The 72,089-nt window shown below is 37.6% G+C and overlaps 1 long non-coding RNA gene across 1 annotated transcript; it reads right to left on the reverse strand.

Moving 5' to 3' along the window:
• Positions 1 to 14,865: 14,865 nt before the first annotated feature.
• LOC101046435 (uncharacterized) lies at positions 14,866 to 47,452 on the reverse strand. The gene is made up of 3 exons (XR_166555.3): positions 47,389 to 47,452; positions 21,410 to 21,558; positions 14,866 to 15,797 (listed from the first exon to the last, which is right to left on the reverse strand). It is a non-coding gene; the product is annotated as an uncharacterized LOC101046435 (long non-coding RNA).
• Positions 47,453 to 72,089: the final 24,637 nt, after the last annotated feature.

Raw genomic sequence — 72,089 nt, forward strand, 5'->3', positions numbered from 1 at the left:
ATTACGGAGAAAAATCTTCCAGGATTATTTGATCCATGCCTGTAAACTTATAAAAGTATTGCTCTATCAACCAAAATTTGTATTGCTTTATGAATGAGTTATGTTTTACATTACGAATCGTGCGCCTGTACAACATTCAGTTCTAGAGAATCTGAAGGATGGTTGTTGCATGTCTTCCCAGATTTCACAACTCCTGTCCTAATCAGATAAGTCTTTCCAGCAATTTTAAAAATCTGTTCCCTTGTAGCAGGAGTTTCAGAAACTGTTCTATACTCCCAAGTCTGCCTTATATCTTGAGCAACACACAGCCCTCCTGGATCTTCTCACGTTGCTATAACCCCCTTTCATGTTTAGCCACACTTCCTCAGAACTTTACAATCATTTCATGCTGCATTTTTTGGTTCGTCCCCAGATAAAGGAGAGAAAAGAGCAGCCAGCTACACAGCGTGGCTTACTTGGAGGAATCTTGCAGGGGAATTTGCCTTTGACTCTGAAAAAGCAAAGGGCCTATATGAAAGTTGGTTACGTGACCTTCTATTTGGCTGTGCATTGAGATTCAAGCCATCGACTTGCCAATACGAAGTCGATTCATCAGGTTTAGACCTGAATGGACTCCACCATGTCTCACTTCTGTGATCTTAGCCAAGCTGTTCAATGTTTCTCACTCTCAGTGCCCTCATCTGGAAAATGGAGGTAAGAACAAATGCTGCACAGGCTTGCTAGTGCTTCCTCAACTAAATGGTGTATGTGGCCAAATGAAGGAGCTTCATAAATGTTTTTTGTTTTACTTTATTATTTTTAATACCATAAAACCTTAGCTCAAGGCTACTTTATGCCACATACGGTTTGCTCTGTAGATTATACTGCAGAATATCATAATCTTTTATACAACCATTATTGCAATGTCTGCATGACAGTGAGGGCCAACAACATAGTTACATAAACACTAATAAAAACAAACACTTACATAATAAACTCAACAGTACTTGCCAAGCCCCAGGAGATGTTCTTAGTGTTTCACATGTATGAACTCATTTAATGAACAAAGTAACCCTATGAAGTAGGAACTATATCATTTTCATTTTACAGATCAAAGGAACTGAGGCAAAGAGAGTTTAACTCACCCAGGGTCACCCAGCTATGAAGTGCAGAGCCAAGATTTAAACCCAGGGAGTTTATTCTTTGAAACACTAAACTATCTCATCCTTTACACTGAAGAAGGCATTTCTCTATGTATTGTCTCAGTGACTTCACGATAACCCGGAGAAATAAGCTGTTCTAGAAATTCTCTGGCATTCTTCCCTTGGTCTCCAGCCTGATTTGCTTTCTCTGAATCTTAGCCTCAGCTACGCCCATGGCCCACAGCATTCAATGTTGCTGCCTTGAAGCTGAAGACTGTATTTCCTGGCTGATTCACTCTCTAGAACTATGTAACTCATAGCCATTGCAGAGAAAATAGCCTCTGCTGGCCTCCATGTGGCTGACAGCCTGGGATTTTAATCAAGTCTTTTTTGGTTGCAAGTAAGAGGAAAAAAAAGGAAAAAAAACTACACAAATGAGTTTAAGGAGGAAGAGTTGGAAAGGTGGAGTTTATTTTAAAAAGACATGGAAATTCTCTGGAACTCAAAGAAAATCAGTCAGAAAAGGTTAAAACCTGGAAACAGAAACTCGTAGAAGAAAAAAATTGAGCCCCAAACTTTCTCAGTCCCTCTCTCTAGCATATCATGCTCCACTCCAAACTTTGTTTAAATGCCTCCTTTATTCTTTTCTTTCTACACATTTGTTTTCTCTCTTTCTCTGGGTACAAAAAATGGCCATCCTATCCTTTCAAAATTCACATGCCTCTCATTTGTAATCAGCAGAATCTAACATCTTTGAATTCCAATTGAAATCCTGAATTGGGAGAATATGGTTGACCCTTTTCGGGGGTCATGTGTTCATTCTTGTATCTATAAGCCATATGGAAGGACATTCTCAAGGGAACAGGGTCACATAGTGAAATTATGGTGGCCAAGGCCCACATCATAGGAAGATAGCAGCTATCCAATAAGAGGGCCTGGCTTATTGGATTGGCAGAAACCCCAAGAAAAATCTATTCTATGTAAGGTATCCTCTTGCAGTAAGAACTTTGCCATTCCTCAGCACCATCCTTCTCCTTGCCATTAAATTTCCAATTACTGTGTTATTTACCAGATTCCTGCAAATAGCTTTTTATCGTAGTAATGAAATATCTTCTCCAGCATAAAATTCTGTCAGAACATAGCTCCAAGTGATTACAGCTCAATGTGGGTGGTATAACCTGATGTACACTGTAATAGACGGAGAATGTTCTCAAAACTGTGAAATCTGTTTTTCAAGATGTCAAAATGAAGGAGTTTAAAATGCTCTCCTGTTTTAAAATGTAGGTTTTTTTTTTTTCAAGTGTACATTTACTTATCACATGGAATCTTTGTCACTCTGAAAAAAAACCTCTGAAAATTATACCTTTAAATCAGAACACTTATTGTTCAGCAAACATTCTCTGGTTATGGAAATACTGTTGAGAACAAGAGATGATTATTTTTCCTGCTCAAAACTGAAGACTCTTTACCAGGTATTTAAAAAATATATATATTAGCTATACTCAAAAACTGCATATTTAACACAGTATTTTTTCTTGAAACAACATCAAGATTATTTCATGAGCCCTGAAGAACAGTCTAAGGCCAAATAAATGTAAAACTTGAGCTTCTATTCTGCTCATCTCTCTGATGGCTTAACAAATCCAGGTACCAATAAGTCCAGCTCTTCTCTTCCTTACTGACACCAAAAGCAAGTGTTTTAATTTCTCTGAGCCTCACTTTCTCACTAGCTTATTTAAAATAAGAGTAACTCTCCCTACCTTTTAGGATTATTGTGTAAGGCTCTTAACAGAGTCCCTGTAGTAAAGCAGATGCTCAATAGATGTTTATCTGTTTCTCTATTTATCCAACCATTTCTCTTTCTGGCATAGAGCCCATTCTATTTTACACTGGTCCATCTCATGAAAGGAGTCAGTAACACCTCACTAACCTGGTATTTACATGACAATTTTACAAATTGGCTTTGTATCCAGATACCTGCCATGTGCCAGGTAACCTTGTAGAAAAGAAGGCACGATTAAATTATTCATATCTTTTCTGGCTTAAGAGTATTTCCAGTAGGAAACTGCTCCTATATATGTATATGACCAAACACAAGATAGCACATTACAGCAACAAAATGATTTTAGGTTATATGAGAAATCATGTGGTCAAACTGACCATGCCTCCCCACTCAGCCTCTACTCTACCCATCCAGAGGCCACTGAGTCACCATCTCATAAGCTACATCTATGTGGAAGCCAGAATAAAAATAATTGATTTTTTATGTTACTTTAAATTTCGTTGACTATTATTAAGTAGTCTCAATTTTTATAGGCTTATTTGCTCTTTCTATTTTATTTTTCTAACTACTATGTCGTGTCTTTTATAATATGTTTATTATACTATTGGTTGATTATTTTCCTTAGTTAATTAGTAAGAGATCATTATATATTTATAATATTAGTCATTGGTCTGCCAAATATGTTGCAAATAGCTTTCCCAGTTTATTGTTTTATTCCTTTATTTTTCCATTTTTAAACAAATAATAAAATTTTAGACATTTAAAGCTATCCATAGTTAACTTTATGTTTTTTTTTTAATTTTATATATGTGTGTGTGTATATATATATACATATATATATATATATATATATATATATATATATATATAATTGTGATACCTAACAACTATCCCAGATTTCTGTAGAGTCTGTAGAGTAACTTAAGACAGAAGAATTTATTGAATGAAATAGAAGTAAACAAATTTGGGTCAATAAGCAAGATTCAACCCAAATGAGGTCCAGAAGCAGAGAAACCATCCCAAACTGTAAGTTTGGATTTAATAATGAGCAGGAGGCTATTTAACACTCAGCTCTTTCCAATATGCTATCCATGGCCTTTCAAATGAACAGGACTCAGATGTGGAAAGGCAGGAACCCTTTACAAGGACTGGAACAAATTGTGAAGGCTTAATTGGAGCAGGACTATATGCCAGAAGAAATAGATTCATAGCCCTGAGCTGCCATCCAAGGACACTTTTAATATCCCTTGTCCAGAAAATGGACCAGCTTTGATTTCCTAATCCTTCTTGTGCCCATAGTAATATTGTACTAATGCAGCCAGTGAAAATCCATGTAGCCATTCCAGAATGCACCAACCATACAGAAGAAAGTACCTCACGTGTTTTGAAGACCTTTTACATGAGAGGTATCATACATGTTTTATCTTCAATTTTCATAGTAACACTTTGTGATGGGAATTATTATTCTTATTTCACAGATGAAGAAACTGAGGCTCAGAGAGATTAACTGTTTTACTCACTTTTAAGCAGCTAACAACTTATAGGGAGAGAATTGGAACCCAGGTCTCCATTGAATATAAGATTTTATTTATGGTAACATAGAACTTCTTGTGGCCAAGTTTCCATAAAAAGTTGAATCCTTTTTAGTCAAAACATACCTCCCTCTGTCTAGTGATGGGTTTTATCTCTTTACTGTAAAATTCATGGCTTTCTTTCACTTGAAAAATCTGAGCATATTTGCAGCCAAGACATCTATTTGTCAGATTGCTGTGGGAAGTCCCAGGGCTGGCTAAAATGGGCTACAGCCTTTTGAGCTGAGCTAAAAATAAGAGTCAAGCTCCTTGAGGGACCTGATCTCCCACTGTTATTTCATTAATGGAAAACACTGCATTGCCCTTTCCCTGACCTCTTTTGCAAAAGAAGAAAATACTTCTCTATACCAAGACTCCCAAGTGTAAAAGAGAACTAATGAAATCACATGGTCCAAACCCCTGCATGAAGGCAATATGGTGAGTCCTTTTCAGGAAAGATGATCCCATCATTTGCTACGGAATTCAATTCATTTTCAGACACTTGGACATAATCCAAGAGACAAGAAGGAAACAGCAAGAGGTCTTAAGCAGTAGATGGCATGGTTTTGTTTTAGATAAATTAATGTGAGATAATATAGATGATGAAATTGAGCATCCAAGTTTGCAAAAGTAAGGAGACATTTGTAGAAGCTCAAAAATTATAAGAATCTAAACTGGAGCCTCCCAGTCGTAGTAGAAATAAAGAACAAGGACAGACTCAGAGGATCACAAGTGATTGAATTTATAGGAATAAAGGTAAACAAGCCAATAGCATCATAACAAAAGCCAGCATTCATGTATGCCTACCATATTCCAGACAGTAACTCACTACTTTGTTAGCATGGTAATATTTTATGCTCTCAGTCAAACCCAGGTTGTATTATCTTGTTTATATTACATAATTAAAAAAAAAAAACACAAGTGTATAGGGGTTAATTTCATTTCCCAAGACAGCTAAGAAAACCCTAAGAAAAAACTAGGATTTGACCTCAGATTCATTTGGTTGGAGTGTAGGAAACTGGTCATGGATGAGGAGCATAACTGAGAACAGAAGAGAAAAAACTGGTTTTCAGGGAAAGTACTGAGTTCAGTTGACTAATTATGGGATTGTCAGAGGAGGTGTCATAAGGTATTCAGGGATGTCTGAGAAGAATCGGAAGGCAATAAAAATGGGGAAGCATGAGAGAGGATGATATGAATACATGAGAGATGCAGAGTGCGATGAGTAGAGGGTTGAAATGGAATCCTGGAGAAAAACTGGGTTCCAAGGGTGGAACATGGATACTCTTCTCTCTCTCTTTAAAAAGAGAGAGTGAAGAAACATTTAGAGCATAATAACAATAGCCAATATTTATTGAGCATATGCTAAGTATAAGTACTATTCTAAACACATTACTTGAGTAATATAATTTTCACAATTCAAGTGATAGGTGCTATCATCACCAACGTTTTCCAAAGGAGGGAATTAGAATATATAGTTGTTACATAACTTAGCCAAGGTCCCACAGTTAGGGAGTAAGAAGCCAGATTTGTACACACAAAACAGAACACGTCTTGTTTTTGTTTTTGTTTTTGTTTTTTTTTTTCTAAAAACTCGATAACTGAAGTATAACCTATATAGAAGAAGCTCACAAAGTGTAAATACACAGCACAAGAATTTTTCATAGAATGATGCGTTTATGTAACCATCACCAACTGGGTCAAGAAACAGAATGCCGGCAGCAGTCCTGAAGCTTCTTCCTCACCCACCCTGAATCGCTATTCCTTTCTCCTCTTCAAGTAGAACGGTGTTGTGACATCTAACTCCAGAGATTAGTTTTGACTATCTTTGAACTTTATATAAATTCAATTTTACAGTCTGTATCTTTTTTATCTAGCTTTATATCCCATGTTCTCTTCTACATTGTTGCTTCAGCTGTAATGCATACATTCCATTACTGCACAGCTCAATTTTGTGAACATACCAAAATGTATTCATCTACCCTACTAATGATAGACATTTGCATTTTTCCCATTTTTGATATAATGTAAATAGTTCAGCTATAAACATACTTGTATCTTTTGTTTCATTGGTGCACACATTTCTGTTGGGTGTATAACTAGGGGTAAAATGGCTAGATCATATGATAGGTTCAACTTTATCAGATAATGTTAAATAGGTTGTTTTAATCTCACAAAGTTACACATGTATACTTATAAATAATATATCTGATAAAGTGTTTATACCCATAATCTATAGAAACTCTCACAACTCAAAAATAAACAACGTAATTTTAAAACAGTAAAATAGGCAAATAGACATTTCACCAAAGATTATATACAAATGGAAAATAAGCACATGAAAAGATGTTAATGATCATTAGTCAACAGAAAATGAAAATCAAAACCGCAATAAAATAAACCTACAAATCCACTAGAATGGCCATAATCAAAAGGCTGACAATATAGTGTTAGCAAGAAAGTGGGGAAATAGAAGCCCTCACACATTATTGGTGGGAATGCAAAACGGTACAGTCTCTTTATAAGACAATTCAGCATCTTCTTAAAAAGCTAAATTTAAAATGTATTTAATTGTATACTTTAAAAGAGTGACATTATAAGAATCATAGCCCAATAATCTTATTTAAAAATTACCAGATAACCCAGAAATACTATTCATAGATAGTCACCCAATGGAAGTAAAAGCCTATGTCTTCTCAAAGACTTGTACACAAATGTTTATAGCAGCATTATCCATAATAGCCACAAACTAAAAACAATCCAAATGTCCATCAACTGATGACCAAATAAACAAAATGTGGCGTAACATACAATGAAAACTTACTCAGCAATAAAAACGAACCACTGATGTAACATGGATGCACCTCAAAAACACTATGCTAAGTAAAAGAAATCAGATATACAAAACTATATATGTATGATTCCAGTTATATGAAATGCCCATGAAAGACAAATCCATAAAGATGGAAAGTGGACAAGTATGTGGTTTAGGGTCTTATAGGGATTATCTCTAAGGTTCCAGGGAAATTTTTGGGTAATGGAATCATTCTAAAACCTGACGTGGTTGTGGCTGTATTATTCTATAGTTTTACAAGGTATAATTGAATTAGAAACTCACAATGGGTAAATTTTATTAGTTATGTTATGCCCAATAAAACAAAATAAAATACAAAGTTATCTTTTTTCACAAAGACATCGAGATCCTCAGATCCGATTGCTCCCCACAAACATGTCAAAAGGAGTGGTTATCCATCAGAATTTCTATGGTTTGCTAGCTCATTCTCTCAAACAGGATGTGAATACAGTAAAGTCATGAATTTCTCTTAACTATGTGTTTCATTTTAATGTCTTTTTATGCACGTGCATCCTCCTATAGTCTGTAAGTGCTTTGACAATAGTACAGGCATCCCAAGCAGCTAGCACAATGCCTGAAAGCATATACCTGCTCACTGAATGTTTATTGAAGAATGAGTGAACTTAATTAATAAATATATCAGTATATAAGAAAAGCAGAAATTGGGTATTAAATATTTGTATGACCAGTCATAAATTAATAACATGTTTTCATTAACTTTTATGATTTGATTTTAGAGCAGTTCCCTGAGGTATGAGACAAGATAGACAAATAGATAGATAGATGGATGGAGAGAGAAAGAGAGAGAGAGAGATAAATGATAGATAGTTGCGCTTTTTACAGGTCTAAGAAAAAAATTCACAAAGCTAGGCATAAAGCTCAGAACTGCAGCTCCTATTAAATGTTCTGCCATACTGGAGAAAATTAAATCATGTCATTCAGATGGAAAAGAAGTGCATTGCTTAAAAATGAATATATTTGGAGGAGCTTTGGACAACCATTAAGTACACTTGCTGGACATTTTGTCAATGCAGCGTACCAAATATCAGGCCTAATGTTGCTTCTTCAATCTGGTGGGAGAAACATGCCATTCCTCTTGCTGGTCTCTCATGTGTCTTATAAAAATTAAGATATTTAGTCTCTTCTGCCCTATACCTCCCACTGCACCATCCAATCCTATACTCAGGCACAACCACACATAAACCCACAAATTCACACATGCACGATCATGAATTCACATTTTTCACATATTTATACACACTTTTATGCTACCCACAATAACACACTCATCAACATTCATGTAAGTACAAGAACACTCATTGCACAACCCTAGGACATGTCATTCACAACACATGAAATACAAAGAGTGTCTTCTATGTCATTGCAGTACACAACCTGTACCATCTAACTTGGCAAGCTTGCTTACTCACCCACTCAGAAATTCACAAATCTAGGAGCCTTCTTTCTCTGTAAAGCTGCTTTTCCTCAAGTATAACAAAATGATTTTTTTTTTCAAAAAGAGTAAAGCGAGAGGAATTTTTAAGAAGTGTGATAGTGACCTGAACATGTGAAATTAGAAAGAGATAGCAACAAGATAAATTGCTCTAAGTATGGTCTTGCTGACTAAGACCATATTTAGATGGAGATAAATGGATACTGTCGGCCTCACCAGGCAAGCAGCAACTATGACTATTTTTTCCTCAGAAGATATAAAAATTAGGTGAAGACAAAGCTAAGAACATGGGTATGCAAATCAAAGCCAAAATTTCACAGTTTTCTGTTGTCCCTGACAATGCAAATATTTTTATTTTCATTTATGATTAAATATGAAAAGCTGTAGCAAACATTTCAAGTTATAGACTCTTTACATTAAAATTCATTGATAGGTCAAAAAGGTCATCAATCTTAACCTTGATCTGTAGTTTGACTTCTAAAAATAGTTCCTTTGCGGTAAAGTTAAGGATCCCAAAATCAGAATGCGGATTTAGTAGTCATGTGACGTTAGACAAGTTCCTTAATCTTTTTCACCTTAGTTTTTTAAATCTATACCTGAGAGTATACTATTATCTATTCATTATTTACAACTCAAGGAAATATATTACATATTACTTACAAATGCATCTACTGGTTGAGGATTATAGTAGTAATAATGAAGGTTATAATACAAAGTAAATGTTTAAATGTTAGTTCCAGCCTGGACAACACAGAGAGCCCCTGTCTCTCTACGTAAATAAATAAATAAATAAATAAACTTAAAAATAAAACTTGCCCGGATATGGTGGCACATCCCTGTAGTCCCAGTTAACTTGTGGGGCTGAGGTGGGAGGATTGCTTGAAGGTAGGTGTTGAGGCTGCAGTGAGCTGTGGTTTCTCCACTGCACTCCAGCCTGGGTGGCAGAGTGACATCTTGTCTACAAAAAATAAATAAATAAATGTTAGCACTCTACCTAGCCAGGCCGTATTTAGAGCATTACCAAATCTCATTTCACAAAGGGCCTCTGTACCTGTTACCCCATGTACACCTCATGGCTAGCCATAAACCTCATCATTGCATCAGGACTGTATTCCATGACACCAGTGTTCTATTGGCCACCCTGCTCCAAAATTTCTGCCTTCTGAATCATTCATGCAATTCCCATTCATGCAAAACCTCAACCTGAACATGATCCAACCTCTCACACAGAGATACAAACATTACAAGAGGGAACATTTATGAAACTTGTTTTACACTCCCTACCTAGTTTAAACATAGTTACTTTAAAAAATAATTTCAATTTTATCTCAGTAACTCTGTTAGTGATTTGCATAAGTGATTTCACGGCATATCCATCACAGCCCTGTGACACAGGTAGTGCTATCCCCATTTTACAGAAAATGGAATGGAGCCTGCGAGAGATTAACCTGCCCAAGTTTGAGCACCTGGTAAGGGCTAGCACTTGACTTTGAGTCACAAATGTTTTAAATCCCAAGCTTATACTCTTCTATGCAGTCTGCTGCTGACTGACAGGCGTCGAAAGGCAGCAATTGGCACTATACCTCCAAAATAGTTCATGAATTGATGAAAATGAACAAGTGAATAAGCGAAAGTGCATTTAACATCATCTTGGGAAGCAGATAATATTGTGGTGCTGTAAAGGTTTGCTAACCATACAGCACACAATTTTTAGGGGAGGTCAGAAGTTAAATAATTGGTTGCAACTTATTAATCTAAGAATGGTTCTGTTCAAGAGGCATATATGAAGGACTTACCATGTAGCAGATGCCACATAGGTAACAGGGCTATAATAAGGCCCTTGAATATCTCAACGTCTAGTTTTTCAAAGCATTTGTTTTAACTTTCATAGAGAAAAGTTTGCATAAGACCTATAAAGTAAAGGAAAAACCTGTTTCCCAAAAGAGGTATTACAGAATGATGCATAACGCAGAATTAGACAAAGTTCCATTCTGGAGCTATTTTTGCACATGTTCCTTTCATACAATCTTTTGGAGAGGGAAGGGGACCATTTTTCAAAGCTCACAAGGGCATCTGCAGGCCATGTTCATCAACATCCTTAGCTTCCACATGACTACCAAAAGGTAACTGATCAAAAGGCGATACCATGAAAGATTTTCTAGTTCCTAACTTCACAACTCCAAAACAGGACTGTTCATTTTTTGCAGTGATGTTATTACTTGCCACAGTTTCTAAAATGGACCTAAGATTCTCTTTCCTGCTACTAAACAAGGAGAGGAATAGTGTTCCAAAAATATGTCAACCAAGAACATCTTTCTGAGCTAAAGGTTTGAATTTGGAGGCACTATGAGGATTTGGGAGTAGGGAGGCTTTTGGGGTAAATTATATAGTTGGATGCCATTTGTAAAATGAACACACAGAATCAGAAAACCCAGAAGTGAAAGGATGTGTTGTGAGGATGTGTTTGTTTTGTTTTTGTTGTCAGAGGGCTTATAATAGAGAGTTAGAAGAGGTGAAGAGGAACGCTTTCCAATGATCCTCATTGCCATTTGCAATGAGAAACTGAGACCCAGGGGGTGATGAGATTTTCTCAGCCAGCATTAGAAATCCAAGACAAGAAGCCTGCTCTTCCATCTTCTGCTCCAGCAAGCTGTGTCCTCAACTCAGTGCTTTGGAAACTTGCTCCTCTCTCACACCATTCCTTAGACCATTCTTTCTCAATGCTTCTGTGGCTTTGGGATGTGTGTGGTGGGAAGAGGGTGAGGGGAAGGGCTCCTTGCTAAAGCTATGATAGTCATGGGAAAGTAAACAAAGTATAGTATTTTCCTTGATTCTGTTTGCTTGCCTGTAGATCTGGAATGCAATTCTTGTGGAAAAAAAAAAAACTATAAAATTCATGAAAATATAAATAAAAATGAGTCACTCACATTTCCACTATTCTGAAATATTGTTACCACTTTATTTCATTCCAGCCTTTCTATGCACCTTTTATATGGCTTATTCCATATTGAATACACAATTGTTTCTTGTGCCTCTTACTTAACATTGTCATAGACAATTCCCTTTATCACCAAAAATGTTTCTATGCATAAATTAAAGTGGTAACACAATATTTCATCACAAGTATGTATCACAATGTATTTTAAAACTCCAATAATGTTTAAGTGTTTTCTAATGACTAATTTGTGTAATAAAATGGCAATGAAAATCTTGATGCCTATGTTTCAGTCTGCATTCTTAAATGCCTCCTCGGGTTGATTACTGGAAGTGAGATTCTTGAGTCAAATAGTGGGTATGAACAGTCTTAAGGATCCTGGTAACTTTTTAGGGAGAGCTTGCAAATTTATAGTACTTTTAAAATTCTCTAGGAATAGGAATTCTAATTATGTTTCTCCATTCTCTTCCATCTTTTCCTAACCCCAACTTCCGCTCTCCAAGGGAATTTGATAGCCCGTATAAGCCAGCACGGCAATTGTGTAAAATAATAATTAACCACTTCACTTAAGTAAACATTCTCTTTTTTCCTGTCTATGCAAGGGGAAAGAGCAGTCCCATGCTCTAACTCTGAGCTGTACAGTGTAATAGCCACTAGCCATTCCAAAGTGAGATGTGCTGTAGGTATAAAAAACACACATCAATTGCATGTTCTCAGTTATTTACGAGATCTTAAACTCAAAACAATTGAACTCATGGACATAGAGAGTAGGCGGTTGCTTTCCAGAGGCTGAGAAGTGTTATGGGGAGACTGGAAGTGAGATGTGGAAGGTTAATGAGTTTTAAAAATTGAATGAATAAGACCTACTATTTGATAGCACAGTAGGGTGATATAGTCAATAATAGCTTAATTGTACATTTGATAAAGTAACTTAAATAGACTAATTGGGTTGTTTGTAACTCAAAGGATAAATGCTGGAGGGAATGGATACCCCATTCTTTATTATGTATTTAGTTCAAACTGCATGCCTGTAACAAAACATCTCATGTACCCCATAAATATATACATCCACTATGTACCCACAAAACTTAAAAATACATTTAAAAAAATTAAGTAAAATATATAGCAGAGTTTAAAGACTCGTTACCAAAAATGAGAATTAAAATATTTCACTAATATTTGTATATTGAGTCCATATTGAAATGATATTTTGAATATATTGAATTCAGTAAACTATATTAATTTTATCTGTTTTTTACTTTTTAAATGTGGTTTTTGGAAAATTCATATACATATATAAATATGGCTCTCATATAATTATTGGATAGGCCTGCTATAGGTAATCCTCATATTTTACCTATGGATGTATGTAGCTGATAATTAATTCTGTTTTCCCTTAATGGCTTGTATGAATTCAGGAAACTGGCAATATGGAGCTAGTGTTTCCTACTTTCTTTTATTGTCCTTGTAGAGTTAAATTTTGTCTCCGTGATCTTTCTTAGTTTCCTTCTGTCCCTCATGCCAGCTTATATCCTTTAAGCTAAACTGTTGCCATGAAAATTCACCCAGTAAGTCATTTTCCTTCCCTCCATTCTTTCAATCAATTAAAAAAAAACATTGATTGTTCACTTATAATACAATCACAGTGCTTTCTCAGCCTGGGAATACAAAAGTTACTAACACATAGTCCTTGCCACTGTGAAACAAATAATCTCATGAGGGAGATCCACCTCAGAATAATTAGGGAGTAGTGAAATCATTTCCCAAGTAGAGGCAGATTCAAAATGCTGTGGAAGGACAAGAGAAAGGAGAAGACAGCTCTCCCTAGGTGTTAGATAGGGGTGAGGGGAGGGACGAGGAGAGGTGTCACCCGGGTGACCTGGACTTTAAGTGAAATCTTAGAAGTTGGAGCTTGTCCAAGAAGAAAGAATGCCTTGAGATAACCAGCAGTGTGTGAAGGAGACCAGCTGAGAATCCACTGCTAAAGAATAATGAGGTTGAGGGCAAGGAGGGAGCTGTTGTTAACATTGAGATCACGTTACAGAATATGCCATGCTCTATTATTTGCTCTGTGTTACCTGAAGAGTATATGAGAAACTGTTTATTAAAGGATTCTCATATTCAGATATGAGGTTTAGAAAGATTCCTCTTGCAGCATGAACTAGAGGGTAGAAATGCAGGTCATGCAGAGAGAAGTTTAAGCAGGATATTAAGATTTTTGCCTGGAAGGTTTCAAAAATGCCTTATCGGCCTGGTACGGTGGTTCACGCCTGTAATCCCAGCACTTTGGGAGGGCGAGGCAGGTAGATCACGAGGTCAAGAGATCAAGACCATCCTGGCCAACATGGTGAAACCCTGCCTCTACTAAAAAATAATAATAATAATACAAAAATTAGCTGGGTGTGGTCGTGCACGCCTGTAGTCCTAGCTGCTTGGGAGGCTAAGGCAGGAAAATTGCTTGAACCAAGGAGACGGAGGTTGCAGTGAGCTGAGATCATGCCCGTGTACTCCAGCCTGGCGCCTGGTGGCAGAGCAAGACTCTGTCTCAAAAAAAAAAAAAGGCCTTACCATTCATGACTCAGTTCAAATATCACTTCCAGGAAACCTTGCCTGGTGAGTATTCTTAGAGTTGGTAATTTCTTCTTTGTTCTTAACCCATTTCTATTCTCTGTAACTGTTTTTAACAGGAAGCATCACACTGCAGACCTCTATGCACATTACCCATCAGTCTCTTGGTTCTTCAAGAAATTACCATCTGGAAGAATCCTTGCTTAATTGTGTCTTCTGAGAGGCCTTCTCTAACCACCCTTTCATTTTTTTAAGACTTTTTTTTGAACAGTTTTAGATTCATAGCAACATTGAGAGGAAGGGCCTGAGATACCCCATCTGCCCCTTATCTTTCCATTTTTATTCTTTACTATTATGAATTTGTGGTTTCCTCCAAAACACTTACCACAATTCATAATTTTACATTTTACATAATTTACATTTGTATGTTTACATTTGTATCGTCTGTTATCTCTACTATCCTGTAAGATTCTCAAAGGAGAAACATGCCTGTTACATTCATCAATAAACACACAATGTCAACACTTAATAGCCCTTCAATAAATAATGTGTCAAAGGAACAAATGAATGAGTACATGAGTGCTTAATAAATGTTTATTGACTGAACAGATTGGCTAATGGACAAATGAATGAATGATCTATTCCAACAAGTACATGCTGCTAGACTGCTACTGATATTTTATTCCACTTAGGGTCTGTCATATTGGTGCTCCAACAGCCAATACTAAAATCCATGCTAAGTAATAACTACAAGGTAGAAGTAATATAGTGGTAGTGTTGGCAGAAATCCCTAAGTGATTTATTCTTCCAGATATGTTAGAGAATGAAGTCACGGAACACTGAAGGTGATAAGTAAAGTCATTTCTCCAGGTTGTTCAGGATCCATGGGAGAAGATAAGCATGTACACAAGTGGCACTAAACGATGAGACAGTGAGGTAGCACAGGGTCACGGGGGACACTGTGGAGGGACTCCTAAACTCAGTGTCTGTGATCAGGGAAGACTGAATCCTGAGCAGAGTCTTAAGGGGTGAGTTATTCTGTCAGGTGACTGGTGGTAGTTGTATCAGGCAAGCAGAGGTAAAAGTACGGACACCTGGAGGAACAGAAAACCAGAACCAACAGCTTCATGGATGAATAGCCATACAAAAGGAAACTCCAGCCTCTTGGCTTTTTCGCCTTGTTTCTCCTTTCTTTAGTTTAAGAATACCTTCAAGCAAAAAGGTGAAAAACATAAGAAATACCACTTTCAAATGAAAGGGCTCCTCAGTTTCATGTTAAGTGAGTTTTAGACAATTCAAGAAAAGATTAGGCAAATGCCATGCTGGCCTCTCTCCCATGGCTGTATTCCACAGAATGAAAGCAAGCCCAGCATTCTGAGTAATTAGGTCAGCCTCACTCCCAGAGGATTAATTCAACTCCCAACAGATTATGGCAGCCACCTTTCATTTCCACAGACAAACTCCGTCAGCACAGTGATTTCAATTAGAGAATTGAAGCTCAATTGCCTTATCCTAGACACAAGGAGACACAGCAGACAGATAACAAGCTGGATTACACAAGCATTAATCTTATGGTCATGGCATCAGAAAGATTTTTAAATGCATTACCTCTCTCCCACAGGAATAACCGAGAAGATTTTTTTTTTCTCTCCTATTACAATAAGTCTAATCTCACAAGGTGATGGGTTGATACATAAATTGAGAGTGAAGTCAAGACCTACTCGCTTTCTGAGAGATCTTAAGTTCCTGGCTAGACTTTGGAGCTGTACCTGCTGAAGACCACACCTCCCAGTGCTGGTCCTCACCAAATTGTTAGATTTAAAAAAAAAAAATAATAATAACCCTCAGATAAATTGTCTGATGTCCATCTAGAAAACACCAACGAGACAGATAGGTTGACAACTTGGTTATATAGACAAGGTGGAGACAGCCTCATACTAACAAGTTAATAGCCCATGACCTTAATGAATGTAGTGAAAACAGGAATATTCAGAAGAGACTGTCTGCTTTCAGCCTAGGTGCTCCTGTGTCTCACCTTCTCACAGCCCTTTTCCTTCCTTGTCTCTGTTTAGTGGTGTGATTTACCTTTCCTATCATGTTGTGCTTGGGTTGAATGACCTGCATTATCTACCTTTCCATGATGCAGAAATGATGCAGAAATCCATAGGATCCTTCATCAAGCACATTCTTAAGACACCACAACCCAAATCCCAGGTACATGTTAGATCTCAATGTCTGCTTAGGCCTACAATACCACCATTCAAGTTTCAACCTCCTAGTTCCCAGGTGAAGAAGAAATAGGGAAAGATTGTCAAACACCATGGAAAAACTGAACATCCAGTGAATTTTTAAAAGCTGTAATTCCATCAAAGTGATATGGGAGTAGGGGCAGGGAAGTGCTGAGTAGAGACAGGTGGTGTCCCTAGCAAGGGTTTCACCCTCAGGCCTGTGCCAAAGAACGTAGCTGAGGACAGGCACTCCTGTTTTTATGCACAAATGTTACATGTTCCAAGAACACCCTGGCCCACCACACCCCCCATTCTGTGCCTATGAAAACCTCAAGACCCTAGAGGGCACAGACGCACAAGTGGCTGGATGTCGAGAGGATCACACCAGCAGGCAGGCTATTGACAGTGAAACAATGGAGAAGCCAAGGGAAATTTGGCCTAGTGTGGTCAGAGGAGAGCCCAGCCACGGAGTGGTCCGACTCGAGGAGAAGACCATCTTCCCACTGCATTCCCTTTTGGCTCCCCATCCATCTGCTGAGAGTTACTTCCACCACTCAATAAAACCTTGCACTCATTCTCCAAGCCCACATGTGATCTGATTTTTCTGGTACGCTAAGGCAAGAACTCCGGGCTACAGAAACCCCTCTGTTTTTACAACAAGGCAGAGGGTCTAATTGAGCTGATTAACACAAGCAGCCTATGGATGGCTAACCTGAAAGAGCAAACTGTAACACATGTCCACTGGAGCTCTGGGAGTTGTAAACACTCAACCCTAAATGGAGCCACGACCTGCCTGTCTGCATGCTCCCCTATGAGAAGGAGCAGTGGGGCACTGAAGAAGCAAACCACACCCCCATCACTCCCCTGCGAGGGAGATAAGGAAACTTTTCCCATTTCAAGAGGACTCAGACAACAGAATGAAAAGGTAATCTACAGAATAAGAAAAAACATTTGTATATCCTGTATCTGATAAGAAGTTATTATCTAGAATATATAAAGAACTTCTAAAACTCAACAACAAAAACAAATTCTTCAATTAAAAAATGAGCAAAGGATTTAAATGAATCTTTCTCCAAAGAAAATATATTAATAGTCAACAAGCACATGAAAAGATGTTCAGCATCACTAATTACTGGGAAAATGCAAATCAAAACAACAATTAGATACCATTTTACATGCATTAGAATGAATACCACTAAAAGAGAAAGAAAGGAAAGGAAGACAGACGGAAAAAGAATGAAGAAGGAGAAGAAGAAAGAAGGAGGAGGAGGAGAAGGAGGAGGAGGAAGAGGGGGAAGAGAAGGAAGAAGGGGAGAAGAAGAAGGAGGAGAAGGAGGGTGAGGAGAAAAATGTCAGCAAGAATGGAGAGAAATTGCAACCCTTGCATACTATTCGTGGAAATGCAAAATAGTGCAATCACTTCACTATGGAGAACAGTATGGAAGTTCCTCTAAATGTTGAAAAAAGAATTACCATAGAGTACAGCAATTCCACTTCTGTGTATAAACTCTAAATAATTGAAAGCAGGGTCTTAAAGAGATATTTACATACTTATGTTCACAGTGGCATTATTTAGAATATTCAAAAGGTGGAAGTGAATCAAGTGTTCATTAACCTGTGAATGAATAAACAAATGTGGTTATATACATACAATGGAATATTATTTAACCTTAAAAAAGGAAGGAAATTCTGACATATGTTACAATATTATACTAAGTAAAACAAACTAGCCACAAACATATATATATATATATGTGTGTGTGTGTGTGTGTGTGTGTGTGTGTGTGTGTGTGTGTGTATTATGATTTCACTTATTTGAGGTATCAAGAGTAGTTAAATTCACAGAGGTAGAAAGTAGAAAGGTGGTTGCCAGGGACAGGGACAGGAGGGAAGTTTTTGTATAATGGGTATAGAGTTTCAGTTTGCAAGAAGAAAAGGCTTTTGGAGATTAGCTGTACAGCAATGTGAATGCTTATCACTACTGAGATGTATCCTTAAAATGTGTTAACATGGAAAATTTTACATTATATATATTTTGTCATAAGTACTTTTTTAAAAGGTTTCAACCTATGTACTTTCAGTGGGGATCCTATCACCACTAAGTGGACAAAAATTTACCTTGAGGGAAAGAGGTAAAAAATAAAATGGTATCTTCTTTCATATGAAGCACGGATAAACATAAAGTTAGATAAATAACAAGTATATCTCCAGTGTTCAAATTCTGCAGGGGTGCAGTGATTATGAGGTAAAAGTGTCTAAAAAGGCTCTTTATGAGATCAATCATGAAAAGTTTCTGAGAACCCTTTCTTTAAATTATACCTGGGTTTTAGTTTTCAATTTCCAAACACCCACAAGAGATCTTTTCTGCCCATCTCAGACACAACTTGCCTTTGACCAAAGTCAGAATTCTCTTCTACCACCACCATTTATTGAATGCCAAGCCTGTTTAAAATTGCATGGCAGGGCCAGGAGCCATGACTCACACCTGTAATCCCAGCACTTTGGGAGGCTGAGGTGGATCATTTAAAGTCAGGAGTTCAAGACCAGTCTGGCCAACATGGTGAAACCCAGTCTCTACTAAAAATACAAAAATTAGCCGGGTGTGGTGGCACATGCCTATTGTCCCAGCTACTTGGGAGGCTGAGGCAGGAGAATTGCTTGAACCCGGGAGGCAGAGGCTGCAGTGAGTTGAGACCATGCCATTGCACTCCAGCCTGAATAACAGAGTGAGACTTCATCTCAAAAATATACATATTGCATGCCAAACACTGGATTGTGCTGTGGGAAAACAGACTTTAAATAACAAGAAAGTGGATGTATCAATTTCCTACTAAACCAAATCTTCAATGGTTCCCTAACACAATGTAAAATTATAAAACCCAACCCAAATTATGGCATGGTATGCAAGTCCATAAATCATTGCCTCTTGTCTAATTAAACTAACTTCACCTCAGTTAATCTTCCATCCACTCAGAAGCTTACTGGGAACTTTGCACCCCCTATTACCTGTGATTACAAATCCCTATCTTCCCATGTCTGATTCTTTAACAGGTGACTTCCACTGAATGCTCTTATAAGCCAACTCAATAATTCTACCTCTTCAGAAAAGCAAAGTTGTCATTCTTTCCTCTGTTATCCCAAGTCACTGTATAAATACATTCATTAGATGTGGTGCATATTTTTAAAATCACTCTGTTAATTATGTACTTTCCTTTGAAGATATTTCATTATCCTGTAACTTCCATTGTTCAGCATAATGTTTTTGAGATTCATCCATGTTTTCATGTATATTAATTGTTCATTATTTTTTATTTGTGAGTAATATCTCATACAATGAGATAACATACTTTGCTATAAATTTACCCACTTAAAAACATTTGGGTTGTTTCCAGTTTTTGGCTATTAGTAAGAAAGCTGTGCAAATCTTGTAATGAAAAAAAAATATGTGCTTTCCTGTCCTATAAATCCAGGATTCCTGTAGGGCATAGAATATGGGCCTATCACAACCATACCATATGACATACAGATTGCTAAATGGACAAATTAATATGAGTAAAATTAATCAAGTTGGGAGTTATTTTTTAATTAAGGGGATTTTGGAAGATTTTATGGAGGTGGTAGTACTTGGATTTGGGTGTAAAAATATCTCTACTTCCAAAATATCCTATTAAAATGATTTTAAAATACCTCCTGGGTTATCAAATACTTTAATACTTAGAGTGAGAATCAGAAATTACAGACATCTTCAGCAAAGCAGGGAAGAAAATCACCTCTTTTTTATACTCAGAAGCAACTGTCATTAATATTTTAGACATGTTTTCTTTCAGCCTTGTGCTAAGCATTTTTCTCTACATAATTGAGATAATATAATTTTATAACCTACCTTCCTCAATGTTACAAGTATTTTTATTATCATTGATAAACATTACAAATGTGATTGTTAATAATTACATTCTATTTCTTCACATGAGCATATGTAATAATTTACATATTCATTTTTATAGTACTGGATTTTTAGGTGGTTTCCAGTTTCTGCTCTCATAAATAATGCACATATTTGTTCATAAATATTTATTCCCGTTTGTAATTGTTTCCTTTGGATGCATTCCTAGAAATAGAAATAGTGGGTCAAATGGTATTAGAATGTGAAATCTTTTGAGAAATAATGTGCAAATACTTTACAGAAAGCTTGTAGCAGTTTATACTGTCACCAGCAATGTGAAAGTCTAGCTTTACCATATGATCCAGCAATCACATTCCTAGGGATTTACCCAACTGGTTCAAAAACGTATGTCCACAGAAAAACATACATGTAAATGATATGGCAGTCTTATTTATGATATCCAAAAGCTAAAAGCAGCAAAGAGGTCTTTCAATAGATGAATCGTTCAACAAACGGCATGAAGTATATTTATATAATGGAACATTATTCAAGAGTAAAAATAAATAAGCTATTTAACCACAAAAAATATGTGGACAAATCTTAAATACAAATTGCTAAGTTAAAAACAAAAGGCAATCTAAAACAGCCACATTCTACCTGATTCAATTATGTGGATTTCTGGAAAAGGTAAAACTATAGCAACAATAAAAAGGTCAATTTTTGCCAGAAGAGGCCTGAATAGGTAAAACATGGAGGATTTTGTAGGGTAGTAAAACTATTCTTTATGATACAGTAATGGTGGATATATGACACTTCGTATTTGGCAGAATCCATAGAACCTTACAGCATGAAGAGTATACCTTTATGTATGCAAATTTTAAAAATTATTTACAGGTTCAAGACACTGCAACAGAAGGCAGCTGTGAAAAAAGATTTTGTTTCATACATTACAAATGTAAGCATTTATCATTAAATTGGACAGGTATCATAGCTGCCCAATCAACAGTACTTACATTAACACAGTAAGTAAGAAAAAGGGAGCAGGCCAGGGTGGATTCTGGATTTCTGGCTTTATGTACATTTCAAATGTATGAAACAAATCAGTTTTAAGTCGTGAGTGGAGAAAAATGCTGACTGAAATAACTTTGAAAATAAGTAGATGCTGCAGAAAGGCAAAATAAATTGTACCTAAGTACCGTGCTCTAGCTGATAAAGTTGTTTCCTACAGGGATGCAGGTAAACAGTTCTGTTATTATGAAACATGTGCAGATGCTCCTAGACTTACAATGGGGTTGCTTCTGGATAAACCCAGTGTAAGCTGAAAGTACCATAAGTGGAAGATGCATTTAATATGCCTACTGCTAGCCCAGGAGAAGATCAGAATTCAAAATTTGAAGTATGGTTTCTACTGAATTCATATTGCTTTTTCACCATTATAAAGTTGAAAAATCATCAGCTGAACCACTGTAAGTCAGGGACTGTCTGTATACTGAAATTGAACAAGTAAATAGATCTCAAAGGTAAGAGTCAAGTTTCTTGCTGTTGGACCAGGATTCTACATATGAGCAAGGGGAGGAGGCTAAAATGAGCCACAATGATGACAAATAAAAAAGTTCTTAGGCCGGGCACGGTGGCTCAAGCATGTAATCCCAGCACTTTGGGAGGCCGAGGCGGGTGGATCACGAGTTCGAGAGATCGAGACCATCCTGGTCAACATGGTGAAACCCCGTCTCTACTAAAAATACAAAAAAACTAGCTGGGCGTGGTGGCGCGTGCCTGTAATCCCAGCTACTCAGGAGGCTGAGGCAGGAGAATTGCCTGAGCCCAGGAGGCGGAGGTTGCGGCGAGCCGAGATCGCGTCATTGCACTCCAGCCTGGGTAACAAGAGTGAAACTCCGTCTCAAAAAAAAAAAAAAAAAAAAAAAAAAAAAAAAAAAAAAAAGTTCTTAAAGATTGAAACATAAAAGAAAAAGAAGTTATAATGTTAAGATGATGTATATAGTTTAATACCATATTGATATATTTTAATACACAGAATATCAAATGCTGTTTATAAATACATGTATGTATAATAAATATTTTTAAAAACATGAAATAGAAGAACGTACAAGTGCATGGCTTCTTGTCTCTGACAAAGGAAGGAAGAGGGTAAAGAAAACAGATAAATACTAAATGAAATTTTAACTGTTTCTGTTTTATTTTTAATGAAATCTGAAGCACGTATAAAAATGTTAAGTTTTGTTAATAATTGAGCAAGGAGTATAGAGATGTTTTTATGTTATACTATAATTTTATGTATGTTTGAAATCTTTATAATTAAAAAAGTAATTTTAGTAATTCAGGTGATTGATTAATGTACCTACACGAGAGTAATTCAGCGTTTATCAGTAAAGGACAGGTGTCATAGCTGGCCGATCAACAGTACTTACTTTACTTAACACAATAGGTAAGAAAGAGGGAGCAGTGCAGAGTGGGTCCTGAATTTCTGACTTAGGCAGCTGTGTAGAAACAGGTACCATTCACGGAGATAGGAATGGACGAGGTAGAATGAGTTTAGGGTAAGAGAGGATCTCCTATAATGTTGGGCATAATTCAAGGCTCACTACAAACACTCAGTAAATATTATCTTTACTAACTTAAAAAGAAATCCTTGGGAAGCAAACACAAAGACATTCTCAAGACCTCATTCTCATTCTTTTAGGTATTTGGATTATAATGGGTCCTATATACCAGTCACAAGCCAAATGAACTACGTAAGTGAAAATAGGGGAAGCATTCCCACATCATCTAATTACAGACATTATTAGACAAAAGATTGCAAGTGAATCCTATTCTGAACTTTAACAACACTCTGGAGGAAAGAGCTCTTACATCTCAAATGGCAGAATATGGCTTCTCTTTTTTAAAAAAAATCAATGGATTCTCTGGAGAAACAGTAAATGACTTCCTTTTTAGAAGTTCATCACTAGTTTTCCCTCTATACAGTCTATAAAATCATAGCCAAAATGATCTCGTTGAAAAGAAAGCAACAATAACATAAACAAACAGCCTGTCTTGAATATGAAATGTCTGAGATATTTGCTGTTTATTGTTAGAAGTCCTTTCTAACTGAACTCGGCTCCCATGGAGTCCTGGTGACCACTTGACCACTCTGTGGCCTCACCTTGTTTCTCTTTGACTAGTGCCAGACAGAAATAATCACCATAACATTTACCACATTATCTTGTGGTTATTTGTTTTCACACCTGACTTTATAATCATTAGACTACTTGGGAACAAGAAATATTAAAGGGTTAGTCAGGCAGCCTCTGGTATTTGCAGTCTCTGAGGTATAGTAAAACAAACCTGGAGCAAACTGGAAATATGGCCCTCATTGGATTATATTTATTCACACTAATCTTACACAGCTACAAAATGGAAACTGGTCTTACTGCTTTGGAAGGAGACGGCATACCTGAGTGAAAGGTTAAAGTGTTCTTCAACAGACTTACTCTCTGTCTGTTAGACTTTTTTGCTGCAGGCATGTATAAATTATAGCATCCAGCCTGGGCCTTACCATCAATATGGGATGACCAGCCAACTGAGCACTATTTGGCATCAGCAAAATCAGCTACATCCCCAGACCAAACAATGCGTGACTTAGTTCTATTGACTATAATTTGTGTCTTTATTAAGCGTATATACCATTTAAACTCTTCAATATGATCATAAGATAGGCTAATTCAGAAAATTACAATTGTAATACAATTTCAAATAAGTAAAATATTTTGTAGAACATGTAATAAATCCTTTATATTACACATAAAAGTTTTATCTATTGAATGTTTCTACCCACCCTGCTAAATAAAATTTTTTTTTTAAGGAAAAAATATTTTTAAAGGAGATTCAGGTTCTCAATTCTGGCCATATCAGTCATCATTATGTATAATCCCAACCCTTTCCCTAATGTTGAGCACACTGTCTGACACTTAGAAGGTATCCAATAGGTTTTTGATGCATGAAATAGGTAATTAAACAATCAATATTCAATATCTGGTTGCCCTTCAGTGTTAGAAAACCCACTAGCTCCTGTGATAGCGCATTTTCTTGTAGCATAGCTGTGATTGTTAGGGAAAAATTTAATTAAATATCTATTGATCTTGAATCTCCCAATTACTGGACATACTCTTAAGTCATATTGATCTAACTTCATGAACAGATATCTCTATAGATAAAGGACAGAACTCAATCATGAGTCCTAACTCACAGAAAACACAAAGACTCTACAAGACAACATTTGAATTGTAAGCAAGACTTAGGTGAACTTTTTCATTGCCTTAATTTTCACACACACGTTTTTCAAGAGAAAGGAAAAGTAGCAGATGTTTTCTTGGCTTTCTATTTAATAAAGATGAAGATTTTCTTAAAAAATAGTGGAAGGATAACACTAAATCCAAACTTCTTTTACTCCAAATAGAGTGAGGAAGAGAAAGGACACTAATACTGACGAAAAACCTACTAGCTGCCAACTGTTTTACCCACATCATTTCACTGGATCCTAATGCCTACTCCCTGAGCCATATGCTATTGTCATTTTTTAAATATGAGCCATTAAGACTCAGAGAAATTAACTGATTTATTTAAAGCCACACAAAGGAGAGCTGGGCACCCAGACTTTGTCTACAGGTATACACAATATATTGTCCACCCTATGATAATTGTCTGAGTTCAATGTCATTCATATTACTGTGTATTCTTCAACATGACGGTCAACTTGCCTACCCATCCCTATATCCCAAGAAGAACGAAAAGATGGACTTTCAACATTATTTCCATAATGATATTTTAAAGTGAGAAGAATTAAAGAAAAAAAAAACTATCAACAGATTTCATGGAGATTATCAAACTTTAAATCTGTGTGAGGTTTTAAATGGTAGTAGTGGTTTTCAATCTCAACATGTCTTTAGGATACACAGTTTCAACAATCTCTTATTTAAAGGGACTCACTGTAGTAGTGATTATCAGGAAAAGGGAGCACCAAGGGCTTGGAGTGGGCTTAGTTCTTAAAGAAAATTCTTTGATAGTTTAGATATGCCTCCCTAGAGAGCACACCTCTTTAGAGCTTTTGAGAATCATTGGAAGGAAAGTAAATTGTATCTTTAATTCTGTTGTTTGTTTTCTCCAGCAAGAAAGATCAATCAGGCAAAATCGTGTCACAGATGTCAAATGAATGATTTACTTTAAAACTTATTGTGTTTCCTACATCCATAAGTCTCATTGCAAGTTACTGGTCAGATGCATCAACACCACCTGGTAGCTTGTTAGAAATACAGAGTCCCAGGCTCCATCCTAGTCCTATTAGTTCAGAATTTGCATTTTAGCAAGATCTGCAGGTGAATCTTAGGCATTTCAGCTTTGAGGAACACTGATTTACACCACTTCTAAACACTCCCCTCTTCTCTCCCTGTTAGTCTAAGTACCCCCCAAATGGGTTCCCTTAACAGCTCACAAGTCCTTTATCATAGCAGTTATGGCATTGTATATCAAAATTAATTTTTTGAAGGTCTATGTGTTATGCCCACAAGTAAGCTCTTCAAGACAATGTCAGTGCCTTCCATATTCCCCACTATATTGTTGGAACCTAATAGTTGCCTGAAACAAAGAGAGTTTTCAGCAAATATGTAGGAATCCCACAAGATTATGATCTTTATAAGATCAAGAACATAATAATAACTTAATTTTACATTTCAAAAAAAAACATGAAGAGTGTAATTAGATAAATGCTTGAGGGGATAGACACTCCATTCTCCATGATATACTAATTTCCTATTGCATACCTGTATCTAAACATCTCATGTACCCCATAAATATATACACCTACCATGTACTCACAAAAATTAAAAATGAAAATATTTTTTAAAAGAATCACAATATGGGTATTTTTGAATCTTTAAAATGTAGCAAGGGTCTAGCACAAAATAAATGGTCAATTTGTGTTGAATTCCTTAATTTATGCCTGATTCATACCAGAAAACGGAAAGGACTGAAAACAGTGATTTTGCCAAATGCCATTTTTGTGAAGCCTCCTTGATATCTGCTGGTCCTAATTCTTGCATTAATTCCCTTCTGTTTTCAAATCACATTGTTTGTTAATAATACAAATGAAATACAACTTGAATAGTTATTTTCAGTTTGTAAAATAACCTTATCTTCACAATATCGTCAATTCTTGGATCACTAAGAAATTATGTCCTTGCCAGTTAAACTATCAAGTTCAACTAAGTTTTTGATAACTAACAAGTCAGATTCAAAGAGATGATGTGATTTTCCTGACGTCACAATGCTGATAGGTGGTAGGTTCAAGAAGTGATATCAGATCTTCTGACACCATGTTCTTCCCCTCTATACCACACTAAGCATTGTAATCAGAGGACATCCGAGATTTAAGGAAAGTTAGTCAGACATCTACTGGCACTCAGTTTTAGTATTTCATTCAACGAAGTATAGTAATTATATTTCAGACAAATTTGTCATTCTGGTTGTGCAGTGCTTTCTTTGTGGATGCATGCATTTATTTATTCGTCAATTTATTCCACAACTTCTTCTTGATTTTTTTAAACAGTGTCAGCCCAATAGTGGTCACACTCTATTTGTCTAGTTGAACTGATTAGCTTCCTTTGATAAATATTGACAATGCAGGTCTCTGAGATCTACTGGTAAAATAACTTCATTTCCAGATGAATATTATAAAGTCATCGAGCATTAGAGCTGGCAGACACCTTTAGAGATTATCTCCTCAAACCTCTTTCTGCCAGATAAAAAGGCCGAGAGCCAAAGTGGGAGACTGACATGCCTGAGTTCACATTACAAAATGTTTATGTAGCTTTTCCTGTGAGAACCTGAATTATCTGTTGTATATCTTTGCACTGATCACAAGGCAGGTAGTTGCCACATCCCCATTTAGCTTAGGCATAAAACCAAATAATTTTAAAATAGCCCCAAAGCCCTATATAATAGTTAGATGCCTTCTAAAGCCTGCAGCTGACAATGTACTCGTATTGCTGATCCTAAGAGAAATTTGTAATGACTGGGAGGGATGGATTGCCACCTGTAAATATCCGGGACACGTACTCATCAAGGTCTCAACAAGAACATACATGAATAATTAACAAGATAGTGATTTGTAGTATCATGGTAATAGATAATCTGGTTCCTAAAGAGAGGTTAACTGAAGTTGTTTTTCCTTTTACAAGGCAACCATAAGGTGGATTCCAGTGTTTTTTTTATCTGTTTTGTGGTATAGTTTTGGAAGCTGAATACTCAAGAAACAATTTTTCTTCCAAAGTAAACATTGATTTTTAGCAGATGCTGTATTTAACATGGTATTTAAAGATTTTAAAGAAAGAGACACAGGTATAATTATGTAGTTTCTTCATTAATCTCTCTTACTAATCTTGTTCTTTTCCTTCTTTTTCCACAGTATATCTAAGAAAAGGTAACCCCGAATCTTTCTATAGTTTGATTTAGTATTAAAATATCAGGGTTATTTACAGTTTAGCTCTGCGATTTCACTTGACATCTCTGTTTTATTATTCCATCTGTAGGCTGTGATCTATGTCTTTACCAAAAGGTAGCAAACAAGGAGAAGAAGCCAAAGGAAGGAAAGGACTCAGTATCCTCCCTTAGATTCTTTTCCCTGAGAACAAAAATTCTTTCCACCTCTTCTATGTAAAACACAGAACATCTGAGATACATAATCTTACTGTTTCATGTGAAACTTATAAAGATATTGTCTAATTGCATCTCTTGCTCTCTTTTCCTCCCTCCCCAAAGGAGAAAAAGATCACTTTTTACCCTTAAATGAAAGCTGTCACTTTAAAGAACCTCTTGAAACTTGTCTGTTTCTAAAACTAAACACATGTCTATGCTATGACCCTGTAATTCCATTCGTCAGCATAGGTAAATGAGTATATTTGCCTACCAAAATTTACATTGTTCTACATTCTTTAGAGAAACAAATCAATAGAATACTTTATCTGTATGTGTATAAATATATGTATATATGTATGTGGTGTAAGCATGTATGCACATGATTTACTGTAAGGCATGGGCTTACACAATATGGAGGCTAAGAAGTCACAAAATCTGCAGTTGGCAAGCTGGAGACCCAGGAGAGTAGATGGTATAGCTTCAGTCCAAGTCCAAAGCCCTGAACCAGGAAAGCCAGTGGTGTAAATTCCAGGCTGAGTCAGAGACTTGAAAGTAAGGTGGTGACAAGAAGGTTAGGGGAAGAGGTGTGTAGACTGACTCTCTGAATTGCAGAAAAATGAAGATGTTTATGTCCCATATGAATGCTCACCAAACGGTGACCTAAGCAGAGAAATATGTTAATAATCAAGTGGACAGGATGACTTGTTCTGTGGATACTAGTGAGCTTCTCTCCCCAGCAACCCTTGCCATTGCCTAATGGGCTAATGACAAAGTGGCTGTGGTGGCAGAAATGGAGGTTAAGCATGGGCTCAGCAACATGAACTTCCACTCAGCAAAGTCAGTCTGGCTCTGGCCACTGCTGAGTGCCCAGTCTTTCAGCAACAGAAACTAACACAGCATCCCTAATATGGCACGTTTCCTTGGGGTAGGTTAATTTCATTGGAGTGCTTCCATCATAACATGGGCAATATTTTGTTCTTACTGGAACAGGCATGAATAGAGATTCGCTTTCCTTATACATAGTGCTTCTACCAAAACTACCATCCATGGAATGCCTTACCCACCTTCATTATTACATACAGAATTACTTCTGATCAAGGAACACACTTCACGGGCAAAGATGTTTGGCAATCGGCCCATGTTAATAGGATTCACTAGTCTTATCTTATTCCCCACCATCTTAAAGTAGACAGTTTGATAGAAATTAAAATGTCTTTTAAAGACTCAGTGACAATACGAACAGCAGGCCAAAACACCTGTTTCTCAAAAGGAGAGTAATCATCTGTGAAGGAAAGCAGGAATCTGTTCTGTAATCCCAAGGACTTGTGCTGCAACTCAACTATAGAGGTATGCCAAGGATGCAAACAGCATCCCTATGTAGCCCTGACATTTTAAGAATAATAATATCTTCTAGCTCATATGGCCCAAGTGGCAGAGCAGTTTGCACAGCAGCCTGTATCTGTTGCAGAGCCTTCTTTTGTTTCTAATCCCACTCAAAGTATATAAATTTCAAAACATTTTATTTATAGTAGCTAAAAACTGGAATAATCCAAATGTCTATCTATAGTAGAAAGGATAAATGAATTGCAGCAAATTCATAAAATGGAATACTATGCAACAATATAAACAGAACATCTACTGCAAGCAATATTACCATCAGATTCCACAGGCAAAGCAATGAATGAGTGAAAGACGACACCTACAAGATAGGACACACTATTTTTTGTATAATTCAGTTACATGAAAGTCAAGAACTAAGTTGTGGTGATCGTAGTCAGAAAATTGCTTACATGATTTTAGGGAGGTTGGAGTATGGACTTCTGAAGTGAAAGAAAGGATCCCTCTTGGGTATTGAAAATATTCCAAAATCTCTTCATGATAAAAACCCTCAATGAACTAGGCATTGAGAGAATATATCTCAAAATAATAAGAGCTATGTATGACAAAACTACAGCTAACATCATACTGAATGGGGAAAATTATTATTCCTCTTAATAACTGTAATAAGGCAAGGAAGCCCACTCTCACCACTCCCCTTCAACATAGTACTGGATGTTCTAGCCAGAGCAATCAGGCAAGAGAAAGAAATAGAAGGCTTCCAAACTGGAAAAGAAGTAAAATTGTCTTACTCACTAATGACATGATTATATACTTAGAAAACTCTAGAGATCCCTCCAAGGGATTCCTAGACCTGATAAATGACTTCAGAGTTTCAGGAAACAAAATTAATGCACAATAATCAGCAGTACTATACACTAACAACGCTCAAGCTGAGAACCAAATCAGGAAATCAATCTCATTTACAATAGCCACAAAAAAACAAAACAAAACATAAAATACATAGAAATACAAGGTTAAAGACCTCTACAAAGAGAATTACAAAACACTGATGAAAGAAATCATAGATAGGTGGGTGTTGAACAATGAGAACACATGGACACAGGGAGGGGAGCATCACACACTGGGGTCTGTCAGAGGGAAATAGGGGAGGGACAGTGGGGGATGGGGAAATGGGGAGAGATAGCATGAGGAGAAATGCCAGATATGGGTGATGGGGAGGAAGGTAGCAAATCACACTGCCATGTGTGTACCTATGCAACGATCTTACATGTTCTTCACATGTACCCCCAAACCTAAAATACAATAAAAAGAAAGAAAAAAAAAGAAATCATAGATGAACCCAATGAACAAAACATCCTATACTCACAGATAAAAGAATAAATATCACTAAAATAACTCTACTTCCCAAAGTAATCAACAGATTCACTGCAATTCCTATCAAATTATCAATGCCATTTTTCACAGAATTAGGATAAAAAACCCTAAAATTTATAGGGGAACCAACCAAAAAAAAGCCTAAATAGCCAAAGCAAACCTAAAACTAAAGAACAAAGTTGGAGAAATCACATTACCTGACTTCAAACTATGCTATGAGGTTATAGTACCAAAACAGCATGATACTAGTATAAAAACAGACAGAAAGACATCAAAGGTACAGAAAAGAAAACCCAGAAATAAAGCCACAAACCTGCAACTATTTGATCTTCAACAAAGTCAACAAAAATGAACAACAGGGAAAAGAGAATTTAATCAATAAATGGTGCTGGCACATCTACAACCATCTGATCTTTGACAAACCAGACAAAAACAAGCAATGGGGAAAGGATTCCCTTTTTAATAAACGGTGTTGAGAAAACTGGCTAGCCATATGCAGGAAGCTGAAACTGGACCCCATCCTTACACTTTATACAAAAACTAACTCCAGATGGATTAAAGATTTAAACATAAGAACTAACACCATAAAAACCCTAGAAGAAAACCTAGGCAAAACCATTCAGGACATAAGCACAGGCAAGGACTTCATGACTAAAACACCAAAAGCAATGGCAACAAAAGCCAAAATAGACAAATGGGGTCTAATCAAACTCCACAGCTTCTGCACAGCAAAAGAAACAATCATTAGAGTAAACCAGCAACCAACAGAATGGGAAAAAAATTTCACAATCTATGCATCAGACAAAGGACTAATATCCAGAATCTACAAAGAACTAAAACAGATTAACAGGAACATAAAACAAACAAACCCATTCAAAAGTGGGTGAAGGATATGAACAGACAGTTTTCAAAAGAAGACAAATATGCAGCCAACAAACATATGAAAAAATGCTCATCATTATTGGTCATTAGAGAAATGCAAATCAAAACCACATTGAGATATTATCTCATACCAGTTAGAACGGCAATCATTAAAAAATCTGGAGACAACAGACGCTGGAGAGGTTGCGGAGAAAAAGGAACACTTTTACACTGTTGGTGGTAGTGTAAATTAGTTCAATCATTGTGGAAGACAGTGTGGCAATTCTTCAAGGATCTAGAAATAGAAATTCCATTTGACCCAGCAATCCCATTACTGGGTATATACCCAAAGGATTATAAATCATTCTGTTGTAAAGACACAGGAACACGTATTTTCACCATGGCACTATTTACAATAGCAAAGACCTGGAACCAACCCAAATGCCCATCAATGATAGGCTGGACAAAAAAACATATATGGTACATATACACCATGGAATACCATGCAGCCATAAAAAACAATGTGTTCGTGTCCTTTGTAGAGACATGGATGAACCTAGAAACCATCATTCTCAGCAAACTGACACAAGAACAGAAAACCAAACACCACATGTTTTCACTCATAGATGAGTGATGAACAATGAGAATATCTGGGCACATGAAAGGAAACAACACTCACAGGGCTAGGTAGGGGAGTGGAGGGGAGGGGAGGGGGGACATCTGTGGTGGGCAGAGAGGAGGGGAAGAGATAACACCTGGAGAAATGCCTGACGTAGGCAACTGGGGGGATGGGCATGAAGACACCAAACCACCATGGCATGTATGTACCTATGCAACAATCCTGCAGGATGCCGGATATGCAAATATACTCCAGAGTCCAAAAACAATTTAAAAAATAATAATAATAATAAAATAAATGGTTCTGGAAAAACTAGCAAACCATATGTGGAAGAATGAAACGGGACCCGTCTCTCACAAAAAAATAAAAATTAAAAAATCCCTTCAGATTGATTAATGACAGAATGCTGGGAAGATGGCTGCCTAAGAACAGCTCAGGACTTCAGCTCCCAGTGAAAGCGCAGAAGGTGAGTGGATGCCGCATTTCCAGATGAATTTTTATTGCCCACAGACCAGGAGATACCCAGGCAGAGGGGTTGCCAGCGCCGCTGTTCCAGCCGGTGTGGCTGTTTTGGCCCCCGCAGGGCTGATTTGGCCCGCGCGGCTGCTTTGACCATGACCTGTTGTGGCGGTTCTCCATACAAAAGCCACTGGTCTAGGAGCCCTCTTAGCTGGCGATTGGAACCCTGAGATGGCAGAGTTGCCCATTCATCTGAAATAGCAAGCCAGGCCAGGAGATTCCTAGGCAAAAAATCCACCAGGAGCCGGCACCACTGTTTGAGCCAACTCAGTGAGTCACAGCACGGGAGATCCCGGTGCCTTTTCAACAAGAGACGGGAACGCTGAGTGTTCAACTTAAAAAAATTTTTAAAAAGACTCTGAGTCAGGGAAACAGGTGATCAGGCTCAGTTTGTCCCACCCCTCACCCCCCACAACAAGGAAAACAAAAACAGTAATTGAAAACGCTCTGGATTGAGCCTTTCACAGCAAGCACAGCTGAACCTGGGACAGTCCAGCTCGGTGGGGGAGGGGCATCCACCATTACTGAGACTGTCCACCACTAAGGAGGCAGGCCGCTGTTGCTGAGGCAACCCGCCATTGCCGAGGCAACCTGCCACAACAGAGAGAGTCTGCCATAACAGAGGCAGGGCCACCATTGCCAAGACAGTTCTAACTACGCCCATATAAACAGGACTGCAGGGAAGAGCACAGGGCAGCTGGGCGGAGCCCACAGCAGCTCAGCAAAGCCTCTGCGGGCAGACAGTGGCCAGGTGGGCTGATAGCTGAGCAGGGCAGACCTGAAAGAAAAAACAAGAGCAGCAGCACAACAGAAACTCATAAAGCCCTAACTCCCCGGGACAGAGCACCTGGGAATAAAAAGTGGTTTATGAGTTCAGCTGCAGCAGACCTAAACGTACCTGCCCAGCAGCTCTGAATGAACAACAGAGCTCACAGCTCAGGACTTAAGCCCCAATAAAAGATAGACTGTCTCCTCAAGTAGCTCCCTGACCCCCATAGATCCAAAGACTCACCTCATAAAGGAGAGAATGGACTGACAGTTGGCGAGCATCCTTCTGGGACAAAGAGAGTGGAAGAGGAAACTGGTAGCAACCCTTACTGTTCTGCAGCTGCTGCAGGTGATCCCCAGGCAAGCAGGGCCCAGAGAGGACCTCAGCAGTCCTACAGCAGAGGGGCCAGACTGTTAGAAGGAAAGCTTAAAAAAAAAAGTAACTTCAGCATCCACAAATTAGAAGCTCACTCAGAGACCCAATCTGAAAGACAGTAACTACAAAGACAACAGGTGGATAAACCCACAAAAATGGGAAGAAACCAGCACAAAAGGATGAAAACTCCCAAAACCAGAACACCTTTCCTCCTAAAAGGGATCACAACTCCTCACCAGCAAGGGAACAAGACCGGATGGAGAAGGAGTGTGGTGAAATGACAGAATCAGACTTCAGAAGGTGGATAGTAAGAAACTACAGTGAGCTAAAAGAACATGTTCTAACCCAATGCAAAGAAACTAGGAACTTGAAAAAAGGTTGGATGAAATGCTAACGAGAATGGACAACAGAGAGAGGATTATAAGTGAATTGATGGAGCTGAAAACACAACACGAGAACTTCACGAAGCATGCACAAGTTTCAACAGCCGAATTGACCAAGCAGAAGAAAGGATATCAGAGGTCGAAGATCAACTCAATGAAATAAAAAGAGAAGGCAAGAACAGAGAAAAAAAGCACAAAAAGGAATGAACAAAATCTTCAAGAAATGTGGGACTATGTGAAAAGACCTAATCTATGTTTGATAGGTGTACCTGAATGTGATGAAGAGAATGAATCCAAGCTGGAAAATACTCTTCAGGATATTACCCAGGAAAACTTCCCCAACCTAGCAAGGCAGACCAATATTCAAATCCAGGAAATGCAGAGAACACCACAAAGATATTCCTCAAGAAGAGCAACCCCAAGGCACATAATCGTCAGATTCACCAGGGTTGAAATGAAAGAGAAAATGCTAAGGGCAGCCAGAGAGAAAGGTCGGGTTAGCCACAAAGGGAAGCCCATTAGACTCACAGCAGATCTCTCAGCAGAAACCCTACAAGCCAGAAGAGAGTGGGGACCAATATTCAACATCCTTAAAGAAAAGAACTTTCAACCAAGAATTTCACATCCAAGCAAACTAAGCTTCATAAGTGAAGGAAAAATAAAATCCTTTGCGAACAAGCAAGCACTCAGAGATTTCATCACCACCAAACCTGCTCTACAAGAACTCCTGAAAGAGGCTCTACACATATAAAGGAACAACCAGTACCAGCCACTCCAAAAACATACCAAATGGTAAAAGAGCATCAACACAATCAAGAATCTGCATCAACTAACCAACAAAACAGCCAGGTAACATCAAAATGACAGTATCAAAATCACACATAACAATACTATCCCTAAAAGTAAATGGACTAAATGCCCCAATCAAAAGACACAGACTGGTAAATTGGATAAAAAGCCAAAACCCATCAGTGTGCTGTATCCAGGAAACCTATCTTACATGCAAGGATACACAAAGGCTCAAAATAAAGGGATGGAGGAAGATCTACCAAGCAAATGGAGAGCAAAAAGAAGCAGGAGTTGCAATTCTCATCTCTGATAAAATAGACTTTAAAGCAACAAAGATCAAAAGAGACAAAGAAGGACATTACATAATGGTAAAAGAATCACTGCAACAAGAAGAGCTAACGATCCTAAATATATATGCACCCAATACAGGAGCACCCAGATACATAAGGCAAGTTCTTAATGACTTACAAAGAGACTTAGACTCCCACACAATAATAGTGGGAGAATTTAACACCCCATTGTCAATATGAGACAGATCAACCAGACAGAAAATCAACAAGGATATCCAGGGCCTGAACTCAGACCTGGAACAAGCAAACCTAATAGACATTTACAGAACTCTCCACCCCAAATCCACAGAATATACATTCTTCTCAGCATCACATCACACCTACTCTAAAATTGACCACATAATTGGCAATAAATCACTCCTCAGCAAATGCAAAAGAACAGAAATCATAACAAACAGTCTCTCAGACCACAGTGCAATTGAGTTAGAACTCAGAATGCAGAAACTAACTCAGAACCACACAGCTTCATGGAAACTGAACAACTTGCTCTTGAATGTTGACTGGATAAACAATGGAATGAAGGCAGAAATAAAGATGTTCTTCAAAACCAATGAGAACGAAGACAAAACATACCAGAATCTCTGGGACACATTTAAAGCAGTCTCTAGAGAAAAATATATAGCAATGAGTGCCCACATGAGAAGAAAGGAGAGATCTAAAATTGACACCCTATCATCAAAATTGAAAGAGCTAGAGGAGCAAGATCAAAAAAACTCAAAACCTAGCAGAAGACAGGAAATAACTAAGATCAGAGCAGAACTGAAGGAAATAGAGACACAAAAAACTCTTCAAAAAATCAATAAATCCAGGAACTGGTTTTTCGAAAAGCTCAACAAAATAGACAGACCACCAGCCAGATTAAAAAAAAGAAAAGAGAGAATAACCAAATTGATGCAATAAAAAAACGATAAAGGGGATATCACCACAGATTCCACAGAAATCCAAACCATCATCAGAGATTATTAAAACAACTCTATGCACATAAACTAGTAAACCTGGAAGAAATGGATACATTCCTGGACACTTGCATCCTCCCAAGCCTAAACCCAGAAGAAGCTGAAACCCTGAATAGACCAATAACAAGGTCTGAAGTCGGGGCAGCAATTAAGAGCCTACCACCCAAAAAAAGAGCCCAGGTCCAGATGGGTTCATAGCCGAATTCTACCAGACATACAAAGAGGAGCTGCTACCATTCCTTCTGAAACTCTTCCAGACAATCCAAAAAGAGGGAATCCTTCCCAAATCATTTCATGAGACCAACATCATCCTGATACCAAAACCCGGCAGAGACTCAACAAGAAAAGAAAACTTCAGGCCAATATCCATGATGAACATAGATGCAAAAATCTTCAATAAAATACTGGCAAGCCAATTGCAACAGCACATCAAAAAGCTCATCCACCATGATCAAGTAGGATTCATCTCGGGGATGCAAGGCTGGTTCAACATATGCAAGTCCATAAACGTAATTCACCACATAAACAGAACCAAAGACAAAAACCACATCATTATCTCAATTGATGCAGAGAAGGCCTTTGACAAAATTCAACAGCCCTTTATGATAAAAACCCTCAATAAACTAGGTATTGATGGAACGTATCTCAAAATAATAAAAGCTATTTATGACAAACCAACAGCCAATATCATACTGAATGGGCAAAAACTGGAAGCATTCCCTTTGAAATCTGGCACTAGACAAGGATGCCCTCTCTCACCACTCCTATTCAATATAGTACTGGAAGTTCTAGCCAGAGCAATCAGGCAAGAAAAAGAAATAAAGGGTATTCAAATTGGAAAGGAGGAAATCAAATTCTCTCTTTTTGCAGATGACATGACTGTATATCTAGAAGACCCCATCGTCTCAGCCCAAAATCTCCTGAAACTGATAAACAACTTCAGCAAAGTTTCAGGATACAAAATCAACGTGCAAAAATCACAAGCATTCCTATACACCAGTAACAGACTTAAAGAGAGCCAAATCAAGAACAAACTGCCATTCGCAATTGCCACAAAGAGAATAAAATACCTAGGAATACAAGGAACGTAAAGGACCTCTTCAAGGAGAACTACAAGCCATTGCTCAATGAAATAAGAGAGGACACAAACAGATGGAGAAACATTCCATGTTCATAGTTAGGAAGAATCAACATCGTGAAAATGGCCATACTGCCCAAAGTAATTTACAGATTCAATGCTATTCCCATCAAGCTACCAATGACCTTCTTCACAGAACTGGAAAAAAACACCTTAAACTTCATATGGAACCAAAAGAGAGCCCGCATAGCCAAGTCAATTCTAAGCAAAAAGAACAAAGCAGGAGGCATCACACTACTGGACTTCAAACTATACTACAAGGCTACAGTAATAAAACAGCATGGTACTTGTTCCAAAACAGAGATATAAACCAGTGGAACAGAACAGAGGCCTCAGAGGAAATACAACATATCTACAACCATCCAATCTTTGACAAACCTGACAAAAACAAGCAATGGGGAAAGGATTCCCTGTTTAATAAATGGTGTTGGGAAAACTGGCTAGCCATGTGCAGAAAGCAGAAACAGGACCCCTTCCTGACACCTTACACCAAAATTAACTCCAGATGGTTTAAAGACTTAAACATCAGACCTAACACCATAAAAACCCTAGAAGAAAATCTAGGCAAAACCATTCAGGACATAGGTGTAGGCAAGGACTTCATGACCAAAATGCCAAAAGCAATGGCAACAAAAGCCAAAATAGACAAATGGGACCTGATCAAACTCCACAGCTTCTGCACGGCAAAAGAAACAGTCATTAAAGTGAATCGGCAACCAACAGAATGGGAAAAAATTTTTGCAGTCTACCCATCTGACAAGGGGCTGATATCTAGAATTTACAAAGAACTAAAACAGATCCACAAGAAAAAAAACAAACAAGCCCATTCAAAAGTGGGCGAAGGATATGAACAGACACTTTACAAAAGAAGACATACAGGAGGCCAACAAACATATGAAAAAATGCTCATCATCACTGGTCTTTAGAGAAATGCAAATCAAAACCACATTGAGATACCATCTCACACCAGTTAGAATGGCGATCATTAAAAAATCTGGAGACAACAGATGCTGGAGAGGATGTGGAGAAATAGGAACACTTTTACACTGTTGGTTGGAGTGTAAATTAATTCAACCATTGTGGAAGACAGTGTGGTGATTCCTCAATGACCTAAAAATAGAAATCCCATTTGACCCAGCAATCCCATTACTGGGTATATATCCAAAGGATTATAAATCATTCTACTATAAGGACACATGCACACAAATGTTCGTTGCAGCACTGTTTACAATAGCAAAGACCTGGAACCAACCCAAATGCCCATCGATGATAGACTGGATAGGGAAAATGTGGTACATATACACCATGGAATATTATGCAGCCATCAAAAAATGATGAGCTTGCATCCTTTGTAGGGACATGGATGAACCTGGAAACCATCATTCTCAGCAAACTGACACAAGAGCAGAAAATCAAACACTGCATATTTTCACTCATAGGCGGGTGTTGAACAATGAGAACACATGGACACAGGGAGGGGAGCCCTACACACGGGTCCATTTGGGGGAAATGGGGTAGGGACGGGGAGGTAGGGAGGTGGGAAGAGATAGCATGGGGAGAAATGACAGATACAGGTGAGGGGAAGGAAGGCAGCAAACCACACTGCCATGTGTGTACCTATGCAACAGTCTTGCATGTTCTTCACATGTACCCCCAAACCTAAAATGCAATTTAAAAAAAGATTGATTAATGACATAATCATAAGATATAAATTTATAAAATTCCAGGATGACCTAGGAAAAACATTTTTGGACATCGGCCTAGCCAAAGAATTTATGACCACATCCTCAAAGCCATTGCAACAAAAACAAAAATAGATAAATAGGACTTAATTGAGCTAAAAACCTTCTGCACAGCAAAAGGAATAATCAACAGGCTAAACAGACAACCTACAGAATGGGAGAAAATATTTGTAAACTGTGCATCTGACAAAGGACTAATATCCAGAATCTATTATAAATAAATAATTCAACAATCAAACAACCAAATAACCTCATTAAAAAGTGAGCAAAGAACATGAACAAACAATTCTCAAAAGAAAACATTCGAGTGTCCAACAAACAAATGAAAAAATGTGCAACATTACTAATCATCAGAGAAATCAAAATTAAAACCACAATGTGAGAGCATCTCACACAAATCAGAATGGCTATTACTAAAAAGTCAAAGGACTGTTAGAAAGGATGTGGAGAAAAGGGAATTCTTACAGACTGTTGGTCGGAATGTAAATTAGTTCAGCCACTGTAAAAAACAGTATGGGAATTTCTCAAAGAACTAAAATTGCAACTACAGTTTGACCCAACAACCCCAATATGGACATATACTCCAAGGAAAATAAATTATTTTATCAGACGGATACTTGCACTGTGAGTTTATTGCAGCACTATTCGCAATAGCAACATCATGGAATCAACCTAAGTGTCCATCAATGTTTGATTAGATTTTTAAAATGTGGTATATATACACCATGGGATGCTATGCAGTCATAAAATGAATGAAATCATGTGCTTTACAGCAATGCAAATAGAGGTAGAGACCATTAACCTAAGTGAAACAACTCAAAAATGGAAAATCAAATACCTCATGTTCTCACTAAGTAGAAGCTAAACAATGGGTACACATAGACATAATAATGGAAATAAGAGACCCTGAGGACTCCAAAAGGGGAGAGTGTGGGAAGGAGAAGAGGGTTAAAAAACTACATATTGATTATATGTCTAGTATTTGGGTTACAGGTTAACTAGAAACCCAATCCCCAACATGAAGGAATAGACCCATGTAACAACATACACATATACCCCTTGAATCTATAATTTAAAAAGAGAATACTCCATATATGAAAACTACTAAGTTGTATGTTAAAGACTTGTGTATGGGGCCAGACATGTTGGCTCATGCCTGTAATCCCAGCACTTTGGGAGGCTGAGGCCAGTGTATCACCAGGTCAGGAGATCGAGACCATCCTGGCTAACATGGTGAAACCCCACGTCTGCTGAAAATGCAAAAAATTAGCCAGGTGTCGTGGCATCCACCTGTAGTCCCAGCTACTCAGGAGGCTGAGGCAGGAGAATCGCTTGAACTCTGGAGGCAAAGGTTTCAGTGAGCTGAGATCACACCACTACACTCCAGCCTGGGCAAAGAGAGACTCTGTCTCAAAAAAAAAAAAAAAAAAAAAAAAAAAAAAAAAAAAAAAGACTTGTGTATGTTTCTACATCTCAGTAAAGATTTTGTTTAAATGATAATTGACTCCTTCCTTCCCACAGCTGGGAATTGCTGGAATTATGAATATACTAGTGTTTCTAGTCTTTTGCTGTTTCTCTAAGCCACCATACCCTATGCATTATCCACATTTTTTTAATAAGGGAATTCCTCTTAGGAAAGCATGCATCTCAGCCACAACAAAATATTTCAAAATAAAATTTAAACATACAAAAAAAACATTTTAACAAAGAATTGTTTTCATCATATACGCAAATTCAGGGCAGATGTGTTCACAGAAATAACCCAAATCCAGCCACCACTTGACAAAAAGTAAAACCGAATAAGCATTTCCAAAATACTGTAATGATTTCCCCCAGGCTCCTAGTCAAGACTGGCAACAGAATTGCAGAAACCCTATGAGAAAGGTCTCTCTGAATACATGTGTAGAATTCTCAGATAGTGCTAGGTGTTGAGAAATCTGACTCAACTGAGAATACTCAGCTTTGAAGTCAAGGAGCAACCTTTAAGGGGAAAAGTTAAGTCCACTTTGGAATGACCCATTATATCCTTACTTATTTACATGCATTATCTCAAACACCTTTATGATCAATAGCATTATAAAATTTGACTTCACGACATTAAGCAACTTCTCCCCCAACATTATAGACTGCTTTGTTGGGAACCCTGATTGGAGGCGTCACTGTCTAACCTTCAGATTCTGTGACACTGTACTTCCAATCTGACTGTTGGCTTTCTTAGTGTTGCTTCTAGACTGAAATATTTGGAAAGGGGCTTATAGATTGCTCAGATTAGTCATGGTAGATATTCTTCCATAAAGGACATGGCATCTTCTTGTTTTATTCTCTCAATGAAAAATTTATTATCTACTCTGTAACAAATCAAATAGAACTAAAACTAACGCTTTATATAATTCACATGACTGTTGTATTATTTATCATGCAGTTCCAATGTGTTCCCCTTTTTGAGAACTTTGATGATGAAAAAATGGGCATATTGCCCAACTTCAATGCCATGTACTGCTCTTAGGTACCTATTCACGGTTAATTGTGGTAACCATTACAGTAGTTCACCTCTAATTTCAACCTACAGCTTGTTCCTATTTCTTAACTAGCTCTCCTCCTGACCTTGAAACTTAGTAGAACTAAGTTGTGGAAATCAGTTTGAGGCTACCAATACCCCACTCATCAGCCATCATGGGCATGTTTTTTTATGCAGAGCTTCCCAAGGTGATCTATAGGTATTAGAATTTGGGGAAAATATACTGTATTGAAAGCCCATGAGAGCAATGTCTGAATAAATTTAAAAAGTGCTAACCTTACCAGGTTTTTCTTGGCTCTCCATCAGCCTTTCTCAAGTAAGTTGTGGACCACAAGTTACCCGAACAGACCTGAGGTGATCTAAACAGTTTCATAAGCTGTTTGCAACTGGGGATGCTTCTTCAAGGAACCAGTCAGAGCAGGGCATCACAGTTCCAAAGCTGCAACAGGCTAGACATGACGGGCACTCAAGACGTGTTTGTTTCCTTTATCTTTCCAAATAATCATGAAACTCTTTAGAAATATAATTACATTAACTAAAGCCCTAGTTTATGTAGTAGAATAGCTATAGATAACTTGGACACATTTTATATCAATAAAACTTATTTTCTAATAAATAACATAAGTACCAATTGAGGGCTCAGGTTATTAAAGAGGAAAGGTAAGGAATGGGCCTTATAGAAACTTCTGCTTTCTCAGAAATAATGAGGACAATCGTTGACTTTTTCTCCACCTCAGATATGGTTTGGCTGTGTCCCCACCCAAATTCCATCTTGTGGTTCCTGTAATCCCCATGTGTCATGAGAGGGACCCGGTGAGAGGTAATTCAACCATGGGGGTGGTTTCCTTCATGTTGTTGTCATAATACGGAATGGGTTCTCATGAGATCTGATGGTTTTATAAGGGGCCTTTTCCCCCTTTGCTCAGCACTTCTCTGTCCTGCTGCCATGTGAGGAAAGGCATGTTTGTTTCCCCTTCTGCAAGAACTGTGTTTCCTGAGGCTTCCTTAGTCCTGCAGACCTGCAAGTCAATTAATTTTCTTTATAAGTTACCCAGCCTTGGGTATTTCTTCATAGCAGCATGGGAACAGACTAATAAAACCTCTCACTCATGCCGCTGCTGAGGAAAGATTTGTCTAATTAATGGATCAGGAGAACAAGTTGGTCAGCCTCTGTGACTCACTACCTACAACATGGATCATGCTATTTTCTCTATTCCTGCTGCACTGTGACAAGGTCAGTAGTGTAGAGATTTCCTGCCCTGTGACGGAGGGCAAAGTTCATTTAGGAGGAAGCATTGAGAGCCCATTTTGCTCTCTAGCCTGAGTCATATGTCCCAATGTACATTTGCCAGCAATAAGGCTTATATTTTAAAAAGATTATTTGTGTACATGTATATGGCACACATATTTCAGGCATCCAATATGTTCAGAATGCCAGAATTCTAAAGAATACCAGAAAGAAAAATGCCCCTGCCACTAGGCTTAAGAGCTAACACTAGCAATACCATTGATATTCTTTGTATATACTTTTCTGTTCCCATTCTTCTCTCACACACTTCCTATCCCAAAGATAACCACCACTAAACTTTATGTGTATCATTTTACTGAATGTTGTCATACTAATATGAAAGAATTCCTTAACAATATCAAGGTTTTTTTTTCATATTATAGACTTTATATGTGAAGAGTACCATATTAAGATTCTTATAAAATGTTTCTTTGTTGTGCTCAATATTATGTTGTCAGGATTTACTCATATTGTTGGGTGTATTGCTAGTTCATTCACCTTATAGTACTCCCACAGATTAATATGCTACATATATATGATAAATATTTAAATGGCTTCCCATTTCTCACTATTATAGATAATACAGCTATTAATATTTCGTGACGTATTTCCATGTCCACATATATGACAGCTTCTCTAGGGTGTGTGTCTCAGAAGAGGATTACTATATCATAGGTAAGTGCATTTTTATTGTTAGTGTATATTGCTAAAGCTTATTTGGATCCCCAGTTCTTCATAGTTTTCTCATTTATTGCCAATCCCATTGAAAGGAAGAGAAAAATCAGTACTTCCATTTTCCTCTACCTAAGGTTAGGTTTCTTTCTTCTTTTTCTATCTCATAAATGCTTAATCATTTTCTAAGGCTCATCCAACGTCCTCTCTTCAGTGAAAACTCCTCTGAACCCCACAGAGGTAAAGTGATCACTCCTTCCTTTGAGCTTTCACAGATGGCTCTTCTGCATAGGACTTGTAGATTACTGAATCCTATAGAAATTGCTTTGCCTATGTATCTATGTGCAAGTTTTCACAAAGCCATAATGTGCACAAGAGAAACCAAAGAGAAGACTCCAAAAGAGTACACTATAATGACATTCTATCCTTTAATCAGTTCTTAATCACCCACCAATTAGAAAGGTTACCCAACAGTATCATGCTTGGTATTGCTTTTGATCCATATTAACCTGTCTCTTCTAGGACACTTAGGCTCTTTATAGAAGATGAGGTAAAAAATTTTATTAACTACATCTACTCCTACAAACACACAGGTGATGCATAGTCCTACCCACAATCCCCTTGCTGTCTACTTGACCATATGAGGAACACATGTGAAACTATTATAATGAGAAAAATCCATGTGTAGAATTATAAAATTCTGGAGCTTTTACAGCTATTAATAAAAGGGGCTCACAGATGATAGAAACAAAATTTCAATTTGGTAAATAAGAAACTATCTTTGGAAGTGATGCTTCACCTCATGTTACAAAGCCAAATAGCAAAGTCAGAGTTCATGAGAACTCATTTTCTTTAATTCAGCATATATTTATAGATCACTCAACCATACCACATTTCTACATATGTGTTAATTAAGACAAATCCGAGGCATTCAATTTCATTAAAACTAATTTCTTATAGATCTTTGTGAGCATTGCTCTATTACGTATATGATATACTGTTGCCAAAGACATTATAATTGCTAGAGTTTTCAAAAAAAAAAACTTACGTTTCATTTGGTGATGGTAAAATAGAAAAATTGGGACATTGGGCTGTATAACAGATATAAACTTGGAAGTTTTTATTAAAGCAGCAAGAGGAAATAGGTAAAAAGTTCCAAGGTGGGGTGTGCCACCTGCAGAAGTTTCATAGTAAGTCTGAGAGTCATATGGACCTAAAACCCACAAAGATGTTAAAAGGGTAATGAAAGAATAGAGATTAGAAAGAATGTTTTTCTGGAAAATATTTATTTTTAAAATGCTGTGCTCTGATGCCATCCCTTTCTCCCCTACTCCCACCTTATTTTACCTTAAGCTTAAAGAGAGTTTCTCTGGCTGAAGAGAATGTTCTATACATTCTGGGGAGAATCTGGGGAAATGCTGTGGCCTGATGAGTAGCATATGCCTGGAGAATATTTAGCGTATTCAGGTATAGCACAAGGTGAAATGGCCTGCCATCACAGAGTGGGAGTAGGGGTCAGAAAAATCACTGCACCTCCCTCGGTATGAATTGCAGTCTCAGATACAGAATCTCATTGGAAAGATCAGTCATTTAAATATAGATTCTGCCAAAGGGGGCTTTTGCCAGAGGGCAAAAACATCCATTGAGCATATATTAAGTAGACCGCTGGAAATATGAGTTTAATGTGGATCAGGATTACACTTACCAAGAGTTATGACCCTTCCTATGCCCATGACATCCTGCTAAAAGAAATTCTGTAGGGAATCTCCAAAGATCCCACAGAAATATTCATTAGATAAAATGTTAACTGAACTCATTGGACAGGCTCAGGTAAGAAGCATTTTCACAACTGGTCAAATCAGAATTCTCACCTCTATCCAAATTCTCTTCCTGCATTCAATGCAGGGCAGGCTGTCAATTCAAGCTTGAGGAAACAGGTGAATATGCAGTAAAGAAGGGAAGGAAGGTGAGTGAAAAGAGGGGGCTAATCCTACCCCATCCTCCCAAACATAGACTGGCCTACTTAGGTTGCCCAACTTAATGAATGGGTTAGGGGAAGATGTCTCATCTTTTAATGAAGACTATAATATTAATTTCTAGATTATCACATTGAATTTGACATTTACTAGACATTTCTGACTCATCTGATTTTTATATACGGTGTGATTGGATAATTTTCTATCATCTATGATCTATTATCTAAGAATGCCCCAAAATTGATGCAATCTGCCAACATTTTCAACTAGTGGCCTGGATAACCGAGTAACTAAATAATAAAGTTAAAATTGAAGATCAAAATGAAGCTGTGTTTTGATGCCACTTTATGATTTATGGTTGTTCAACACACCAGTTGCAAATTTTACTAGTGACAGGTACTTTAAATTATCTCATTTAATTTTTAAGATCGTCCTGAAGTTGGATATTAATATAATCGCCTTTAAGAAATGATTCAAAGAAGCTGAGTAATTAACCTAATTAAATGCATTATTCCATGAGTAAGTAGAACTCTTCTCACAAAAAACTAGAGCATCTGTATAACTCTAAAAGCCATTTGTCTTCTGCTGAGTTCTGGTGTCAGATAATAATACAGCAGAATGAAATTAATAGTATCACAACATTTTATAGGTGCAACCTGAACAGTATATCTCATCTGAATATCAAATCTGAAAGACAAAACATATCCTCTCCAAAAGAAAAGTCTTAGACACATAATCTTAACTAAAATCACTTGAAAAGGCATCAGAAAGAAATTGCATTTGTAATGGCAAAATGTCTTAAAATTTTCTTCTCCATTTTTTTAACTTATTATACAGTCAGCTGCCTTCAATCTCTCATCTCTGCTCTCAATATAGCCAAAACTCTCTTCCCAAACTCAGGGAATCTACTGACTTTTCTCTCTAAAATCTTTGACTAGCCTATTGGGTCTGTGATTTCCACCAAGGACAAGTTCACTCTTCATAATGACAGTAAAGCAAACATTTTGCCCTTATCCTCATCATCACAATCAAAATGCCGAGAAGGGTAAAAGGTGACCGTAAAGAAAGAAAGGCCATTAATATTATATGTTAGTACATTCTATCACTGCCACATATGGGTTCAGAGAATGGGAGCTTGTATTTGCACTTCAGTAATTGAACAACTTCAAGCAAGAATAGCAATTACATATCAAGCCTTACAGTAGAGGATGAGCTTGGATGTGCATAATATTAGCATATCAACATTTTGCCTGCTCTCCTATTCCAAATGCTAAAAAGTTGAAAGGAGAGTGAAGCAAAGCCAAATCTAAGTATTCTCAATTGCAAGATATTTTCTCCTACCTTTCAAAGGTAGTTCCTGAGGAGAGCAGCCATCCCCAAGTGTAAGCTCTACGAGACCTATAATCAGTTTCCCTCTAATTGAGCATTTTCTTTCCTTAGCTTTTGGAAGAAGCATGAAAATGATTTACTGATTTAGGAACTGGGTGGAGTAGACCACTAAAAGACAAATCAAAAACATCTGGAATGAACTAGTTGCGAGAGAAAAGAGAGAGAAAAAGAAAAAAAACTAAGGCTTTCAAATGAAACAAAGTACAGATGATTCGGCCAAATTTAAGCCAAGCCAAACACTCACATTGAACATTGCACTTGGGTCTGTTTCAAGAGCGGGAGCCGGCAAGAGGGAGCCTTAGCCAACACTACATCAGAGGCACATTGTGGATGGAGGAAATGAGTTTAGTCAAGCCAGCTGTGACTTCAAAGGGGCTGCTCTCCCAGGGAACAGCGAGAAAGGGTTCCCCCTTCAGTGAAGACTGCAAAGTTCAGCCAACACCAACCCAAAGGGAATGGACTCCGGGAAGGGGCAAATTACATTCAATGTACAAGAAAGAGTATTTTCCTTCATGAAGTGGCTGTGACAGTCTGAAGACGAAGGAAAATGACAAAAAAGAAAGATGGGAATATTCTGATGCTCCTTTGAGGACTGTCGTCCTGTGTGCATAATTATAAAACGGGGTATTTGTATACACATTTGTACTCGCATAAGGTTGCTTTTAATCTTAACACCTCCTTGCAAGAATCATGTTTCCAAACATGTGGGAGGAGAGAACACAGGATTCTTCCCTGCTGATTGCCATAGTTTCTTTCCCCCTTTGTGCTTCTAGAAAAGCACACATTTCTTTCGAATTATTTACTTCATACAAATGTTCTGAGGAACAAAGGGGTAGACCCTGCAAATATAAAGACAAAGAGGATAGTCTCTGTTCCAGTTCGAAAGAAGAAGCTAGACACATAAACAGAAGATTATGATATTGAAAGATAAGTCCTGGAGCAGTAATTCCAAAGTGAGATCACCTCACCAGCAGCAGCAACATCACCGGGAACTTGTTAGAAATGCAAATTGGCAGACCCCAGCCTAAATCTATTGAATGAGAAAGTTGAGGTTGATTTAACAAGCCCTCCAGGTGATTCAATGCTTGCTAAAACGAGAACAACCTTGATAGTGGAGAGCAAAAGGACTTTGGAGCAGAGATCTCACACATCTGAGCTAACCTTGAGATCCTCTGCTATCTACAAATCACTTCTCAATCTCTTCCAGATTAGGTTCTAAACAGGTGGCTCTGGCAAGTCATGGATGATACACACCTGTATGTCTTTGCTCTTTAAGGAAGTTATAAGATCTTTAAAGACAGAGGCACATTCTTCTTTTATGTTTCCTTTGTTTTCTCCTCCTGCTTTTAGGGCAAATACGTGGAAAATACAGACATTGGAACTTACTTTAAGTAACTGATTCAGAAATCAGACTGGCCGAAGTGTTATACATTCACTGGAAGAAATTGGTGAATATATGGAGAACATAAATGGTATGTATCCCGGAACTTAAAGATAGAAATTAATAATAAAAAATGTTATCTCTCCCAAGCACTCATTTGATGGTTGAATCCTTACCAAGGATTTGATCTTCTTATGCTTGAGTACTTCCAAAGATGAGAATCTCGCTGTCTCAGGATGCAGTTTGCTTTCTTTTAGATAGCTCTGTTAGAGCTGCCTTCTTCCAGGGCTGAACGCTACCATAATTTAAATTCCATTTATTAGTTTTAGTCCTGCCCCTTGGGAACTCATAGCAAAGATACTTACATATTAATGTGACATTTTTCAGGTACTTGAAGTTAGTAATTATGTAGCATATGACATAGATTAAACTCATAGACTCTGGAAACAAACTACTTGCCTTCAAATTCTTATTCTGCCACTTACTTACTATGTGACCTCCAGAGAGTTATTTACTATCTCTGTAACTTTATTTCTTTATCTGTATAAAAAAAAAGATATAATAATAGCAGTACATCAAAGGGCTTTTATAAGGAGTCCATGAATTAATATATGTAAATGTGCCTGGAACATGGTAAGTGCTCTAAAACATTTAACTATTCTTAACCATCATCATTATTATATAGATCTTGTCAGATATCGGACCTAGGCCATCTTTCTAACTCTTTACACATTCACTAGGTGAGCTCATTCACTCTCATGGCTTCAGTCACCATCTATATGATTGTGAAAAATCTATTTTCCTCCTGAGCCAAGAGCTAAGTGTAAGTGACCAATTAGGACTGCGTGAATTGTTCTGGCCGCTATAATTCGGGTGGAAATGGTGCATACCCCTTCTAATTCTGTCTCCTTAAAATACCGTGAGGTATCTTGCACTTATTCTCGTAGTTCATCAAGTAACTGAATGCAGAGAAACGAGTGGAGGACTCCAAGAAAATCCCAAAGAGTGGTTGAGCCACGAGTTGGAAGAAGTCTAGATCCCCGAGTCAACATTTAGAAAGAAGCTGCTGAGGACAGCCACCAGAGAGGGACATGTGAGCAAGAAATGCACATTTATTCTGTTAAATCATTGAGATTTTATAGCCCATCATGACTAATCCAGTGAGACCCTAATGTATATCATTTGCTTATTCTTCGCTTCTGAGATCCAGAACTATATATTTCATTTTCTAATCAGCATTTCTACATAAATCCTCAAATAGGGTAATAAGTAAACTCAGGGCTTCTGAGATTAGACTGTGCTGAAATCCTAGTCCTTCCAGGTACAGCTATATGACCATAAGGAGAGTTACATAAACCATCCATAGCTGTGTCTACTTCAAAGTCATAAGAAAATTAAATAACGTATATATATAAAACACTTAGTCACTGGCACATAGTAAATGCTCAATAAACATCAGATAATACAGTTATCATGACCATCCCACTCCAAATTTGCTCTTTCCCCAGGTTTTTCATGTTGATAAATGGTATCACCATCCAACTGTTGTTAAAATTAGAAATTTGCAACTTTATCTTGGATCTTGTTTTTTAATCCTCCCCCAAGGATAAATTCAATCAATAATGGATTGATTACTTTCCATAAGTATTTTCAAATCCATTTGCTTAACTCTCTCCTCTTCTGCCCTACACTTTTCATCCTGGTTAAAGCCACCAGCATAGATAGCTTTATTATATTTGCATCCTTACTAGTCTTTTGAAATCCATCCTTGTACCCTTCAAGCCGATGCTTCTTTCAAATGTAAGCATTCTTTTAAAAATTCAAATCAGCTCTTGCTGCTCAAAATTTTAAATGCACCAACACCTTCTATTGCTTTTTGATAGCAGCACATTCCCGGCCCATTACTTCAGCATCCCCTCAAACCCACCACAGGGCTTTACTTCTACAGTTCAGCCACATTGGACTTCTGTTGGTGTCATAAAAGTGCCATAGATTGTCCCATCTTTGAGGTTTTCATGTGTTGGTTACTTTTGCTTAGAATGAACTTTCTCCCCACCCCAGTTTACCTAATTAATTCCTGATCATCGTTTACATTTCTGCTTAAATGCTAACTCTCCAGAAAGCCCTCTTAGCAATCTCTGCCCACACTTACTAAAGATACGCCTACATAGCACCCACCTTATTTCTTCATTGAACTCTTCACACTTGCCATCATTTGTATAATTATGTCTTCCCAGAAAAACAGAAGGCTTTATGAGGGCAGAGATCTCATACATATGGTTCCCTGCCTGGTATATTGACAGTATATTGGCTTATATTAAGAGGGAGTTTATTAAATACAGTAAATGTTTTAAGTGTGACTATGAGTCTGTTAAATAATTGTGTGTGTATGTATCCAATATAAATTTTTATTTGGTTATGTCTAGAAAAATTTCCTATAACCAATTCATGTACCCAATTAAATTACTTACAAATTTAGATAACTCAGCATTTGCCCTCTTTGAGTTTAAAACTAGTTGATTTGACAGACATATAAAATAAAAACTATATTACAGCATCATCCATGCTGTCATAATAGAATTATCTCAAACACTCTATTGATTTACTATTTGTTTCTGGAAACAGAATTATGGATGCTCTGATATTCTAAACATCCAAAATCCCTCCTTTCCATAATTTATAGCGTATTGCGATGCCAATTAGGATCAAGAAATGCAAGAGAGGTGATTATAAGCAAACTGGAGTTCAGAATTAAACTGAAGTTTGTGTTTATATGTTGGTCCAAAATTTGGCAAAGCGCATGATTGGGGAAGGAAGAGTAGGTGAAGGTCAGGTGGAAAGTGTCCTAGAGAAAGTATTTTCTACAGAAGAAAACACCATAGAGCAAACTGAGTGCGTGGAAAATGAGCCTCGGTGAGATTTTAGGGTCTAGCCCCACACCTGCTCAATCTGCTCTTTGTGCAAAGTATAGAATTTCTCTCAGTAACATTTATTTTCTCATCTGTGAAATTAAAATGATGAGCCCTAAGTAATTAGATTGTCCTTGATAATAATTGCTGTCCCAAAACCCACTGGGAAGTTGAGAACTTTTCCTAGGGTAACATTTCAATAATTGATAAAAGCTAGGTTTCTGACTCAGTCTGAATCATATTTCATTAATTCTCAAGGGTTTGTCTTCTCTCCTTAAAAAGACATTAAAAACAAGTGAACATTTCCAAGCAAACAAGCTAAGGCTAAGTTCTACTTAGTTCCCATAATCATCTTGAGTTATAGATGATGTGTGTCAAATTTAAACTCAGGAGATATTCGCTGTCTTAGAGAGGTTTGTGATCACATTTTCCAGAGAAGTTGAAGAAAAGCCAAAATAGTGGCCCAAATTTGACAACACTGGCTCTTTCTTCTGCCTTCAGTCAAAGAGAAATAAATTAACAAACAAACAAACAAAAACCCTGATGTGAGCCTCTGGTTAAAGCAATAGCTTTGCATCAGTCCCTGAAGTGTGTGGGTTTTCTCTAACTTCTTTGGAGTTATGACCAATAGTTCTGTCGCCTTTGCTGGTTCTAATAAAACTCTGTGATGGGTTTTGGATTACGCTCATTCCAGAAGAACTCCTCGTCAGTCAGTCGTTGAGGGGCCTTTGTTGTCCACAGCCGCTTGCAATGAATTTGGGGGCAAAGGTCTCTGGTTACACCCACCAGTGAAATCAGATTCGGCTACACGAGGAACACATTATAGGGTGGAATCCAGCATTTGTCCCCATAGGAGGAATGCATCGCCCTGCAGTTATTCCGTGTCTCCTTTTGATGATTCTATAACCCACTGCCTCTTACACTGAAGAGAGCAAGGATTTCTTAGCAACTCTGACCTGAATAGAAAATAAAATAGCTTGCAGCAAAGGAGTCTTGGGAATGTTTTCTCCAAGAGATGAGGTCAAACGAGTTTAAACGTAAAGGTTTATAAAACCTTCCAAGTATTTTTTTTCCTCCTTAATAGTCCCAGCCAGTGCCTTACTATTATTCACCCCATGTTTGAATAATGGAAAGCTTAGATCACTGTATTCATCAAGGGAAAGAAATGCTGTATATTCTGAAAAGCACTTTGAATAGAGCTCTCCCTCTTCCAGACTATACTTCACTGAGTTTTCTTAATTGCTAAATGCTCATCTCTGGCTTGAAATTCTGGAATTTGAAGAATTGAACACACACTGCACCAGTGAAATCAGACCATATCACATTCCAGGGTCTTCATTACCCAAGCAAACCATTCCAGTCCTAGATTATTGCCAATAGTGTCAAAATTTTGTGTCTATATACATGCATTCCAGATTATTACAAATAGTGTCAATTACATACCTACATACATATATACATACATAGATGAATGCATACATACATATGAACTCGGAAGGAGAAAGTTCTGTTCCTCAGGCTGTACTACCCCCCAGTAGAGTGAATTTGGAAAAGCTCTGAGCCTCAGTTTTCTCATCTGCTAAATAGGGAGAATAAATTTCTCCTACTCACTTGTCAGGATAATTTTAAAGCCCTGATGAAATACTGTGGGACATGGGGACTAATAATACTAGATAGGATAGGTCCAGTAAATTTTGGGAAAGATAATTTCCTAGGTTGTGAGTACTATCTTGAAATCAAAATCATTCAGGGTATTGGTTCACCGTTAAATCTGTGGCATCTCTGATATCCTCTGTGGAAGCTTGTAGGATTCTTCAGTGGAGGTCTGAGAGCCCACTCCTCCCACTTCCTGTCTAGAATCATTCTGAAGTTTAGTCAAGTGAAACAATCAGCCTATTGTTTTAAAGAAGCCCACATTTCTTGAAAATCTAATTTTACAGGTTGATTCCCCCCAGTGAGTGGTAATATTAATTCATTTCAATGCTTTAGGTAAAACAAATCAGAGCTCAACTTCACTTGTTCTACTTGACTTATATGGTTGTATACGCAATAATTCTGAACATAAAATGTAAATTGTTTGAAACACTCCAAATATCTAATCACTGGAGAAGCACAGTCATTGAATGAACCATCAAGCAGCCATGAATTGGTTATGAAACTTCTTTTTGAGTATGAGGAAGTACTCATGTTATAATCTTAAATAATAACTGGAAAACATCATTCTCGGCAAACTGACACAAGAACCGAAAAGCAAACACTGCATGTTCTCACTCATAAGTGGGTGTTGAACAATGAGAACACACAGACACAGGGAGTGGAACATCACACACTGGGGCCTGAGGGGTGGGGGGCTAGGGGAGGAATAGCAGGGGGTGGCAGGATTGGGGAGGGATAGCATTAGGAGAAATACCTAATGTAGATGATGGGCGATGGATGCAGCAAACCACCACCATGGCACATTAAGACCTATGTAACAAACCTGCATGATCTGCACATGTACCACAGAACTTGAAACATAATAATAATAAAGAACACACAAAAATAAATAAGAAATAAGAAATCAAAATTCAAAATCGTATAACCTCTATTATATCAACTGTATGTGAGCATGTTTTGTTGATCATAATGAACTCCAGAGTATATAAGCAGAAAGCAACTTTCTTTTTTCAGCTGTTCCTTTAACCCTGTGCAATGGAACTCTAGAGGCAGGCCTTTAGCTTTTCCAGATCGTCTCAGATTTTATATATGTATATGTATTTTATATACATATACACACATATATGTATTTTACATGCATATACACACATGAATGTATTTTATATACATATACACACATATATATGTATTTTACATACATATATGTCATCTTTAGTCACCTACAGGCATAAAATATTTAATAATTAAATCTTAATATTAAACAATAAAATATTAATATACATATGTGTGTGTGTGTATATATATATGTCTTCTCCAGTCACCTTCAGGCATGAAAAGCCTCATTTTAATAATTAAAATATCCCATTCAATAATTTAATAATAATTTAATAGAATAATTAAAGTAATATATATACCATCCACTAGTGAAGTTTAAAATTTTATTTCTGTGCCAACTCAGGGCCCTGCTTCATGCTTAGGGTATTAGTGTTCTCTAGAGGGACAGAACTAATAAGATAGATGGATATATAAAGGGGAGTTTATTAAGTAGATTGACTCACAGGATCACAATTTGAGGAGCCACAATAGGCCATCTGCAAGCTGAAGAGCAAGGAGGCCAGTCCAAGTCCCAAAGCTGAAGAACATGGAGTTCAGTGTTTGAGGGCAGGAAGCATCCAGCACAAGAGATAGATGTGGGCTGGGAGTCTAGAGTTTTCATGTTCTTCTGCCTGCTTTTATTTGGCCAAGCTTGCAGCTAATTAGATTGTGCCCACCCAGATTGAGGGTGGACAAAATCTAATCTTTCGAAGTCCACTAATCAAATGTTAATCTCCTTTGCCAATACCCTCACAGACACACCTGAAACAGTACTTTGTATCCTTCAATCCAATCAATTGACACTGAGAATCAACCATCACACTTAGGAAGCTGCAGTGAGGGAGAGATACATAGTCAGCTGCTTCTCTCTCCCCTGACCCTTCTCTCCTACTCTCTCTCTCCATGAAGCTGCCCTTGGGCTCCCCCAGAGTTGAGGTGAGTGAAGGGAGAGAGGTAAGAGGGACACTGGCAGACTCAGACATAATCTGGTCTTCATGGCCTCTGGGAAGCAGATGCCCAATAAGGATGATCTCTCCTTGAGGAGCTTCCTATGAGTCCACAAGAAGTTTCCCAGGGGGGCCTCCATCCACAGTTCTAATTATGCAGCCCTGTCTCTCACCCCTCCTTTCCCCTTCAAGCCTCAGCCCCTGAGCTTCCAGTGGCCACCTCTCAATGAAGTCACTTAGCTCCTCCAAGCAGTCCTCGTGGGTGCTGATATAATTTGGATGAGTGTCCCCTACAGAACTCTTGTTGAAATGTGATCCCCAATATTACAGGTGAGGCCTGGTGGGAGGTGTTTTGGTCAGGGGAGCAGATCCCTCATGAATGGCTTGGCGCCATCTCCTTCATGATGAGTGAGTTCTCGCTCTACTGGTTCACACAGAAGCTTGCTTAAGGAGTGTGGCACCTCCTCCCTTCTCTCTCTTGATCCCTCTGTCACATGTGTCTTCCCTGCTCCCCTTCCCCCAAGAATAAAAGCTTCCTGATGCCATGCTTCTTTTGCAGCCTGCAGGACCATTAGCTAAATAAACCTCTTTTCTTTATAAATTACTCAGCCTCACACACTTCTTTATAGCAATGCAACACAGGTGAAGACACTTCCAAAACAGCCAGACTCCTCATATCTGCAACTCACCTGCACCCCCAAGAACAGCTCCACTCTGTGCCTCTGAGATGCTAGAATCTTCAGCCCCATTAGTGTCCTCAGGTGGGCACGTGCCAGACCCATATTCCCTGTGTCTGCATTCTGAGTACTTCTCTAGAAGCTTCTCTCACACAGCTTATGATGAAGGACAAACACATACCTCCCTATCCCAGCATGAGGCTGAAGGGTGATAGCACAATTGAGGTCTCATTCTGCCTTCTTTAACTTCAATACTTTTCTATCCTCGGGTAAGACACCTTCCCTCGACTCTCTTTTTTGGTCTTCTTGTGCATTTATCTGGATTCACAATATACCAACAAGAACATTGTGAAAAAATACATAATGTTAAAAATAACCTATGAGGTTAGAGTTGTGAGTCATTATTATTTAATTTTCTATAGCTTTTTATTTATGCCCCAAATATCATACAATGAGCACTTGTTACTTTCATAAAAGAATTTTTTACTTTTTTAAAAAGTAGAGTTTAAATTATTACTTTCAAATGTGTTCTAAAATTCTGCTTCATGATTCAACTAAATGCCTGAATTATAATTAAACTTAATGTTGTTGTTCAGAAAAATAAGTGATCAGTCTTCTTCCCCATCATTTCTTAGTTTTCTTGACAATGTCTCAGGAGTAAAATGCTATGGTTTCTGTATAACATTGCATTCAAATCAGATCTGAAATTTTTTAAGAGCTGCTAAATGAATCACCAAATGCATCACATTGAGCATCCTTAGGAAAAACAGAGCTTACCTATCTCAAGTCCTGTTACCAAACAATGCGCACTTGTGTCTGCCTCTCTTCTTATCCCCCAGTGAGACAGTGCTTCATGGGAGAGTCACCAAAGACTGCTAGCCAGGTGAATCAAGAGGGAATCGTTAAAAAGGTAAACTGCCTGAACACTGTTCTTTCCCTTTGCAGCCTAAGCAGGAAAGAAAACACATTGCAAAGTAACAATAGGCACTTGAGTGGTCACACACCCTGTGAAACAGTTGTCCAGACTGAGGAGAGCAGCGTTGGCTCCCATATCCAGCGAGCCCAAGGCCCATGAAGTCCAAGTCCAAAAAAATAGGTTTCTTCCCATGCAAACTCATTAAGGCTGATGCCATCACTGCTGCAGTAGAAGGGAAACCTTATGTTCACCTCAGGGCTGCCAACTTTCCAGCTGCCATCCAGTAAGCAATGGCCATGAGTGCTCCGAATTTGGACTGGAGAAAACACAGTGAGAGCCAGGCTAGTCAATGAGCCTAATCATGATTAGGCTAATAATAGCAAACCTTCGCTGAGCACTTACCATGAGCCAGCACTGCTGAGAGCAATCTGTGTGTGTTATCCCACTTAATTCTCACTACTATAATGAAGCTGAAGCTTACGTGATGACTATTTTGCATGTAAGAATTAAGGCTCAGAGAGGTTAAATAATCTGCCTATAATCACTCAGCTTGAAAGTGGTAGATAACTAACTACTAGACCACAGAATGGAGCAATGCAGCTGTCAGAGGTGCCAGGAGTATCTCTGACTGAATGGCTGAACCACCTTCAAAGGCTGATCTGGAGTTTAAAAGATGCGGAGGTTGCCTCTGAGCTCCATCTCTCTGTGCTGCTAAAGATGGGGAACATTTGAGTAGCTTGACCTGTGGGCAGGGGTTCTCTCCAGAAGAGTTTTGGGTTTACTCAAAATGATGTTATTCTTAGATGCTTGATGCACCGTTGGAAATGTGATTATTAAACATGCAAGTAAACTATTTGAATATTAAAAAAAAAAGAGAAAAGATGCTAGAGCTGAGATTGCATTCAGGTCTGCCTAATGCTTCAGCCCAAGACCCCACCTCCCATCTTCTCCATCTCCAAAGCCCAATTTCTCAGCAGGGATTCTAGTCCTCTAGCATATAACTCAGAAGCCCCTGCCAGAGTAACCTCTTCCCATCACCCCCACATCTTTTTACCAGTCCAGGCCCCAACCCTGAGTATATCTCGCCCTTCTATGATTCTTTGCTTTTGCTCGTCACTCATGCCTTAAAGGCACTTTCCCTTCTTCTCCACCAAACAAACTCCATAATCCATCAATTCTTAGTGCAGATGTTACCTCTTCTACGATTTCTCTCTCAGCTTCCTCCTCCCAACTGTTGGCCTCCTTAACTCTGCTTTCTTTGCACTAAGTTCATATTTTATTACAGGGGTTGGCAAACTATAGCTTGTGGATCAAATCTAGCCTATTGCCTGGTTTTGCATGGCCCAAAAACTAAACATTGTTTTTATATTTTTTAATGTTTTGAGAAAAAAATCAAAATAGGAAGAATATTTTGTACTATGTGAAAATTATATAAAGTTCAAATTTCAGTGGATATGAATAAAGTTTAATTGGTACGTAGTGATATTCATATGTTGATATATTGCCTAAGATCACTTCTGCACAATGGCGAAGTTGAGTAGTTGCAACAAAGATACAGCTCAATGCCTAAAATATTTACTATTTAGCTCTTTATACAAAAATAGTGCTAACCCCCGCATTGGAGTATCATCACATGGTGTTTTAGAGGCGTAAGCACTCATGTTTTAGTGATTTTTACATCTCCTGTGCCCACCAAAAGGCTTTATCCATCATAAATAATTTAATGAGCATATGACTGAAATAAAGTGATACAAGGGAAAGATGGTGTACCAAGAATACAGAGTCTTAGACTCCAGTGCCATCTCTATTAATTATTGCATCTGTCAGACATATTCAAAGTAGGATAATTTGATACACACTTTTAAAGAAAGAATGGTTCAGTAGCTCAGAGCTGTTAACAGCAAACTTGCTATTATCCGTAGACCGAAAGGAATCAGGGGTGGGAGAAATTTCAGGATTCCTAAAAAAGAAAATTATGCATTGTCATCTGCTTTGAGGATACCTGTGGGCTTCTGCAGGGATACACAGCCAACTGAAAGGAGCCCTCAGGGAAGGAGTGAAGAAAATAAATACTGCAACCTTATCTTCTTTCCTTTTTCTCTCTTCTGCTGAGTCACCCTACTGGTGAAACCTGATTAGCACTAGAGCCCTGTCAATGTCATGCATAGAGATTGGCTCCTGGAAAAGAGGGCCAATGGAGCAAATAGGCAGCTGAATGGGGAAGGTTAAGACAGCCCACACACAAACTTAGGGACAAGTCTCATGTCCTCTTCAGCCTTCAATTCTTTCCCTATAAAGCAGGCAAGCAGAGTTAGAAGATCTTAATAATGACAATAACTAAAAGAGCAGTAACAATAATGGAAGTTATTTGTTGAGATCTTATTATGTCCCATTCATTCATTTTGTCAAATAGCCTTCAGAATAAATATTATCCCCATTATACACATGAGGAAAACTGAGGCCCAGAGAGACCGTGCAGGATACGAATTAACATAGCCAATAAATTATCCTGTTTGAAACCATACTTTCCTCCTAAATTTTTACTTACCATTCCTCAAATCTGGTTGCAATGGCTGGGATAATACCTGCTTGACGTTGTTGCTGTCTTGCAAACCAAACTCAGTCCCAACTACCCATGTTTAAGTTAACTGGTCAGCCATCTTAGATTTACTAAATGTGCACAGCCCTCCCTAATCTCATACCTAGCTTCCTATGATCATCAGTGTCAGTCAGGATATACCCCGTAGATGAATTGAGACATCCTGGAAGATCAGAATGCCAAGGAAATATGGTCCCTCACACTAAATCTCTTTCTTGTTACTATCATGATATAAGACATGGGCAGAAGTCCCTGTGACAGAGACCTCTGATGGCAGATGTACCTGTGTTTTCCAGGAAAAATGTTGAAGGCTAGGCCTTGAAACATGTTATAAGTCTGAACCCTGACATGTTTATTTATTTATTCTGAGCAATTTGCCCAACCCTGAAGTCTTGTACATCATAACATGGATGAGATTTCTTAATTATTCATGCCATTAATAATTGACACCATTAATAACACCGTAATACCATTAATAATTGAGTGCATAAAATGGAATTCTCTGGAATTAATTTATTATCATTAATTTTCTTTGCCAGCTTGCTCATTAGAATTGTAGCCAGGGTCTGTGCATCAAATTATTTAACTTCTTCAGGCTTAAAAGGCCAAGAAATCATGGAATTCACGTCAACCACTTCCTTTTCTTGCTATTAAGAGACCCCCCCTTTCACCTTTTCACTCTCTAGGAAAGTGGGGAAAGCTTTTTGTGAACAACTCCACAGCATTCATCATATGCTCACTGCTGGCTTATAAAATGTGGGCTCAAGAATACAAGCAAGGAGGAAAGCTGCCTATGGAGCCACACAACAAACGTCCTTGCAAGGCAAGCAGTGCTCCCAAGCCAGGTCCAGAATTCAGCTCCTTTCCTGCCATAGACGCAATGAGTTGTGATGCTCACCATCCCTATTTAAAGCTTTGCCCCCTAATTGCCCCTCCAGGATCCCTCTTCCTTAAACTGAACAAGGCAAAATATTCCTTCTTCCCACATTCTTTCATTGATGTTCATTGAAGACAGGCCCATTGACCCTTTTAAGAATTTCAGAGCCAATTACAACAGAGAAACTGAAAGGAGTGAATAAGAATTCCCGATGTGGATAATATACACAGGCTCAATATCTTGATGTTAGAGATCCCAAATCCTCATGCAAGGCACTGAAATTAACTGAAACTAATTTATTTTTCTAGAAATGGGTATAATAACTATAGCAAAGGTAAAGTGGTAGTCCTGGAGAGGCACTACCCCGAACCCCATCTAGGAGGAATCGAACTCCCACATACAGGAAAGTGTTAGCAGACAGCTTCCAGCTGTCAGCTTCTAGCTGTCAGCTTCTTCAAGACCTGAGCAGGTACACAGAATAACTTGCGTTAGGTCACACGCTTTCCAGGTAGGATGGTCAACTCATTTGGTTTGCCTAGGACTTTCTTGGCACCCAGTCCTGCATCCCAGGTTGGGTCTCTGCACTGAAGCCTAACCCTGTGGGTACATCTGTAAAAGCAGAGACATTTGCCCTCAACATCTGACAAGGACAATCTTTGTGAAGTTCTTGGTTTATTGTCTGGAACGATAGACAGCAGTGAGTCTGTTCTTCTCCCCACACCCACTCCAGCCGAGCTGAGTACAGCTGCCCACAAAACCCACTGGGATACTCTGACAAGAAAATTAATGTGTTATATTCCTCCTGTGAACTCCCAAAACACACCATAAGTTCCTAATGGTGCTCTCTACATTTTGTCTTTTATTATAGCTATCGCTGCACTTGTCTTCCTCTCTCTCGGGGACTGTGAGCCTCAGACCTCATGCCAGTTACTGACAGATTTGTGTGTGAGGAAATGAGCAAATGATTGGCACATTGCAACCTACACTTCTCTCTCATATGCCCATTAAAGTTTAAAAGAATTCCCAACATCGCAGCATTAAACATATGTGAAAACCTGTGACATTCAAACCTAGGTTCTCTGACATCCACCTGAAATCCTAAAACCTGTTTTGCTTAACTCTCAGGTTTGTTTGTGAATAAATGAATCTGTTAAATAATAGATGCAAAATCGCCTTAGAAATTATTTGTATAAGAGGTTAAACCTAGAAATAATTCTATGCATTTGTTTAAACATAGTCCACTCCAGTCTTTAAAACAAGCCAACCTGTGTACAATTCCAAATTGTAATGAGGATTTCTGATGAAAAAAATAAAGAAATTAATATTATCTAGTACTAGATACTTATTGATAATCTTCTCTTAATGTATTGCATGATTCAGTTTGCATTTTAGGAGCTTTGAAAATCTTCATCTGTGCATACTGTATTTTCCCTTATGTTTCTGCAGGTATCTATAAATAGATATGATCATGTGCTCTAGGATGCAAATTGTGGCTATTTTTCTCTCTCTCTCTCTCAGACCTCATTTAACCTTCCTCCTGGATTTAGTCCTCCTGACTAACCAGAGGGGAAAAATTCACAGTATCACCTGGATTGCTTTGATGAAGGATACTGATCCCCAGTGATAGAAATCATCTTATCCCCATTGAAACTTATCAACTATTAATTAGTTACTCACTGACCAGGGCTCCATCTGTATCAGATGATATTAAATGCTATAAGAAAAGTAAACCTCTGGGATACAGAGGCCCTAGAACTTGAAACTATTTACTTTCCCGCCATTAAGTTTTGAAATTGTTTACTATTCCAAATTAAGTTTAAAACACAGCTTCAACAAAAAAAGTTTTCATCTGACATACTAAATTTTAATTCATGTGCTTATTGTAATTTCCAATGTAAACAATTTCTGTGAGGTTAAGGATTTATGTAAAGAGTACCTATCACAGTAATTTTTTTACTTGCTAAATGAGTAAATGATGAGTTTTGAATTTTCAAACTCGGAACATCTCAAATAGAAAAAAACCTCCAAAGCCATCTAGTTCAACTTGCACTCTGCATCTCTGTGAGCAGTCATCATCCTGAATGTGAAACCTTCCAGGAAAATGGGCTCATTATCTCTCGGAAAAGCAGCTCAGTCATTTTGTTTTAATTGTGCCATCAAATAAGTTTACTCACAGGACACCGTTTTCCTAACACCACACTTATGCATTCATTACAATGCTATGAGCCTTAGAGCTACCTCTGAGGTATAAGTCAAATAAAGTTTTTCACAGACAACATTTATTGAATTTCTATTGTGTTCTAGCTGCTTTGCTCACAATAAATAGGTAATGTTTTGTGTACCCATTTTCTAGATAAACCAAATGAGCTTCAGAGAAGCTCTTACTAAGGCACTCAGCTAAGAAGTGGCAGAGAATTTAGTTCTGAGTTCAGCACTTCCTAATGTTATTATATTCATTGTTCAAAAAAATAATAATTGCAGAACATGTAGATAGCTTACAAAAGGCTTACAGATTTCTCTCCCTCAAAATTTATTGGCACTTAATGAGTAAGGAAGGCATAATTCATCCTGAAGTTAGAGCTTGAGAGACATGTTTAAGATAATAAATAGTGGAGCTGAGTTAACACAAGTTAACTGGAAATAAATTTCATGTTGTTTACACTAATACCACATCACTACAAAAATGTTTCACATTCTATAAGTCAACTCCTTCCCAAAAAATTGATATGTATTACACTCACTGAATTAGTACATACATCTTAATTGTATTTCTACTGTAAGCCATGAATGGGGCTAAAAGAGCAAGGATGAGGAAGGTATTAACTCTACATGCTATGAGTTCACAATCTCATTGGAGAAAAAAGCATTCACAGAAAGGTTCAGGAACATTACAGAAGATAGTAAGAGTTAGGAGTCATGCTAGCTCTGAGACATCAGCACAGGGAAGATATTTCATCCAGCTAGTCTCTGTAGTTACTGGTGCACACATTTTTCTTCTCTATTAGATGGTAAATATCTTAAGAGCAAGAATGATGTCTTGGACACTCTGATATCCTCTTAGCATGTGACAGAGAACTTTGCACAAAGTAGGTGACAATGATGGCCATATTGTATAACAGAAGCTATGATTTTACACAATGGCGTAGCCAGTCATCTGTTCAAATAAATCAATAACCCCACATGGATTTATTCTTTTGTTGGGGAAAATGATATTCACCTGGCAATGAGAGTAAGTAGGTTTGTTGTAGGCAAGAGAAGACTTTAACAAGTTAGAAATATCAACACCTCATTTGTATTGAAACAAGAACTGGTAGAACCAGGATTCAGTGTTGGTAAAATTGAATGAAAAGATTTAATGTCCTAGGGATAATTTTCGTTTTTTGTTTTCAAAAAAAAAGCTTTTTAGTGTAGGTGGCTTTTGATATGGGCCTTGCATAATAAATACGTAATCAGCAGCCACAGAGTGGAACACAAAAATACTTGATATTGTTTTGTATGGTTTTTCTGGCTTCTGACACAAGACATTTGAAGGCAGAATCCACAGGACAATTACGTAAATAGAGAATTCATTCATCCTTGTGCAAGAAAATCTAGTGTGGTAGCTTAATAATATATATTTACTCTGCATGAGTCTCTGGCCCACATTAAAAGAAAATCTCACTTAAATCTATCCCTACTACAGCTGTCTCCTTGGTTGCAGAAATGTATTCAGAAAAAAATGACTGTAACTCTATATATAATGTTAAAAGTATCAGAATTTGAAGCAAATAATCTAATGGTACTTACTAAAACTTAATGTTTTAAATTTAAAGAATAGAATCACATTCTTACCATCTGTGTGTAATTCAGCTGTCTTTGCATTCTTGTTTGTAAAGAGAATATGTCCTACACCCACCAATACCAAAACGTTCTATATGCTTGCTTTGAGGCAAACTGTACTACTAGAGCTGCACCTGATTAAATCAATTTCAGAAGCTGAAATTTTCATTTACTAAGGCCTATGAAACAACAATTCTAAACAGTCTTTCACCTAAAACCAAATCATCAACTTAGGTACAAACACCAGCTGTAATGCAATCTGCTATAAAGTATGAAGAGAGCTGAACTCTTCGAACTTTGTGGGTATTCAGCACAAATCTTTGTGCACATTCCTTAGGGTTTTCCTGGTTCATGTATCTTGTGTTGGCTGTTTAGGGGTGATAAGTAGTCATAGCTCTTTTTACTCTGAGTTCAGTTCAAATTGAGACAAGAATATTAGATTGAACCTGGGAGACAGAGGTTGAATCTCAAGAACTCAACAAGCAAAAAACAATCCCATTAAAAAGTAGAGAAAAGACAGAAATAGATATTTCTCAAAAGAAGATATACAAGCAGCCAACAAACATGTGAAAAAATGATCAACATCACTAATCATTAGTGAAATGAAATATAAAACAGAATGAGATATTTTCTTGCACCAACCAAAATGACTATTATTAAAAGGTCAAAAAACAACAGATGTTAGCATGGATGAAGAGAAAAGGAAATGCTTATATATGGTTGGTGGGAATATAAATTAATACAACCTCTATGTAAAACAGTATGAAATTTTCTCGAAGAACTAAAATAGAACTACCATCGGACCCAGCAAATCCACTACTGGGTATATACCCAAAGGAAAAAACATTATTTTATCAAAAGACACCTATATTTGTGTGTTTATTATAGTACTAGTCACAGTAGCAAAGTCATGGAATCAACCTAAATGTCCATCAAGAGTCTACTGTAACAAATTCCTTCAGTGTTTTTTTATGTGTGTTTGAGAAAGTCTTTATGTCTTTTTCATTTTTAAAAGAGAATTTCACAGGCTACAAAATACCAGGTTGGTGAGTTTTTTTTCTCTTAACACTTTAAATATTTTCTTTAACTCTATTCTTACAGGATTTCTGAGGACAAGTCAAATGTAATTCTTATCTTTGTTCCTCTATAGGTAAAGTATTTTCTCCCCTGGATTCCTTCAGAATTTTTTCTTTATCTTTAATTTTCTGTAGTTTGAGTGTGATATGGTTAGGTATAGTTTTCTGCATTCATCCTACTTGATATTCCCTGAAATTCATGAATCTGTGGTTTGGTGTCTCTTGTGCCAGGTTCTAATTAGCCTAGTTGTGCTAACTCATGACTCAGTGGCCAATAAAACGCTTATGAATTCACAGTTTACTTCAAGGCTTTCACACATTTTGCAAATTATGCAAATATATTCAACATACACAATGGGAGGAGGGCACTAGGGAAGGAACCACAGAGAGTAGCTCAGCTAGGGAGACCAACGTGCTGACTCGGGATAGGACAATACACTGGGGGTTGGGAGCAATCCATGAGGTCACAGGGATGTTGCTGCTCTTTTCTCAAAAGAGAACTCTGGGAATAGCAGCAGAAGGAAAGGAGGCCTCAGTGTTCTTAGAGGCAGAGATTCTTTAAGCATCTTGTCATGGTCAGTCTCTTTGCAGTTTTTATGCCCCTCCACAGGAGTGTCCATAGCCATTATCTTTAGCTATCTTTTGGCTTCACTTTCTTGTCATGTCTCAAGGGTTTCTAGATACAGCAGGTGACATCTGATTACTTCAATCCACCATAGATATACATTCATCATTCTGAGGGTTCAATAGTGTCACTGTAAGCTGAGCTACTTGTCATAAGTGACTCCATGTTGAGATATTTAGTATCACAAAGCATTATCATATATCAGTGTCTGACATTAATTGAGAGAAATTTCCAGTTACTTTTGTTTCAAATATTTATTCTCTTTTTCTCTGTTCTCCTCAGGTATTGCCATTTTATGTATTTACACTTTTGTGGTTATCCCACAGTTCTTGAAAATTGTCTCTTGTTTTAGTTTAGTTTAGTTTTATTTTCTTTGTTTTCCAGCTTGGGAGGTTTCTGTTGATATATCCTCAAGCACAGAGATTTCTTCTTCAGCCATGTCTAGTCTACTAGTGAACCCATCAAATGCAGTCTTCACTTCTGTTAAGTTGTTTTTTATCTCTAGCATTTCTTTCTCAGTTCTTACTTAGGATTTTCATCTCTCTGCTTACATTGCCCATCTGTTCTTGCAATGCTGTCTACTTTATTCATTAAAGCCCTTAGCATATTAAGTATGGTTGTTTTAAAGCCCTGGTCTGATAATTCCAACATTCCTACCAGGCCTGGTTCTGATGTTTCTTCTATCTTTTCAAATTGTGTTTTTTGCTTTTTAGTATGTCTTGTAACTTTTTTTTGTTGATAACCAGACATGAGATACTGGTAAAAGGAACTGTTATAACAAGGGAATTTGAGGAATGTATAGAAAACCTACATTTATTGCTGTTGATGGTGAATTAGAGGAAGTGCTTTACCCTTTGTCAACGTAAGCTTTTCATCTTCTTCCACCACCACCACCACCTCCATCACATTAAACCTTTCTTCCTGTAGTAAACAGCAGGACAATTGTAGACCTGTCAGGAGGAAGAAGAGAAACAAGACCAAAGCTGTGTGCTTGTAGATCTGATTTTCCAAATTCCGTATTCAGATCAGGTGCTTCCTTTGTGAGGAGGGTGGCACAAAAAGTCAGAACTGTTCCTGTCCTAATTAATTTCCCTCTTGGTAATGGAAGTTTTCTCCAATTAACATGTAGAAACATGTTAATTAGAAATTAAGGTTTTTTTTAGATTTATCCATGCTATCACAAATGAAAGGATTTCCCTCAGTTTAAAGGCTGAAGAGCATTTCATTGTTTTTATCTACTCATCCACTGATGGACACCTAGGTGGTTTTCATAGTTGGCTATTATGAATAACACTGCAATGAACATAAAGGTACAGACATCCCTTCAACATACTACATTCAGTTCCTTTGGCTATATCCATAAGTGGGATTCCTGGTCCTATGGTAGGTCCATTTTCACTTTCTTGAGGAACCTCCATGTAGTTTTCCATAATGGTTATACTACTTTACATTTCCATCAACGATGTATGAGTTATGAGTTTTGTTTTCTCCACATTTTCTCCAACACTTGCTGTTTTTTATCTTTTAGCCATTCTTAAAGGTGAATGTGAGGCAACATCTCACTGTGTTTTTAATTTGCATTTTTCTCATGACTTGTGATGCTAAGCATTTTTTCACATGCCTATTGTCCATTTTTATGTTTTCTTTTGAGAAATCTCATTATGCTGAGTGAGGTAATTTCAGCATAGAAAGTCAAATGCCATATGATCTTATTTATAGGTGAATTCTAGTACAGTTGAACTCATAGAAGTAGAATGATTGTTATCAGAGGGCACGCAGGGGTGGCAGCAAAAGGGAGTTGTTGATCAAAGAATACAAAGTTTCAGATAGACAGAAGGAATACGTTTTAAGATTTATGGCATGCCAGGGTGATAGTCAATAATAATGTATTATATATCTCAAAATAACTAAGAGAGTATATTTCTAATGTTTCATACTAATAAATGATAGGCAAGCAAGGTTAATAAATATGTTAATTAGCTCAATTTAATCATGCCACATTATACAGATATACCAAAACATCAGAACATCACATTGTACCCCATAAATGTTATACAATGTAGTTAAAAAAGGAAGTTGGATTTCCCCCTAACAATATCTGAAGGCGATACTGTGATTCAGAGAATTACATAGAAATGTTACTTATGATACTATTTTAGCACTGACCATATTTTTATTTGTACAAAATGTCTGTATGCCTGACACCTCATCTCCAGAAACCAGATCTTATGAACATGTGTATTCCCAATACTTCACATAGTACTTGGCACATCATAGATGTTCTATAAGAATTTGTTGAATAAATTATGAGTCCCTCAAAATTTGGAACAAGGTGAGGAAAGGCACTTGGCAGAGACTACAATCGATCTATGAATAATAAACAGACCTTTACAGAAGTCGTCCTTCCCAAATCGTGACATGTAAATGTTCTCCTGAGGAAACTTGGAAATCATCCAAACTCCATCCGAGTTACTGTGTACATCCTCACATCTAAAATGCAACATAGAATGGTTATAGTTTCATCTTTTGAGTTTAACTGGGCAGTCCCAGGGAAGATATATTAATAGATCCATGTGGTATATATGGAAATAGAGATTCGGTCTGGGTCATTAACACAGCACAGAAAAATACAGCAGCTCTCATTGGCCAATCTGAGGCTTTTGATGAACTAAAGATGGGGACTCAGCATTTAGAGTGCCAGGAAATCCCATTCAATCCCCCATTATAACCCTTAAAGCAGAAATCATTCGCCTTTTGTAATGGAATGAAACACTAAGGTCCAAAGAAAATGAATAATTTAATTACTGCTGTTTGAGAATCAAACTTTATCTTTCTAATCCCCAAACACTGGACTCTCAATTTTTCTAGACAGGTTCCCCAAAATTGCTTTTAAAAGATGTTTTGGGTCTACTCCCTTTGCGTGTTAAGCAAGGTACTGATACAGATTTTACTGTCTGGAAATTTCCCCAAAGGGGGAAAAATGTGACAATATTCAGAACAATTTCATTTCTACTATGTTTATATTCTCTATCTTTCATTTGTAAAATGGAATCTGGCTTAATAATCAATGTCTGATGATGTCGCTTAGTCATTGTATTCACCTCTTTTTTAATTCCAATTTTTATTTTAGGTTCAGGTGCAACATGCTCAGGTTTGTTACATGGTTATATTGTATGACACTGAGGTTTGGGGTACAAATGATCCCTTTACCCAGGTAGTGACCATAGTACACAGTAGTTTATTTTTCAGCCCTTCCCCCACCTCTCTCCTCTCCACTCTAGCAGTCCCCATTGTCTCTTGTTCCCATTTTTATGTCAATATATACACAGCATTTGGCTTCCACTTATAAGTGAGAACATGTGGTATTTGGTTTTCCGTTCCTGTATTAACCTTCTTATGATAATGGCTGCCAGCTGCATCCATTTTGCTGCAAAGGACATGATTTCACTCCTTTTCATAGCTGCATATTATTCCAGGGTGTATATTTACTACATTTTCATTATCCAGTCTATCACTGATGGGCACCGAGGTTGAGACTATGTCTTTGCTATTGTGAATGGTGCTGGGATGAACATGAACATTTGTCTTTTTTGTAGAACAATTTATTTTCCTTTGAGTATATACCCAGTAATGAGATTGCTAGGTCAAATAGTAGTTCTATTTTCAGTTCTTTGAGAAATCTCCCAGCTGCTTACCTTCCACCAACAATGCATAAGTGTTCCCCTTTCTCAGCAAACTCATCAGTATCTATTATTTGGTTTCTCACCTTTTTAATAATAGCTATTCTGACTGGCATGAGATAGTATCTCATTGTGGTTTTGGTTTGTGTTTCTCTTACGTGTAATCAATCCTTGATAGACTGGAATGTTGATATCTGAAGGCACAGACCTGGGCTGTGGCAACCCATCCATCATTCAGAGTTCTTCATCTCTTCTATGTCTTGTATTAAACCATTAATTTAAAAATTTTACATACTATTTTCAAAAAAATTAAAAGGGCACACCAACGTCTTTCCCTTATTTATGTGTTAGGACCCTCTATATTATGGATTTTGAAGCTTCTTTATATGCTGACAGTATTTTTCTAAATCTTCAATTTTGTCCTGAAAAATATATTTTTTATTATTATACTTTAAGTTCTGGGGTACATGTTCAGAACATACAGGTTTGTTACATAGGTATACACGTGCCATGGTGGTTTGCTGCATCTATCACCCAGTCATCTACATTATGTATTTCTCCCAATGCTATCCCTCTTGCTCCTATCCCCTCACCCCCTGCTATCCTTCCCCTAGCCCCCTACCCGCTGACAGGCCCCAGTGTGTGATGTTCCCCTCCCAGTGTCCATGTGTTCTCACTGTTCAACATCCTCTTATTAATGAGAACACGCAGTGTTTGGTTTTCTGTTCTTGTGTCAGTTTGCTGAGAATGATGGTTTCCAGCTTTATCCATTTCCCTGCAAAGGACATGAACTCATCCTTTTTTATGACTGCATAGTATTCCATGGTGTATATTTGGCACACATTCTTTATCCAGTCTATCATTGATGGGCATTTGCGTTGGTTCCAAGTCCTTGCTATTGTGAGCAGTGCCACAATAAACATGTGTGCACATGTCTTTATAATAGAATGATTTATAATCCTTTGGGTATATACCCAGTAATGGGATTGCTGGGTCAAATGGTATTTCTATTCCTAGATCCTTGAAGAATCACCACACTGTCTTCCACAATGGTTGAGCTAGTTTATACTTCCACCAACAGTGTAAAAGCATTCCTATTTCTCCACATCCTCTCCAGTATCTGTTGTCTCCTGACTTATTAATGATCACCACTCTACCTGTTGTGAGATGGTATCTCAGTGTGGTTTCAATTTGCATTTCTTTAATGGCCAGTGATGATGAGCTTTTTTTCATAAATTTGTTGGCTGCATAAATGTCTTTTTCTGAGAAGTATCTGTTCATATACTTTGCCCACTTTTTGACGGGGTTGTTTGTTTTTTTCTTGTAAATTTCTTTATGTTCTTTGTAGATTCTGGACATTAGCCCTTTGTGAGTTGGGTAGATTTCAAAAATTTTTTCACATTCTGTTGGTTGCTGGTTCACTCTAATGATAGTTTCTTTTGTTGTACAAAAGCTCTTTAGTTTAATTAGATCCCATTTGTCTATTTTGGCTTTTGTTGCCATTGATTTTGGTGTTTTAGTCATCAAGTCCTTGCCCATGCCTATGTCCTGAATGGCATTGCCTAGGTTTAGAAGTCTCTCTCTCCTCTCTCTCTCTCTCTCATTCTCTATCTCTCTCCCTTTTTCTCTCTCTCTTTCTCCTTGTCCTCCATCTGTATCTATCTATCTCTCCCTCTCTTCTGTACCCCCACAATCATCTTTTCTCTTGGTCTTTTAGTTACTCCTTTCTTACTCTCATCTATTTGTTACCCCTCCTTTGTCATTGACCCTTATCTTTTTACCACTGTGGAGCTTTTAATTTTAGTCAAACTTACATATCCTTTAACCCACATTATTATGGCTTCTATTTCTGCTTCTTTCAAAAGTCACAAGTTGTTTGACTCCTACTTTATCTGACACTGTAGTTTAAACTCTGTCCGTTCTGTTTCTCTGACTGTAATCTCTTCTTATCCTTCTAACTATGCATTCTCAGCCAACTTTATGGCTTCTCTTTGTATTTCCTCTATTTGAACAGGTATTCTCCAGTGATCAGTCCTTTTCATTCTTGCTACTTTTATCTTTGTTCCATTTCTGAGTAGTTTCTGGGAGTCCAAGGATTCACCAGGGAGATGTGACGATGTGAAGGAAAATAATGAGGACAAAGGGGGAATATGGCACATCTTCTTTGAACATTTATTTTTATTAAGATTTAGAGATAAATTGATTGTTTTATAACAAGACGTAAATGGATATATTATAAAATAAGAGACAAAATTTACATAAAATTTTGAAACAAGACATGAGGCATGAAGAAAAGTCAAAGTCATTGCATATCATTTAAGTCATGTCTCCAAAATCCCTGGGCATAGTTTTTTATTATTGTCCATTATTACAAGTACGTTTACGGGAAAATAAGTGGGCACATGTAATTATGTAAGATCTTGTTTTATGACTGATATAATTTATCAGTCATAAAACAAGATCTTACATAAGTTACATGTTCACACTTGCAAAAAAACCTAATTAATTTTCTGAGTCCTAAATTAAAAATCCCAAATGTTTCCTAAATTTTAGTGATTACTATTACTATTCTAATCATTCCTAAGCTGTTAATACTAATTTGATAGGCACTATTGCACAGAATAGTGTAGTATTGTCCTCTGGCTGGAGCAGGGCATTAAAACAGGGGTGACTATCTATCTCCTTGTC

The sequence above is a fragment of the Saimiri boliviensis genome, chromosome 15 (assembly GCF_048565385.1).
Source record: "Saimiri boliviensis isolate mSaiBol1 chromosome 15, mSaiBol1.pri, whole genome shotgun sequence".
Taxonomy (NCBI): Eukaryota; Metazoa; Chordata; class Mammalia; order Primates; family Cebidae; genus Saimiri; species Saimiri boliviensis.